This window comes from Zea mays, chromosome 8 (genome assembly GCF_902167145.1).
Source record: "Zea mays cultivar B73 chromosome 8, Zm-B73-REFERENCE-NAM-5.0, whole genome shotgun sequence".
Lineage (NCBI taxonomy): Eukaryota > Viridiplantae > Streptophyta > Magnoliopsida > Poales > Poaceae > Zea > Zea mays.
In genome coordinates this window covers 143,641,018-143,711,494 of record NC_050103.1, presented here as the reverse complement: position 1 = coordinate 143,711,494, position 70,477 = coordinate 143,641,018, and the positions used below count along the sequence as shown (strand labels likewise).

At 45.2% G+C, this 70,477-nt stretch overlaps 5 protein-coding genes and 1 long non-coding RNA gene across 8 annotated transcripts; 3 read left to right on the top strand and 3 right to left on the bottom strand.

The window, feature by feature from the left end:
- The first annotated feature begins 1,582 nt into the window (after positions 1 to 1,582).
- Positions 1,583 to 2,863, top strand: LOC103636034 (probable WRKY transcription factor 72). Its single transcript, XM_008658395.4, has 2 exons — positions 1,583 to 1,729; positions 1,805 to 2,863. Exons 1-2 carry the CDS (start codon positions 1,664 to 1,666, stop codon positions 2,633 to 2,635), a joined length of 897 nt encoding a protein of 298 aa, XP_008656617.1. The 5' UTR covers positions 1,583 to 1,663; the 3' UTR covers positions 2,636 to 2,863.
- Positions 2,864 to 14,116: 11,253 nt separating this feature from the next.
- On the top strand, positions 14,117 to 14,937 carry LOC100192792 (Histone H2B). The gene has a single exon (NM_001137985.3). It carries the CDS (start codon positions 14,230 to 14,232, stop codon positions 14,680 to 14,682), a length of 453 nt encoding a protein of 150 aa, NP_001131457.1. The 5' UTR covers positions 14,117 to 14,229; the 3' UTR covers positions 14,683 to 14,937.
- A 3,004-nt stretch (positions 14,938 to 17,941) lies between these two features.
- On the bottom strand, positions 17,942 to 18,581 carry LOC109941901 (uncharacterized). The gene is made up of 2 exons (XM_020543153.1): positions 18,415 to 18,581; positions 17,942 to 18,331 (listed from the first exon to the last, which is right to left on the bottom strand). Exons 1-2 carry the CDS (start codon positions 18,484 to 18,486, stop codon positions 17,942 to 17,944), a joined length of 462 nt encoding a protein of 153 aa, XP_020398742.1. The 5' UTR covers positions 18,487 to 18,581.
- Positions 18,582 to 18,611: 30 nt separating this feature from the next.
- Positions 18,612 to 20,509, bottom strand: LOC109941900 (uncharacterized). Its single transcript, NM_001370502.1, has 2 exons — positions 19,949 to 20,509; positions 18,612 to 19,855 (listed from the first exon to the last, which is right to left on the bottom strand). Exons 1-2 carry the CDS (start codon positions 20,499 to 20,501, stop codon positions 18,612 to 18,614), a joined length of 1,797 nt encoding a protein of 598 aa, NP_001357431.1. The 5' UTR covers positions 20,502 to 20,509.
- Positions 20,510 to 26,050: 5,541 nt separating this feature from the next.
- LOC103636035 (uncharacterized) lies at positions 26,051 to 26,686 on the top strand. Its single transcript, XR_557766.2, has 2 exons — positions 26,051 to 26,115; positions 26,289 to 26,686. It is a non-coding gene; the product is annotated as an uncharacterized lncRNA (long non-coding RNA).
- A 2,229-nt stretch (positions 26,687 to 28,915) lies between these two features.
- LOC100384768 (SIT4 phosphatase-associated family protein) lies at positions 28,916 to 46,034 on the bottom strand. 3 transcript variants are annotated; one of them, XM_035961552.1, is made up of 19 exons: positions 45,642 to 45,969; positions 43,323 to 44,241; positions 43,119 to 43,205; positions 42,969 to 43,044; positions 42,779 to 42,853; positions 39,271 to 39,324; positions 38,957 to 39,016; positions 38,757 to 38,873; positions 36,096 to 36,190; positions 35,655 to 35,857; positions 35,378 to 35,475; positions 32,449 to 32,552; positions 32,211 to 32,376; positions 32,003 to 32,125; positions 31,837 to 31,919; positions 31,610 to 31,751; positions 30,440 to 30,469; positions 30,093 to 30,163; positions 28,916 to 30,015 (listed from the first exon to the last, which is right to left on the bottom strand). In XM_035961552.1, the coding sequence occupies exons 5-19, from the start codon at positions 42,848 to 42,850 to the stop codon at positions 29,415 to 29,417; spliced, it is 2,019 nt and encodes a 672-aa protein (XP_035817445.1). In that variant the 5' UTR covers positions 42,851 to 42,853; positions 42,969 to 43,044; positions 43,119 to 43,205; positions 43,323 to 44,241; positions 45,642 to 45,969; the 3' UTR covers positions 28,916 to 29,414. The 3 variants fall into 3 exon arrangements, with proteins under 3 accessions (XP_035817445.1, XP_020397867.1, NP_001170695.2); NM_001177224.2 differs by having other exon boundaries at positions 28,926 to 30,015; positions 44,138 to 44,241; positions 45,642 to 45,812; XM_020542278.3 differs by lacking the exon at positions 43,323 to 44,241 and having other exon boundaries at positions 45,642 to 46,034.
- Between the last annotated feature and the right edge of the window lie 24,443 nt (positions 46,035 to 70,477).

The window sequence follows — 70,477 nt, the reverse complement described above, 5'->3', positions numbered from 1 at the left end:
GTCATGTATATATGCTGGTAAATGAAAAAAGAGAGACAAAATGTGTCTTCCTCAGCTGTTAAATTAGGAATTAGGTCCTATTGTTATCTTTAATTTTGAGCAATTAGAATCTAACTAATAGAGTATGCTATTTTTTTAGAATATGACATTTCACAACTTCCAAAATTTATATATAACCCTATGAATCTCAAATTCATAGGGTTAGAGATGAAAATTGATTTTATAAATTTACATACTACTTATAGTATCATCTTCTACTTGCTTCTCTATATAGCATTAGTGTAGTGTATAACTATCTCTAGTAAATGACTTAGTCTAACATACAAATATATTACATATACAAATATATTAATTTAATTAGTTTATGTCTAAATTATAATTATTAGAATGGAATTTAATTCCAACAAAATAAACGGAGCATTACAGATATTTGAAGATCCTTGGAATCGTATTCCAGACTTCAGCTCGTTTGGTAAACGCAAGCGACAGGTAAAGGTAAAAGACGCGCAAAACTATTCCTGCAAGAATACGCACTCGTAGCTAGTTCTTGGGTAGAATTTCATGCACCAATTCGTACCCTGTAATGTATGGTGGAATGGTACGGGGATCCACGGAATCTTGACGTACGGCCGGCCGGGAGCGGCAAGACAAGTCAGAACTGCTTACTACTAATTGCATTGCATGCTCCTACGTACGTCCGGTACGTTATCCTTTCCTGTTCGTCAGCGCTTACTACTTGCACATCGTACGTACCTGTGAAGAACAAAAACTTGGCGACTTTTATAGCTAGGCTGCTGATGATGATGTGACCTTTTCACGTACGTGGGGGGACAAAGTCAAATTCAGAGCTGAAAGGGCCTCGATTTTCATGTACTACGGTCAGGGTTAAAGTAGTCGTTCATCGTCACGTAGAACATTTTGTGACGTAGACGGAACTGCTATTTCATCTGTTTTCTCCTCTTAACACGGGAACATTCTTCGTACGTGCACATGTTTCTAAAACCGCAACTTCTAGTATAATTAATATCTATGCCCATGTTTCATTTATTTGAATGGCGTGCGAAGAATTTGAATTTCTTGGCAACACCTGCTGCTAGCTGCATGCGCCGGATCTGGACCGACTTGACCAAGCGTGCCGCGCGCGCGGACAGAAATTAAGGAGAGAAAGCGTCAAGGCCCCGATGACCAAAGCGGTCACGTCTCCAAAACGCCGAGATTAACGAACTAATCAAACCGTTTCTAATTATATGCCGCCGTTCGTTACCTTAATTGCCGTGTCCTTTTGCACTTAGCGGGTGTTTGGTTTCTAGGGACTAATTTTTAGTCCATACATTTTATTCCACTTTAGTTACAAAATTATCAAATATAGAAACTAAAACTCTATTTTAGTTTCTATATTTGTCAATTTATATACTAAAATAAAACAAAATGAAGGGACTAAACATTAGTCCCTAGAAACCAAACACCCTCTTACTTGTCCATCCTCCCTTTTTAACACAGCAGTTAGATTAATTAAAGTCAACTTTTGACATTTTGTTTCGGTAACATATATAAATATGGATGGATAGATGCGCCACACCCACACGGCACGGTTCATCTGTCTGTCTGTCTGTCTATAAATAGACAGGCATTAAGAGAAACTAGCTAGCTAGGATTCATATTCATGGAGCTTAAGACTACTCTTGTTTTCAAGGACGAGATGATGAGAGGCGCAGGCGCAGCTCACAAGGTACTTTTGCTTCGCTCATGTTACTTTACTGAAAGACGCATATCCTACACTTACGCATGTGTGCTGTGCGCGCAGATGAACCTGGGCGACGACGAACCTGCCGCCGGGCCAGTTCTGTCACTTAGCCTTGGACCGGCGGCGAACGCGAACCGCGCAAGTTTCCGCGCGGAAGGACGACGAGGGGAGATCAGCGCCAGTAACGACGCCGACGACGGGACCGGTCTGGCCCTCGGTTTGCGCTGCGGCGGCGGCTCTGGCGCCAAGCGGCAGAGGGTGGTAATTGTAGACAACGACGACGGAGGAAGCAGCGAGAAGGCGCTGCGGCGGCTGCCGGGGGCGCCCCCGCCGCCGCCGCAGCAGAGGCCGGACCGCGTCACCGTCAGGACGCGGTGCAGCGCGGCCACGGTCAACGACGGGTGCCAGTGGAGGAAGTACGGCCAGAAGGTGGCCAAGGGCAACCCGTGGCCGCGCGCCTACTACCGCTGCACGGCCACGCCCGACTGCCCCGTCCGGAAGAAGGTCCAGCGGTGCGCGCACGACACGGCCGTGCTGGTCACCACGTACGACGGCGTCCACAGCCACCCGCTCACGCCCTACGCTGCCGCCGCCGCCGCCGCTCGACGCGCAAGCTGCGACGGCGCGCCGCCGCGGCTGGCCTTCCCGCTCGCCGCGCTGCCGCAACGCTACTGTTCGCCCAGCGGCGCCGTGGCCATATCCGGTCTGCCGGCTGCGGCGTCGAGTCACGGTCACGGCAACGTCGTCCCGATGGCTAGCATCATGCAGAAGGCGGTCGCGGACCCCAACTTCCGTGCGGCGGTCATGGCCGCCGTCGCCAGCTACGTCAGCGAGCAGTGCGGTGGAAGAAATATCGACGACGGCGCCTTCACCTTGCCACCTCCCGGCTAACTCATATGCATGGGATCACAAATACTACTCGCTACTGCGTGAAGATGGATAGCTAGGAAAAGGAATTATGACATGTAAATTTATCGTCCCATTCGATTTCATTTGTTCTTTACTTACCAATCACCTGCTTCGGGTCGTTGTAACACCATTATTTTCATTCGCGATTCTCATGCACAAGATTCGGATTTTCTCTTGTAATTAATTAATAACAATTCTTTTCCGATGAAATTGGTTCATGTTGATATGATATGTATTGGCTGTAACATGATATATAGTACTACAATACAAGCCTTAATACCTTTTGTCGTTAATTCACACGGTACTGGTAAATTGGTCATATATATATACCTCGATGGATTCTGCTTTAGACTCATGAAATTGGTTATTTCCTTCTATTAGATCTTGTAATGTGACCTGTTGTACATAAAATCTAGCCACTTATGCAATAGAACTTTAGTTATACCTTCACGGTTGGCTGGAGAAGCTATTAAAGCTATGTTCGGTTGTAAGGGATTAATTCCTCAAGTGGATTTAATCCAGAGAGGGATTGAGTGGATCCCTTTCTTCCACGCAATCCCCTTGGAGATTTAATCCTCCTATGGTTTAATCTCTGTCTCAAAAAATTCATTCGGTTAATCCCTGACATGTGCAACTGAGCTCATATGCAACAGAAGACGACATGGAAAATCCTATACATAACAATGTCTTTTAGCAACAAGTGTTGTCTTTTCAGTACAGAACAAGGCACCAAATACGGGAACTTGTACAAATATAAGAAGCAAGTATTTGTAGGAAGGAGTACGATAGTAATGACATAAATTTGGAAAATACTTGAAGCAAGTGTAATACTAGAGTAGGGGTCAACAAAGAAATGTGCCAACGTCTTTAGCTTTGTTATTAAGTGTAGTACTGGTACTAGAGCGAGTGTAGCACGACAGAGAGTGCTAATGCTGTTTAAATAAACTAAACTAGCTCGGCTAAGGAAATGAACAAAAATATACCGCAGACAAAAAATGCAGTTGCACCTGCAACCGAAAAGTATCTACACAGTCAACACCCAAAATTCCCACACCAATAAACTTTCAAACATAATGGGATGCAAAATTCGGAGGGAGTATGTAATAGGGGCATACGCGGGAAAATTGCTATGTAATTAATCACTCTTTGTATCACAAATGGTGTCCTAAATGATCTTAATTTTGAGTATGATGGGAGTGTGTAATTAATTTTGTAATTAGACTATATTTAAAACTCATAATTGACATTGAAATATCTATTATGACACATACTAAATTTTAGTAAGGCTGGTGGCAGTGCGGGCGGCAGCGCGGGCGAGAAGAGGCCGCTGTCGCCCGCGCGCGGGCGAGAGGCCGGCGCCGGGCGATGGCGCTCGCGCCCGGCGAGAGCGGGCGGTATCGCCTCGCTCTCGCCCGCGCTGGAGCGCCCGTCCGGGCGAGAGGCGGGCGAGAGGGAGGCGAGAGGGAGGCGAGGCACTGGCGGGGCGAGAGCGCGGGCGAGAGCGACGTGGCGCGATCTGATTGGTCCACGTGTGCTAGCCGTTGCAACTAGCTGTTTTTGACCGTTTGGAGTCCAAAAAATTCGAAAAAATTGCAAAAATCACAAATTTCATCCCCAATCCCTCTATATATACCCCTACCCGGGTGGAGCTCATTCCACACACCATTCCATCTCATTTTTCTCTTCCAAACTCCCCTTCACACAATGTCGGGTTGGTCCCCAGATTTGAAAAAATATTATGTTGTGTGTTTTCTGAGCGTTGAAATAAATCCGCATGAATTACTTAATTCTGAAATAGAAAAGCTGACGTATTAGCTATAGCCTGAGGCTGCAGCCTGCTGCAGCCTATGCACTGGAGCAGCAGGGGCGAGAGTGGAGGCGAGAGCTGACGTGGCAGGGGCGAGAGGGAGGCTGTGCACTGGACTCAGCCTAAGGGAAACCAAACACTCCTTGAGTATGTAAGGAAAGCTAATGTGGCTTTCCGTTGATGGTAAAAGTTATGCACTGAGTGCTAGTTTGGGAGCCACAAAATGGGAGGGAATTGGAGGGACCAAAATCTTATCCTTATTCAATTTTGAATAAGAAGAGGATTTTAGCCCTTCAATCCTCTCCGGTATTTAGATTTCCAAACTAGCCCTAAAAAGTTAGAGTAGATAAGATTTCTTAGATTGGAATGGAGGTCGTGGAGTCAAGAGCTTATGTGGCATGGGCCAAAAGGGATGGTACATTGTAGACTGCTGTGGCGAAGCACCAAGCCTACTGAGAGCACCTAGAGGGGGGTGAATAGGTGATCCTGTAAACTTCAAAACTTAAGCCACAAAACTTAGATTAAGTGTTAGCACAGTTAATGCCAAGTGGCTAGAGGGAAGATCTTGCACAATATGATAATCACAAGGAGTTCAACACAGAGAAGACACAGTGATTTATCTCGTGGTTCGGCCAAGTACAAAACTTGTCTACTCCACGTTGTGGCGTCCCAACGGACGAGAGTTGCACTCAACTCCTCTCAAGTGATCCAATGATCGACTTGAATACCACAGTGTTATGCTTTTCTTTCAATATCCCATTTGCGAGGAATCTCCACAACTTGGAGTCTCTCGCCCTTACACTTGAGATTCACAAAGAAATACGGAGTAAGGGAGGGAAGCAACACACACAAATCCACAGCAAAACGCGCACACACACGGCCAAGAGTCGAGCTCAAAAGACTATCTCAAGGTTCTCACAAGAACGGAGCTCGAATCACTTAGAATGACAAACGGATGCGCAAAGACTGAGTGTGGATGATCAGGAATGCTCTAAGGTTGCTTGGTTATCTCCTCCATGCGCCTAGGGGTCCCTTTTATAGCCCCAAGGCAGCTAGGAGCCGTTTGAGAGCAAATCCAGAAGGCCAATCTTGCCTTCTGTCGTCGGGCGCACCGGACAGTCCGGTGCACACCGGACACTGTCCGGTGCCCGATTTATTTCCATAAACAGCTCAGCCGACCGTTGCCGACCGTTGCAGATCTGGCGCACCGGACAGTCCGGTGCACACCGGACAGTCCGGTGCCTCCTTCCGACCGTTGGCCAGACCACGTGTCGCGCGCAGATTCTGCGGCCGACCGTTGGCTCGGCCGACCGTTGACTCACCGGACAGTCCGGTGCACACCGGACAGTCCGGTGAATTTTAGCCGTACGCCGTCAGCAAATTCCCGAGAGCGGCCTCTTCGGCCGAGGCAGCCTGGCGCACCGGACACTGTCCGGTGCACCACCGGACAGTCCGGTGCCCTAGACCGAAACAGCCTCTTGGCTGTACACAGCCAACTTTCTTCTTCTCTTCTTCTTCCTGTTTCTAATACTTAGACAAGTATATTAGTACACAAAACCAATGTACTAAGACTTACAAACATACCTTTGCTCTAGATTTGCACATTGTTCATCCATGGGCATTGATTCACATTTAAGCACTTGTGTTGGCACTCAATCACCAAAATACTTAGAAATGGCCCAAGGGCACATTTCCCTTTCAATCTCCCCCTTTTTGGTGATTTATGCCAACACAACATAAAGGAACTAGAACAAGTGCAATATCACTTCAAATAAAAACTCAAATTTATTTTGATTCAATTTGGCATATATGGATCATCCTTTGCCACCACTTGGTTTGTTTTTGCAAATCAAACTCAAAATCCTATCTCTAAGTCAAATCCACTTGTAGAGATATAAAGAGAGGTTTTCCAAAGAATTTTGATTCAAGAATCCAAAAACTCCCCCTTTTTCCCATAATCAACACTTCTCCCCACAAAAAGCCAACTTTTGACAAGAGAGACAATAAAAGAGTTTTGTCAAAACAAAAAGCTCTATTCTACTATTTTCAAAATCTCTCAAGTGGCAGCTGATCCATTTATCGCTTTGGCCTTTATTTTCTCCCCCTTTGGCATCAAACACCAAAACGGGAACAATCTTGGCCCTTTTAACCCCATTGCCTTACCAAAATCTTCAAATGAGAACACAAAGGCAATAAGAGTCTAAAAATGAATTTGGAATAAGTTACCCTCTCATCGGAGTGCAGTGGAAGTCTTTCATGGTCCAAGTCCACCTTTTCCCTTTCAATCCTCCTTCGAGACTAAATCATCAAACTCAAGCACATGGTTAGTCTCAAAGGGTCAAGTTGTAACACATCTCCCCTAAACATGTGCATCACTTTGCAACGGACTTGTGAGGTCCAGGGAGTGTTTGTACAACTTGAGCACCATAATAAGCAACAAAATGCAAAAAGGAACATGATCAAAAGCATAAATACATGTATGCTACAATTCAATCCAGGTTCCGCGAATCTAAGACATTTAGCTCACTACGCAACCTGCAAAAGGTCTTCTCATCTAGAGGCTTAGTGAAGATATCGGCTAGCTGGTTCTCGGTGCTAACATGAAACACTTCGATATCTCCCTTTTGCTGGTGGTCTCTCAAAAAGTGATGCCGGATGTCTATGTGCTTTGTGCGGCTGTGCTCAACAGGATTTTCCGCCATGCGGATAGCACTCTCATTATCACATAGGAGTGGGACTTTGCTCAGATTGTAGCCAAAGTCCCGGAGGGTTTGCCTCATCCAAAGCAGTTGCGCGCAACACTGTCCTGCGGCAACGTACTCGGCCTCAGCGGTGGATAGGGCAACGGAAGTCTGTTTCTTAGAGTTCCATGACACCAGGGACCTTCCTAAGAATTGGCACGTCCCTGATGTACTCTTCCTATCGACCTTACATCCAGCATAGTCGGAGTCTGAGTATCCAACCAAGTCAAAGGTAGACCCCTTTGGATACCAGAGCCCGAAGCAAGGCGTAGCAACCAAATATCTAAGAATTCGCTTCACCGCCACTAAGTGACATTCCTTAGGATCGGATTGAAATCTAGCACACATGCATACGCTAAGCATAATATCCGGTCTACTAGCACATAAATAAAGTAAAGACCCTATCATCGACCGGTATGCTTTTTGATCAACGGACTTACCTCCTTTGTTGAGGTCGGTGTGTCCGTCAGTTCCCATCGGAGTCTTTGCGGGCTTGGAGTCCTTCATCCCAAACCGCTTTAGCAGATCTTGCATGTACTTCGTTTGGGAGATGAAGGTGCCGTCCTTGAGTTGCTTCACTTGGAACCCAAGGAAGTAGTTCAACTCGCCCATCATCGACATCTCGAACTTCTGCGTCATCACCCTGCTAAACTCTTCACAAGACTTTTGGTTAGTAGAACCAAATATTATGTCATCGACATAAATTTGGCACACAAACAAGTCACCATCACATGTCTTAGTGAACAGAGTTGGATCGGCTTTCCCAACCTTGAAAGCATTAGCAAGTAAAAAGTCTCTAAGGCATTCATACCATGCTCTTGGGGCTTGCTTAAGTCCATAGAGCGCCTTAGAGAGCTTACACACATGGTCGGGATACTGTTCATCCTCGAAGCCAGGGGGTTGCTCCACGTACACCTCCTCCTTGATTGGCCCGTTGAGGAAGGCGCTCTTCACATCCATTTGGAACAACCTGAAAGAATGGTGAGCGGCATATGCTAGCAAGATACGAATTGATTCTAGCCTAGCCACAGGAGCAAAAGTCTCCTCAAAGTCCAAACCTGCGACTTGGGCATAACCTTTTGCCACAAGTCGAGCCTTGTTCCTCGTCACCACCCTGTGCTCGTCCTGTTTGTTGCGGAACACCCACTTGGTTCCCACAACATTTTGCTTCGGACGAGGCACCAGTGTCCAAACTTCATTGCGCTTGAAGTTGTTGAGCTCCTCCTGCATGGCCAACACCCAGTCCGGATCTAGCAAGGCCTCCTCTACCCTGAAAGGCTCAATAGAAGAGACAAAGGAGTAATGCTCGCAAAAATTAACTAATCGAGATCGAGTAGTTACTCCCTTGCTAATGTCACCCAGAATTTGATCGACGGGATGATCCCTTTGAATCATCGCTCGAACTTGGGTTGGAGGTGCCGGTTGCGCATCTTCCTCCATCACATGATCATCTTGTGCTCCCCCTTGATCATCCGCCTCCTGTTGATGAACCTGTTCATCGTCTTGAGTTGGGGGTAGCACCGTAGTTGAGGAAGATGGTTGATCTCGTTCATCTTGTTCCTGTGGCCGTACTTCCCCAATCGCCATGGTTCGTATAGCTGCCGTCGGAACATCTTCTTCATCTACATCATCACAATCAACAACTTGCTCTCTTGGAGAGCCATTAGTCTCATCAAATACAACGTCGCTAGAGACTTCAACCAAACCCGATGATTTGTTGAAGACTCTATACGCCTTTGTATTTGAGTCATAACCTAACAAAAACCCTTCTACTGCTTTGGGAGCAAACTTAGAATTTCTACCCTTCTTCACTAGAATGTAGCACTTGCTCCCAAATACACGAAAGTACGATACATTGGGTTTGTTACCGGTTAGAAGTTCATACGACGTCTTCTTGAGGAGGCGGTGCAGGTAGACCCTGTTGATGGCGTGGCAAGCCGTGTTCACGGCTTTCGACCAAAAACGCTCGGGGGTCTTGAACTCTCCAAGCATAGTCCTAGCCATGTCGATTAGCGTCATGTTCTTCCTCTCTACCACACCATTTTGCTGTGGTGTGTAGGGAGCGGAGAACTCATGCTTGACCCCTTCCTCCTCAAGGAACTCCTCCACTTGAAGGTTCTTGAACTCGGACCCGTTGTCGCTCCTTATCTTCTTAACCTTGAGCTCAAACTCATTTTGAGCTCTCCTGAGGAAGCGCTTGAGGGTCCCTTGGGTTTCAGACTTATCCTGCAAAAAGAACACCCAAGTGAAGCGGGAAAAGTCATCAACAATAACTAGACCATACTTACTCCCTCCTATGCTCAGATAGGCGACGAGTCCGAAGAGGTCCATATGCAGCAGCTCCAGGGGTCTTGAAGTGGTCATCACATTCTTGCTGTGATGTGCTCCTCCCACTTGTTTACCTGCTTGACAAGCTGCACAAGGTCTATCTTTTTCGAATTGCACGTTAGTCAAACCTATCACGTGTTCTCCCTTTAGAAGCTTGTGAAGGTTCTTCATCCCCACATGTGCTAAGCGGCGATGCCACAGCCAGCCCATGCTAGTCTTAGCTATTAAGCATGCATCTAGACCGGCCTCTTCTTTTGCAAAATCAACTAAATAAAGTTTGCCGTCTAATACACCCTTAAAAGCTAGTGAACCATCACTTCTTCTAAAGACAGACACATCTACATTTGTAAATAGACAGTTATACCCCATGTTGCATAATTGACTAACAGATAGCAAATTATATCCCAAGGACTCAACTAAAAACACATTAGAAATTGAGTGCTCATTTGAGATTGCAATTTTACCTAATCCTTTTACCTTGCCTTGATTCCCATCACCGAATATAATTGAATCTTGAGAATCCTTATTCTTGACGTAGGAGGTGAACATCTTCTTCTCCCCCGTCATATGGTTTGTGCATCCGCTATCAATAATCCAGCTTGAACCCCCGGATGCATAAACCTGCAAGGCAAATTTAGGCTTGGGACTTAGGTACCCAACTCTTGTTGGGTCCTACAAGGTTAGTCACAATTTCCTTAGGGACCCAAATGCAAGTTTTGTCTCCCTTGCATTTTGCCCCTAACTTCCTAGCAACTATCTTCCTATCCTTTCTACAAATAGCAAAGGAAGCATTTAAAGCACAATAAATTGTAGAAGGTTCATTTACTACTTTCCTAGGAGCATGAATAGTATTCTTTCTAGGCACATGATGAATAACATTTCTCCTAGTCATATCTCTACCATGCATATAGGAAGAACTAGAAGCAGTCATGGCATAAGAATCATAAGCATGTGAATCAAAAGCATCATAATTTCTAAAAACATTTCTAGAATTTTTCCTATCATGATACAAAAAGGCATGGTTCTTTTTAGCACTAGTAGCCATAGGGGCCTTCCCTTTCTCCTTAACGGGAATGGGAGCCTTATGGCTTGTTAAGTTCTTGGCTTCCCTTTTGAAGCCAAGTCCATCCTTAATTGAGGGGTGTCTACCAATCGTGTAGGCATCCCTTGCAAATTTTAGCTTATCAAATTCGCTTTTGCTAGCCTTAAGTTGAGCATTAAGACTAGTCAATTCCTCAGTTAGTTTGGAAATTGAAACTAAATGATCACTACAGGCATCAACATCGAAATCTTTACACCTAGTGCAAATCTCAACATGTTCTACACAAGATGTTGTTTTGCTAGATTTTTCTAGTTTAGCATTTAAATCATCATTTTTGCTCTTTAAACTAGCAATTGAATCATGACATGTAGACAACTCACAAGAAAGTATTTCATTTCTCTTAATCTCTAATGTAAGTGATTTTTGTGCTTCTACAAATTTGTCATGTTCTTCATACAACAAATCTTCTTGCTTTTCTAAAAGCACATTCTTATCATTCAAGGCATCAATCAATTCATTTATTTTGTCTATTTTAGATCTATCTAAACCCTTGAATAAGCATGAATAGTCTATGTCATCATCATCACTAGACTCATTATCACTAGAAGAAGCATAAGTGGAGTTTCGAGTACTCACCTTCTTCTCCCTTGCCATAAGGCATGTGTGACGCTCGTTCGGGAAGAGGGATGACTTGTTGAAGGCGGTGGCGGCGAGTCCTTCATTGTCGGAGTCGGAGGAGCAATCCGAATCCCACTCCTTTCCAATGTGTGCCTCGCCCTTGGCCTTCTTGTAGTTCTTCTTCTTTTCCCTCTTGTTCCCCTGTTCCTGGTCACTATCGTTATCGGGGCAGTTAGCGATAAAATGACCAATCTTACCGCACTTGAAGCATGAGCGCTTCCCCTTTGTCTTGGTCTTGCTTGGCTGCCCCTTGTGACCTCTTAGCACCGTCTTGAAGCGTTTGATGATGAGAGCCATCTCTTCATCATTAAGTCCGGTCGCCTCAATTTGTGCCACCTTGCTAGGTAGCGCCTCCTTGCTTCTTGTTGCTTTGAGAGCAAGAGGTTGCGGCTCGTTGATTGGTCCATTCAAGGCGTCGTCCACGTACCTTGCTTCCTTAATCATCATTCGCCCGCTGACGAATTTTCCTAGGACTTCTTCGGGCGACATTTTGGTGTACCTGGGATTCTCACGAATATTATTCACCAAATGAGGATCAAGAATGGTAAAGGACCTTAGTAATAGTCGGACGACGTCATGGTCCGTCCATCGCGTGCTTCCATAACTCCTTATTTTGTTGATAAGGGTCTTGAGCCGGTTGTATGTTTGTGTTGGCTCCTCGCCCCTTATCATTGCAAACCTTCCAAGCTCGCCCTCCACCAATTCCATTTTAGTGAGCACGGTGATGTCGTTCCCCTCGTGAGAAATCTTGAGGGTGTCCCATATTTGCTTGGCATTGTCCAAGCCGCTCACCTTATTGTACTCGTCCCTGCACAAAGAGGCTAGCAACACAGTAGTAGCTTGTGCATTTTTGTGAATTTGTTCATTAATAAACATAGGGCTATCCGAGCTATCAAATTTCATTCCATTCTCTACGATCTCCCATATGCTTGGATGGAGAGAGAATAAATGACTACGCATTTTGTGACTCCAAAATCCGTAGTCCTCCCCATCAAAGTGTGGAGGTTTGCCAAGAGGAATGGAAAGAAAATGCGAATTCGAACTATGTGGAATATGAGAATAATCAAATGAAAAGTTTGAATTGACCGTCTTCCTGTAGTCGTTGTCGTCGTCCTTTTGGGAAGAAGAGGATTCGTCGCTGTCGTAGTAGACGATCTCCTTGATGCGCCTTGTCTTCTTCTTCTTCCCATCTTTGCGCTTGTGGCCCGAGCCAGAGTCGTTGGATTTGTCATCTTTTGGCTCGTTGACGAAGGACTCCTTTTCCTTGTCGTTGATCACGATTCCCTTCCCCTTAGGATCCATCTCTTCGGGCGATTAGTCCCTTTCTTGAAGAGAACGGCTCTGATACCAATTGAGAGCACCTAGAGGGGGGGGGGTGAATAGGTGATCCTGTAAACTTTAAAACTTAAGCCACAAAACTTAGATTAAGTGTTAGCACAGTTAATGCCAAGTGGCTAGAGGGAAGATCTTGCACAATATGATAATCACAAGGAGTTCAACACAGAGAAGACACAGTGATTTATCCCGTGGTTCGGCCAAGTACAAAACTTGCCTACTCCACGTTGTGGCGTCCCAACGGACGAGAGTTGCACTCAACTCCTCTCAAGTGATCCAATGATCAACTTGAATACCACAGTGTTATGCTTTTCTTTCAATATCCCGTTTGCGAGGAATCTCCATAACTTGGAGTCTCTCGCCCTTACACTTGAGATTCACAAAGAAATACGGAGTAAGGGAGGGAAGCAACACACACAAATCCACAGCAAAACGCGCACACACACGGCCAAGAGTCGAGCTCAAAAGATTATCTCAAGGTTCTCACAAGAACGGAGCTCGAATCACTTAGAATGACAAACGGATGCGCAAAGACTGAGTGTGGATGATCAGGAATGCTCTAAGGTTGTTTGGTTATCTCCTCCATGCGCCTAGGGGTCCCTTTTATAGCCCCAAGGCAGCTAGGAGCCGTTTGAGAGCAAATCCAGAAGGCCAATCTTGCCTTCTGTCGTCGGGCGCACCGGACAGTCCGGTGCACACCGGACACTGTCCGGTGCACACCGGACACTGTCCGGTGCCCGATTTATTTCCATAAACAGCTCAGCCGACCGTTGCCGACCGTTGCAGATCTGGCGCACCGGACAGTCCGGTGCACACCGGACAGTCCGGTGCCTCCTTCCGACCGTTGGCCAGACCACGTGTCGCGCGCAGATTCTGCGGCCGACCGTTGGCTCGGCCGACCGTTGACTCACCGGACAGTCTGGTGCACACCGGACAGTCCGGTGCACACCGGACAGTCCGGTGAATTTTAGCCGTACGCCGTCAGCAAATTCCCGAGAGCGGCCTCTTCGGCCGAGGCAGCCTGGCGCACCGGACACTGTCCGGTGCACCACCGGACACTGTCCGGTGCACCACCGGACAGTCCGGTGCCCTAGACCGAAACAGCCTCTTGGCTGTACACAGCCAACTTTCTTCTTCTCTTCTTTTTCCTGTTTCTAATACTTAGACAAGTATATTAGTACACAAAACCAATGTACTAAGACTTAGAAACATACCTTTGCTCTAGATTTGCACATTGTTCATCCATGGACATTGATTCACATTTAAGCACTTGTGTTGGCACTCAATCACCAAAATACTTAGAAATGGCCCAAGGGCACATTTCCCTTTCACCTACTGCCGTGCTTCTTCTCGTAGCCCAACTAGCATTCCATGTCAGCAATCTGCGTTGAAACCCATCGCAGCCGTCCATTTGAAGCGGCACCAATGGCTCCCACCTCTCCACGTCATCGATCCGGGAGTTTGCCTTTGAACCAATCAGCGCCCGTCTCTTGTGGTCTATAAACTAATCACGGCCCTCCCCTCTCCTCGCCATCACCAATCAGTCAGTCACAGCTCACAGCAAACACCGCGAAGCCGCCCCCGCTCCCAAACCCGACCGAGCAAAGCGCAAAGCCCCCCAACCGCGGATCAATCCGCAGCATCGATGGCGCCCAAGGCGGAGAAAAAGCCGGCGGCGAAGAAGCCCGCGGAGGAGGAGCCCGCGACCGAGAAGGCGGAGAAGGCTCCGGCAGGGAAGAAGCCGAAGGCGGAGAAACGCCTCCCCGCGGGCAAGTCCGGCGCCGGCGAGGGCAAGAAGGGCAAGAAGAAAGCCAAGAAGAGCGTGGAGACCTACAAGATCTACATCTTCAAGGTGCTCAAGCAGGTGCACCCCGACATCGGCATCTCGTCCAAGGCCATGTCCATCATGAATTCCTTCATCAACGACATCTTCGAGAAGCTCGCCGCGGAGGCCGCCAAGCTCGCCCGCTACAACAAGAAGCCCACCATCACCTCCCGCGAGATCCAGACCTCCGTCCGCCTCGTCCTACCCGGCGAGCTCGCCAAGCACGCCGTCTCTGAAGGCACAAAGGCGGTCACCAAGTTCACTTCGTCTTAGATTGGTTGCCTTCCCTCTCGTTTGTACTGGTGTCTGGTAGTAGATCTCATCTAGTTGGGGGTGCTGTTGCTAGTCGGTCGTGGGTCCCTTTGGTATGATTGGCCCTGTTCAATGGGTTTGCAAGTGATTAGTTTGTACATGGTTGTAGTAGATATCGTTTCAGCTGTGATTCTTTATTACTGCTATGCTATAGTTGTAGTGTTCTCGTTCCCATTTCTTGATGCAGTCCTATCAACTATATGGTTGTTTAGTTACATGTTCTTTTTTTAACCTACATCCATCACCATCAGTACGGTTCTACCATTGACACAGACTGAATTCTGAGTGCATCCGGAATGCTAATTGTCTGTTTGACACTTTTGAGCACCAAACTGTTGTATTGGAGATAATTGCCATTATAGAAGAGAGCAGCGGTTTCGACGAAATGGAGGCATTGGCGTTGGCTTCTTTGTTTTGGAGACGCAGACGACAGACTCTTCCTGATATGGACAACAGACATAGATTTAGCTCTAGTGTCCATATCTTGTTCACGCCGTCAAAAACATGGCGCCGCCGTATCTTGTTCACGCAGCCAGCATCCCCAATCCAGAAATTTCTTGCCGTCCGTACGCCGGCACCGCTCGGGCTCCGGATCCACCTTCTTGCCGAAGTAGGGCTCGTACCCAACTGCAAGGAAACCACACACGCAAGAGGAGTGAACCCTAGTGAGAGAGTCAATGGCTACGACTGGCAAGATACGTGTACGTGCGTACGAACACGTTTGGTGTCGGTGCGTATCTGGAGGGCCCGAGCGCGACGGTGTCCGCGACCGAGGAAAACCGAGCTGGGGACTGGACAGAGCGCGAACGGCGTGATTCGACGGCTGGGAGAGGGATGCGCCACCATGGGCGAGCGCAGCGGCACGCAGGCCGAGCTGGAGCATCACGGTCTGCTGCGCAGCCATGGAGACGAGCAAATGGGAGCAGGGCGCCGCAAGGTACTCGACGACGGCGCGACAGGGAAGGAGTTGGAGACTGGGCACACGGCTGACGAGCTGGAGGGATGCGAGCTAGAAGCTCTGGCCGACGAGCACGCGCAGGAAACTTCGGTTGGGCGCGAGCACAGGGAGCGAGCAGGGCCCGAGCGCGCAGAGTTCCACGGCGCGGTGGCCATGGCGAACGCCAGGGCGCTCAAGCGCGCGCAACAGGGAGAGAAACGGACTGAGGGAGGAGCGAGGAAACCGCGTGCGCGCAGCAGAGAAGCCAGGGGCCGAGCTCGGCATGGGGGCAGGCGCGCAGGGAATTTCACGGCTCGCGGTGACCATGGCCGGGCGCAGGGGACTCCAGGGAGCAGGCGCCGGCGAGCGCAGGGACTTTGCGCGCGCAGGGAGGACGCCATGGAAGGGAGCTTGGGGAAGACCACGACGCGCTGGGAAATGGGAGGAGGAAAGAGGAGCGGCCGCTGGGGCGAGCAGGACCGAGCGAGGGAGCTCAGCCGCCATGGGAGCAGGGGAGCTCTTGGCCCGCGCGAGGAGCTCGGCGCACATCCATGGCGAGCAGGGGAGGGCAGGATGGGCGAGCTACTCGGTGCGATGGAGCTTGAGGGGCGCTGGGAGCAGGAACCAGGCATATGGAAGGATGGAGCTTGAGATGTCCAGCCCCGAGAGCACTCTAATTCTGCGACGGAGGAGAAGCGACGGAGAGAAGAAGACGACGCCAGACGGCGTCTGAGCACGGCGACGGTAAACGGTGAAAGGACACTGATACCTGTTTGCGCAGCCTAAGTGAGTGTTTCGTATCCATTTTAGAGTTTGTCTGTCGCCTGCGTCTCCAAAACAGAGAAGCCAACGCCAACGCCTCCATTTCGTCGAAACCGCTTCTCTCTTCTTCCATAATGGCAATTATCTCGTTGTATTCAAGATGCAAATTGCGCCAACTACAATTTTGACGTAAGTTGAACTGTAGCTGTACATGCAGCTCTGAGCCAGGTGATGTTTGGACATCCTAGATTCCTAATAACGTGAAACTTGCATAATTTATGTCTCATCACTCTTACGCAAACAAATACACGTGAGAGTTCAAAGGCTTACCATACAGCTTATATGGCTTCAATTGTTTCAGGTTATAAGGGATACAAATGCTTAATAGTTGTTTCAATATACTGTACATCTATTGTCATGGCTGGCAAACAGGTTAGAAGAGATCAGAGGAAGTAGTGGTGAATCTGATGACTTTGTCAAGTACATATTTGATTCAATCAGCCTGACCTGTTTTTTTTTTCTTTTCTAGTTCCAAATCCCACATTTGAACGTAGAATCTGGGTTTTACTCTTTTTTTTTTAAAGAGACATGGCAAGAACGCGTTGCGTTGAAGGTAAATACCAGAACACAAAGTTCTGCCTTCAAATTTGCTCAAGATCACTGCGACATTCATTTCATACAGAGGGTACACACTCTGTATTTGCAATCAACATGTTCATATCAGTCAAGAGTGCTGCTCGAATGTGTTGCTGGCTTGCGCTTGTTCGCTTCGGATTCCGGTAGACAAACAATGTAGACGTAGTAGAAGTCGGTACAAATTAAAGTCAAGTGAACAAGCTGATGGTTTAATCGAATTGTTTGGTTGAGCTGTAGCCAGTAGACTTTTTATCTCACTCCCTATCTTACTTACTGTTTCAAACTCTACTATGTAAATAATGTAATCTATAATGAAAAATAGTACTTTACACCAAAGTTTTGCTAGGCGCTAGGCGGAATCTAAGCGATGACCCTTGGCCTAGAGACTAGTCCAGCCTAGGCTTGCCTAGGCGATGCTAGGCGTTTTGCCAACTTATATAATATATACATTTATAGATAAAAAATAGGGAAGGACCAGTAGACATATCTTTTGTCCTTGCAGATCTGCTGATCACTGAATCCTCAAGCACTGCTGCAATAGAAGTGGACAACACTTTTAGATGCAATTGGGCATCAATACAAGTGATAAAAAAAATAGGAAATAACAAGTTTGGTACTTATCTGAGGTCTGACCCTTCTCTCATCCATTAAGTACTGATCAGCAGCATAGGATAGCCTTTAGAAATCACAAACATGAAGGGATAGCAGGCAGCAACACATATAAAATGCAGCAACACGAAATAAAATAACAAGCGTGTGCACATGATTCAGTTCTCACAAGGCACAACACAAAACACAAGCGCACAACAGAAGTTCTAAGTTCACAAGTTAAAGATACATGGATGCATAATAAAAGCTAAAACATGACATGAAGCCGGCTCACACTTAGGTTTCATCCATCTCATCCTCATCTTCATCAAACTCTTCTTCTTCGGACTCAAACTCTTCTTCATTGAGCTCTCTCACCCTTGCACTTCTACGCAGCTCTAGTTGTTCTTCTGCTCCCACTGCATCTCCAAGCACAGACCAAGGTATCCCTGTACCTTCCATGACTTCTTCCTCGTCTTCGTCATCTCTAAAGGAGACTAATGCACAATCATCTTCATTCTCTTGGAGGAAACCTTGAGCTTCAGTTGTACCACTAGACAAGAGAACATCAGTAATTTTCTTGGACTTGATCTTTGCTCTCTTATTAATTAGCCTGTTGTTGAACTGAATGTAGACCAACTTGTTGAGGCGGTCTGTAGTAAGCCTATTTCTCTTCTTAGTGTGCACCTATAAATTAAAAATAAGAGCACTTTTAGTTCTGCAATTTTATTGTAATGCTGCTGTAATTTTGATAACAGATAGGTACTTACCCCATCAAACCCACTCCAATTTCTTTCACAACCAGAAGAACTTGCTGTTAAAGATAGGATCTTGGTAGCCATCTTCTGTAGAGCTGGTGTTTCAGTTCCATAAAGCCGCCACCATGATGCTGAAATAAAATACCTCTCTATTAGTTAGTAGTATAACAGATTGCTTGTTACAATACTGAAATAAAAAACCTCTCTATTTACAAACAGTTGTTACCTGGATTATAATCAAAGTTTTCAAAAGTCCTTGCAAGCTTCTTGCTAAATGGACCTTCTCTATTCTGAAACTTCTGGAGTTCGATGTTGGCTGCTTGTTCTTGCATTTCGTCGTCATGATAATAAAAAGTCTCCACACAATTGATAAAACCTTCTGTTATTTTGGGAACACCAAAGATTGATGGGTCAGCATAACTGTAGTGTGGATTCAGCAAATAAGCTGTCAAATGCAATGGAGAATCAAGTCTTCCAGCCATCTTCTTGTCAATAATAGCAACAACATCCTTGAAACGGTTCTCAACATTGCCAAGGGCCTCTTTGACATGTCTCTTTGCCTTCAATATTTCTCCATATACAAAGCCCATGGATGGCTTCACATCTCCATCAACCAAACGGAGAACTTTGAACAATGGCGCAAAAACTGCCAATGTCAATTTCACATCCTTCCAAAAGGTTGGATTCAATATAGTTGTTGTGGCATTTTTTCCCTTCTTTGATTTCACATCCTTCAGTGAGTTCCACCTACTATGAACCACCATCTTTCTTAGTTGGTCCTTCTTCTCTTGTATGTTGTCCAAAGTTAGATAGTTTGAAGCAAACCTAGTCACTCCTGGCCTTACTATCTCTTTCCCCTCAATGAAGTATCTCATGCACTCTAGTGTTCTTGTGTGCCCATAGACAAATATGGTAAATGCCTTTGCTTGGTCAATCATCTTCTTGAACCGAGGCATGTTGCCAATTCCTTGGAGCATCAAGTTAATTGTGTGAGTTGCACAAGAGGTCCAAAAGATATGTGGTCTCTTCACATGCAGTAGCTTCTTTGCTCCCATGTTGTTAGAAGCATTGTCAGTCACAACTTGCACCACATCATCTGGACCAATGTCTTCGATTGCTTTGTCCACTAGTTCAAAGATCACTTCACTTGTGTGTGACACATCTGACATCTCTTTTGAGGAAATAAAACTAGTTCCATCAGCACAATTAGTGCGCACATTCATTACGCTTCTCCTCTTCTTATCTGACCAAGCATCGGTCATAATAGAGCACCCATTCTTCATCTTCTCGGCTTCACGTTCTTGCAGCAAACTCTTGGTTCTTGCATATTCTTCTTCCAACAATCTCCCTCGCAGGTCAAACATAGTTGGAGGTTCAATTCCAGGCCCAAATTGTCCAATTGCTTCACACATTTGCTTGAACTCATCGTTGTCACATGCATTGAATGATATTGCTATCAATATTACAAAACAACAAGGAAATTAAAAAACAGCAAGGAAATCTGATGAATATGAAATCTGAAATTAAAAAATAGCAAGGAAATTACCATGGTTAAAGGCCCATCTTGCAATATATTTATGCACCTCATGTAATCTTTCTTTCCAAAGTTCCCTGTTCAGCCTCTGTTGAGTCAAAGATTCAGATTTGGTTGTTGTAGGATCAATAGCTTTTGTCCATTTGTCCATGGGGCCTAATTTGTGAGGCTCTGAACTTCCAACACAAGTCACTTCTTCTGATCCTCCAACCCTAGACACATGAACTTCCTCTCTAAGTTCTAGCTCACGAACAGTCTTCACCTCCCTTTTCCTTTTTGCTCCATCTAGTGCTTTCTTGCACTTTTCTTGAGCCTCCAACAACTTCTCTTTGGTGGTCTTCATGCCTTGGCATTTCTTCGCATTCTTTCCTTCCTGGGCGATATGTTGCTTCAACCGATAAACCCCTCCACACATTTGCTTGTCACACAGTATGCACTTTACCTTGTCCTTATTGTTTATATCAACAAGAACCCCATACTCCCATCCCACATCATCTGAATTTCTTCTAAGGACACTAACTCCCTCTGGTGCACTTGCAGTTTCTTTAGATTGACCCTCTCTCATCTGAGTTCAAGCCATCATATGTGAATAACAGATTAACAGAGGAGAGAATCAGGGGAGGAGGAACGTACAGACCTTCTCTGTCGGGGAAGAACCAGGGGAGTTCTCTGTCTCTGTCGGCGAAGAACAGGGGAGGAGAGAAGCAAGCAGCAGGGCAGAGGATGTGCAGCAGGGCAGTGTCGGCGAAGAACAGGAGAGAAGAAGCAAGCAAGCAGGGGGCTTCTCTGGCGGCAGGGGCTTCTCTGGCAAGCAAGCAAGCAAGCAGGGGAGTTCTCTAGCGGCGGGGGCTTCTCTGGTGGCGGCCGCTTCTCTGGCGTCTGGCGGAGAAGGAAGCAGGGAGGGGGTCTCCGGCGTCCGCGCACTCAGGCTATTCCCCTTTCGCGTCTGCCTTTCCCTCCCGCGCCGCTCCCTTATCCCCTCCCGCGCGTTATAGCTCGCGCGCGCGGCGCGCGCCTAGCCCCTCCTCCGCGACGACTGGGCATATGGGCGACGCGGAATCGCCGCAGAATCCACGCAAGGTGCTGCCTAGGCGCTCCGATCAACTAGGAGGTCGCCTACCCCCCTAGTCCAGGCGGAAGGCCATGGCCTAGCGCCTAGGCGCACCTAGGCGCGACGTAATCGACGATTTTCAAAACTTTGCTTTACACAACCGTTTACACGATCTGATGAAGATGTCAAACGTTGAAAGTGAGATGCGAGCAGTAAAAAAACAAACTTATTTGATCAAAACAAGTATAAAATATACATTTTATTTTTATGTATCTTAAACAACTACAAAGGAGCTCTTTATTCCATCCATTTTGAAGGCAAAACGCCAAAAAAATCTAAGTTGCTTTCAAAAATATACTATAAAAAATAACCGATTCTACAAAAGCAATCTCTATAAACAACACCATGTGATTGGGTTTTGATTTTTTGAGAAGTCAAAGCAGTTACAGTAACCCCAACCAAACATGTCTTAGAGCAACTGAGGCAGATCGGGGGCAAAATAGGCCATGACGCCCCTCAATTTTGTACACCCTTTTATGTCTAATGATTATTAGTGCTAAGTGTATAAAAAATCAAAGTTTTAGGTAGTATAAAGTCTTGTTCTAAACCTTAAAACCCAATATCTAGTGGCTACAATTAGCTCAGAGGTTTAGAATGGATCAACTAATTGTTAGTTATACCCCTCAAATAAGTATTAGTTGTTAGATGCTCCAACCAACCCAACTAAAACCAGTGAACAATTAGCTTTAGAGGTTTGGAACATTGCCTAAAACAATCCTGTCATAAGCCTTCTCGTCGAATCCTCTCGGTCCCGTCCTTGCATCTACCAGTCTGACCCTAAACTTTCCAACACCACCTAAACCAGTTTGCTTGTTATCCCGTTTCTGCCGCCGACCCATTCCCGATGCGCACTGCCAGACTCCGACCCTTCCTGGCGCCTCTGTCCCATGCCTTGTTTTCATCGTGACGCCAATCCGCCTGACAAGCTAGATCTCGCTTGTCACAACTATATGACATGTCCCCGACGGTCGTCGAACTGGCGAACCAGTAAGCAATGGCTCTCATGTGATCTTTATAGCCCCCATTAATTCTCGTCCTGCGCCCGCCGCTGGAGAAACTCCAATAGCTCCTAAAAATATAGCTTCCAAAACGTGGAGATTAGGGTATCCTTAAAAGTATTAAATCCAAAAAACGACAATACTTCAATAGCTTCTAATATTTTTCCTAAATCCATTTTGAATTGGTCATTATGGGCCATACCTTTTTATCTTCGTGCTCGTTGGAAGCATGACCAGCGCGCTTTCCATGGGCCAAAACGTGATCAACGGCCAGCACTCCAACAGGTGGCCAGCTCGACGCATGCATGGGCCTGCCCGAAGATCGAGCGTGGGACAGGAACGATGCGTAGGGCGCGAACGCGTGGGAAGGCAGCGTATTGTTGCAAAATGTTCATTTTCACTCTTAAGTTTCTTGACCTAATTTTTAAGCCTTTCATTATCTACTGCCAACTCATTGTTGAAATCATTGTTCTCAATAGCAACCTTTCCTCTAATAGTTGCATCAGTCAAGTATCTCTTCAATTTTTGGTTGTCTAAGGTCAAGACTTCAACTTTTTCGGTCAATTCATCATGTAGACTAGTTTGCTCTCCTTGACTCAAATCAGCACATGAGGTTGCTACATCAATCTTAACAACAGGGTTAATAGCCTCATGTGTATTGCAAGATAAAAGTTCATTTTCAACAAAAAGATTATCATGATCAAATTTAATCTTAGTATAGTCTTCCTTGATTTTCACTAGTCTATCTTTCAACTCCCTATTAGCTTCATTTAACTTGTCACATTTATCCTTAGCATCTTTTAGGGAGGTTGTGAGCTTATTTACAGTGGATGACATAGTTTTGTTCTCTTCATTCATTTCATCACTAGCTTTCATCACTATGTCATATTTGTCATTCAAAGATTCATTTTCATTTTTCAACTTATCACATTTAGCTTTTGACTTCCTAATGATTTGAGTGTATTCTTTAAGCAAGTCAGCTAGTTCATCATAGGAAGGTGAAGCAAATTCCTCATCACAATCACTATCACTATCATCAGTTATATCAATATCATTTTGTACCTTCCGTTCACCTCTAGCCATGAGGCATAGGTGAGAAGTCGATGATGGAGATGGTGGTGGTGAAGAGAAGTCCCCGGTGATGGCGGCAAATTTTTCATCATTCTCTTCTTCACTTGAAGAAGATCCACTTGATGACTCAATGTCAGTGAGCCAGTCACCAACAATATATGTCTTTCCATTTTTCTTTTTGTGGAACCTCTTGTGCTTCTCATCCTTCGTCTTGAAGAATCTCTTTTCCTTTTTCTCATCATCGCTGTCATCTTCTTTCTTGCCCTTGAACTTGTTCTTCTTGGGCTTGTTACATTGATGAGCAAGATGACCAAGCTCTCCACAGTTGTAGCAGTCCATCTCAGAAATGAGCTTTCTTTTACTGGAAAAGAATTTCTTCTTTCTTGAATCAAATTTGATGCCTTCTCTGTTGAGATTCTTTAACATTTTGGTGGTCTTCCTCACCATCAAGGCAATGTTAGCATCAAGGTCATCATCACTTGAGGATTCTTCCTCAATTTGTACTTTAACTTTTCCTTTTCTTTCTTGATTTGCTTTGAGAGCCAAATCCTTTCTCTTGGAAAATGAATCTTCCTTGTCATTGATGTGCATGTACATCTCATGAGCATTGATCTTTCCCAATATCTGTGTAGGTGTGGTAACTGAAAGATCCATTTGATGCAACACAGTGATAATGTGTCCATATTTGTCAATTGGGAGGACACTGAGAATCTTCCTCACAACATCTGGTTGTGAGATTTGAGTAAGCCCCAATCCGTTAACTTCCTCTACAAGAATATTGAGACGTGAGTACATAGCATTGGCATTTTCATTAGCAAGCATTTCAAAAGAATTTAACTTTCTCATAGCAATGTGATATCTCTCCTGACGCTCACTTCTAGTTCCTTCATGTAGAGCACAAATGTCCATCCACAAATCATGAGCATTTTTATGATTTCTAACTCTATTGAACACATCTTTGCAAAGGCCTCTAAAAAGGGTGTTTTTGGCCTTAGCATTCCATTTCTCATAATTAAACTCATCACCTACAAGATTTGTGCGATCTCTAGGTTTGTGGAATCCTTGTGTGGCGGCTTTGTAGACACCAATGTCTATAGCCTCTAAATATGCTTCCATACGAATTTTCCAATATAGAAAATCGTCACCATCAAAAACGGGAGGAGGTCCATCCCCACCGGACATCGTTACTCTAGCGGTTAAGCTAATCTAAGTGCAACAAGGCTCGGATACCAATTGAAAGGATCACGATGCCCAAGAGGGGGGTGAATTGGGCTTTTCTAAAAATCAACGCTAATTAAAACCTAAGCAAGAGCTAAGCAAGAGCCCAACTTCACCCCAATAACTAGCATTAAGAATATAATACTAGAAATACAACGATGCTAAGACAATACTTCAAATACTTGCTAAACAAATACACAATGTAAAATGCTTGATTAAGTGCGGAATGTAAAGCAAGGTTTAGAAGACTCCTCCAATTTTTCCCGAGGTATCGAAGAGTCGGCACTCTCCACTAGTCCTCGTTGGAGCACCCGTGCAAGGGTATCGCTCCCCCTTGGTCCTCGCAAGAACCAAGTGCTCACTACGAGATGATCCTTTGCCACCGACCGCTTACAAACTTGAGTCGGGTCACCAACAAGATCTCAACGGTGATCACCAAGCTCCCAACGCCACCAAGCCGTCTAAGTGATGCCGATCACCAAGAGTAACAAGCCGTAGACTTTCGCTTGACCAAGAGAAGCCTAATGCAAGTGGTGTGTGCTCTAGGTGGCTCTCGCTAGCGCTAATGAGGACCAAATGCGGGATTAAGATTCTCTAATCTCCTCACTAGGATTTTGGTGCTTGCAATGCTGTACCAATGTGATGGAATTAATGTGGGCAGCAAGACAATGAATATGGTGGGTGGAGGGGGTATAAATAGCCCTCACCCACCAACTAGTCGTTACCAGCATTGTTCTGCGCATGGGCGCACCGGACAGTCCGGTGCGCGACCGGTGCGCCAACGGTCGACTCCATTGGCTAGTTCTGACAGCTAGCCGTTGGGTTGATGGCACACCGGACAGTGAACAGTCACTGTCCGGTGCATACCGGACAGTCCGGTGCACTGTCCGGTGCGCCACTAAAATTCCACTCGGGAACCTGGCGCTCTCGGGTTTCTTTGTGGGGAAACTCTTCCCCTGGGCCAGCTTGGGCCCACCTGGCAGAGGGTGCACCGGACAGTCCGGTGCACACCGGACAGTCCGGTGCCCCAAGGCCAGAAACCCTATTTTCTGTTTTATGATGTTTTTCAAATCGGTTTTCGTTCTAACTTGAGTGTATGTTCTAGAGTGTCACCTATCACTATATGTGATTGTGAATGTGTACCAACACTACACTAGAACTCTCTTGGTCAAACTACTCATCGATAACCCCTATTTATAGTATGGCTAAAAGAGAATAAAAGACCTAACTAAATCACGAGTGTCCACAACTCCTTGACACTCCGACTCTGTAGTCCTTCAGTTTTTGTTTCATCGTTTTAGCCATCGCTTCGAGTTCTTATCTTCGGGATTGTTTTCACCGTTGTAGTACTTTTACCTGTAATGCGACCTAACTTACCATTTGTCTCTGCAAAACACACGTTAGTCACATATAACATTACGTTGTCATTAATCACTAAAACCAACCAGGGGCCTAGATGCTTTCACACCCTTTTCTCCAGTTATAGCGAGTGAGTTTTACTAAGGGATAAACAATAGTAGGAAGAACTCTGTTGTGTTTCAATCTCGAGTATTTGATGGATGGGGCACTGTTCTATAGATGGTGTCTACAGAAATGATCTTAACTGTCATTTTGATCAAAACCACAATAGTTCTACTTTGTTAGAAAATCAAAAGATTTAAGTGTCTTCCACGGTTTAAAGTTCATGATGAGCAAATTTGACTTATTTTTAATTGCTGTCTATTCAATAGATACCATGGGGGGAGCATTTGATCCAGCTAGCTGGCAAACAAGATTTGGTGGTAACTGTTTATGATGAAACAAATATTTCGAATCATTAATTGCTATGTTTGTGCTTGCATCCTTTGCGTTGACATGCAATTAGGATGTGACATGACATAGCCTCCCTCCAATGCAAAAATCCCAAAAGCTTCTTGCAGACGCACTTATTTGCATTCTTTGCGCTGACATGCAGTTAGGATGCGACAGGGCCTCCCTCCAATGCAAAATCACATTAACCATGTCACCGCTGTCAATTGTTTTCTTGAGTTTGTTCCCAAAACCTCTTAATTATTATTGCCCACGGATAGTCATGTTATCTACATAATCTGATTTTGCCACTCTTCAGGGTTCGGCATTGTGAATAGAGGTTCATCTTTGTGATTAGGTTGCCACCGCCGCTGCTTTCTACTCATTCGACGAATGTTTTGCAAAGAAGAAATCTGGTTTTTCTTACCCTCGATTCCTTCCTATGATACAACTAACAAAATGAAATGGTACATTCAGGTATCTTTAAAACCTTTTCACTTCCAAATTAGAATGATATCATGCTCAAGAGGTAACATTTTCTGATGTTTTTTATTTTAATAGTAATTATTGGTCGCTGACTTCTTTAAAACTATTTGTGTTGTACTTGAAGCATCTTCTACACTGCATCTAAGCTTTGAAGAGTTACAGTCTCATATAAAATAGGTAATTTTGTACTAATTATTTTCTTTATTTTCCCAAAGGTGTGGCACTTCCTTTAGTATTTTTCCAGTGCAGACGATTGAAAACTACTGTTTTACATCACCTCTCTGTCATAGGAATAGTTTACTACTCTAATGCTCATTCTATTAACACTGACAAAAAGATATATCACTTGAAAACAGGTATGTATTTCAATCTTCTAGATTTATATTTATTTCTTTATATATACAAAACAGGTAAGTTTGTACCATTTGTTTTATTTTAAAAAAAGAAAAGATATGACACTTACATTAGTATTTTTCCCACCAGAAACGATTGAAAACTATTGTTTCCCGTCACCTCTCTGTCGTAGGAAGAATTTACTGCCCTATTACTCATCTTATTAACTCTGACAAAAAAATCCCACTTTAAGATAGGTACATATTTCAATCTTAATTATAGATTTATGTTTCGTTCTGTACATAGTGGTTTCATTTTTTCTCCCCTTGCTCTAGTCATATGAATATTTTTACTCCGTTGGTTGTTCTATTTACTTTAAAAACGTGCCATAAAATATGTGGGTTTCACTATTAAAAAATTATATCCCTTCACTTATGTATTAGTGTTAGAATTACAATTATCTTTTCTTTTCCCAAAAGTTTAGAAATGTTTTAAGCAAACTATGGATCTTTATGTTTGTGATAATGTGTGCACAGCTTAGCCCCCCCAATATGAGGATTTCCAATTTTTACAATGGTGGGAGAGATCTTCAACTATTGTTTCTGGCACTTGAAAGGATGGCTTGGACTCTTATTATCCTAGGAGCCTGGACGGTTTGAAAGCATAGAAACAGAGTGGTGTTCGGTAGAGTTTCTCCCAACCTCACTCTTATTCTGGAGTCTGCTAATGAGGAAAGCGAGAAATGGCAAGCTGCAGGAGCCAAGGGTTATCTTTTCTGGATGCTCCAAGCCATATAATTTAGGGTGGTTGGATCCTTCATGGATATTTTTATGTACTCCTGTTGTTGGCCTCCGTAAGAAGTGCCTGTATCGTGGGCGTCTTTCAGCCCTTTGTATTCTTCCTCTTTTAATATAGTGGGGCGCAGTTCTCCTGCGCTTTTTGAGAAAAAAATAATATGTGCATCTATTCAAGTCTCTTACCATTAAGTGTTTATAAGATATGTTTCATTGTTCTTAGCTTGATATGTGGTAAGGTCTTCTCACCTCTTGATCATCTATGTATGCCTTAATTCATATACTCCGAAATAATCTTTACTGTTAGCTATGATTCTTTTTATCAAAACTATCTTCAAGTGCATCTAACAACAATTCATTCAAATATTTTGTTAAAGCAGGAAATGACACCTACTTTACTCTCTATGTACATCGTGCGCGGGGCGTGCGTCATATACTAGTTTGTAACAAATCTCTTGCTGCCCTTTTGAAAACAAACAAGTTTGATTTTAAAAAACGAATCAATGGTCTCTTGAGGATGAGATACTTTTGAGTAACTGATGCTACTATACATATTTTTACAGCTTAAAACATTAATATGTTCATCTCATGCATGCTTGGCCCCTTGGAGATCAGCTTTTGGTGTAGGGCACTCCAAGGGCGGTGATTTCAACGATATATGTTAAGGCTGTCCTTAATAGCTTTTCTATCCCACCTACTATCATATCTTCTATTTTAAGTTCTACTATATAAATAATGTTCATAAGCAAAAGAGGATATCGACCTATGCAAGAGGTGTTTATTGATGTGGTCTTGTGCTTTGTTGAGGTTTCTTGGCACAAACTCTCTCTCTAGGAGTGCTTTGCTGAGGTTTCTTGGCACAAACTCTCTCTCTAGGATGTCTTAGGTTGTCTGCAGTGGGCAGCGGGTAATTGTGACCGAGGAGAATTGTTGGATAGAATAGGAAATCTTGCTAATTAGGATAGAGTACTTTTAGGGTAGAGAAATGGGGTATAACGAGTGGATAGCCTTAGCTCCCTGAACACTTTTGATCCTTGCTGTTTGCAAAGTCTTTCCTTTCCTAATTGAAAGACAGAATTCGTGCCGTCTTTAAAAAAAAACTGCTAGAAGTCCGCGACTAATGACTGTAAAGTCTAGAGAGAGGGAAAAGAGGACGTGGGGTGGGGTAGACGAGGAGCCGTCGATCAAGATGTCTTCAAATCTTTATGAAAAAAATAACATGTTCAAATCGAACTGACACATGTAGAGTCCGAAAAAAAAATACAATAGCTAGACTAGAAATAAAATCACATCTCATATTACAGTTCCAAAGTTAACCTAAAGCAACAGAAGACTAAGTAGCCAAAACCAGTTGCCACCCAAAGAATGTTCTTTCAGGTATCATATACCATGCCATGAAGACTGCCACCAAAGCACATGGACTGGAGGGTGAACTTCAAAGAAAATGACCAGTTTCAGACAAGGCGACTGACGTGCGTTAGTCAGTGGTGCTCATTTGTACAGTGGCATGCCACGGTTGATGGTAGAGCAATTACTTGCTTATTGTACAGCAGTTTGCTTCAGACTATCTTGTGGCAGCTGAGCACACATGAAGCAAGATGGATGCCCAAGCTGCACTCTACAGAGTTTTCAGTTCACAAGCAATCGCTCTGATCAGCTCAGCCCAGCATGTTGCTACTTCACTCGTTTGTTTTGGCTGCATCAGTTTTCTTTGCATCATCATCCTCGGCAGGAGCTTCCTTCACTGGTTGCTGCACATCAGTGGCATGGGCTACTTGTTCAGAAGATACTTCCGAGTTGGCAGGCTCACTACCGTTAACAGGAGCTGGCAAAGCTACAGAGACAGAACTGTCCAAAGATGATTCTGCCGGTTCATCCAATTTTCTTCCCACCTCTAATGGTTCATCTACTGTTTTCTCTGCCACTATCTCAACTGATGGGGCTGAAGACTCTGCGGCAGCCTCAGCCTCGGTATCGTTATTTGAAGCATTTGGATGCCATTCCATCCCTTCTTCATTTTTCAATCGCTCTTCCTCAGTACAACAATTTGGCTGTTCAGTACATTCTGCTACATCTTTTACCTCCTCAACACTACCATTTCCAAGATACACTGTTTCCATTTCATCCTCAGTGCCAATGACTTTACCATCATCAGCTTCCTCAGTCTTTAGTGATGTCTCCTCAGAATTGGGGGATGATGAAGGAACAGAGGCAGATGATCGGTCATCAATGCCTCTCTCTCCATCAAATGTGAACCAGTTTGAATTTGTAAAGAGGGAGCTGAAATACATAGATGCATAATCTATCAGCCTACACATGAAAACTAAAGGTGACAACATTTCAAGATAGTAAATTACCCTTCCTGGTCATCTCCCAGACGCAAAGAAGATATTACCACCTCAGCTGATTCATCATCAAAATACACATCCTGAAAGAGAATGAAGAAACAGTCCACTAAGATGTGGGAAACGTTCAACCGTTTTCTATGTGCGCAAAAACAATATATTTCATATTTATTGCACTTCATTACCAAAATGACCAAATTCCCCCCAAAAGAACAGGTTAATTATGTCTCTCCTACATAAAAAGCTGATTCCATTGAAATCTTTCATATTCAGGAAACAGCAGCTATCACATTGCATGTTACAACAAACTAAAATGAACAGGACAGCAATAAACGAGACAGTTCAACCTCAAGTATTACCTCATCATCTCTTTCAAGTGATCCTTGTGCCTGCATTGACAAAACCAAAATGTGTCACTAATATGTACCATTACTCTAGAATGTCTACATTTACGAGAAAATTACAATATCAAACATGAAATAGTCAGCATCATCAGACAGCTGATTCCCCTCGCAGGAAATAGGCGCTGGGAAATAAGTGTGTCGGTAGCAACAAGCTTGTCGGGGGTGATAATTAGGAATACCCAAATTATCCCCCCGAAGAACGCACTCAGGAGAAGTAAAGGCGTAACCCCCGAAGGGAAACAGCCAAGGTACCTCTTAAACCAAGGCCTCTCCCCGAGAGTCTCCCACCTCGGGCAGAACTCCGCCTCGCCTAAGGTCGCCACCGCTCCATCCGTCCCGCTCGAGCTAATCCCAGGCAGATAAGACAAAAGCGCCCGAAAACAAAAAGGGAAACACCCGCATTTAATGCGCATACCTACCCCACGCCGCGGCGAGAGGAGCACAGTGGCTCACAAGCTAATCCCTCGGCGTTGTTACAACAACTACGGTATGGGCGACCCCTCCTCTAAGGGCTCGGGAGTACGGACATCCCTTCGTCCTCGACCTCGGCTCTCAGCAGAAAATCAGCGGACCCAAGTCAACAATACAGTGCACCGTCATGTCGTGACTTACAGGACACCAAGACCACCCCTTGGACTACGGTGGCCCCAGGCTTCACAACATGTATCTCTTACGTGTATAAATAGGGCATGAGTTCCCCCAAAAAGCAGGACACACTAACGAACACTCAGTTCTCCACCCAGTCTTTGATATTGGCACTTGTCACAATCAGTTCTAGGGACTTGGGGACTTCCCCTCTCCCGCCGTGCTTGTAATCCCTACTGCGGGCACCTCGTTGCGAGTAATATAAGCCCCATCCCCCCTCAGCTGGAAGTAGGGCTTTGCATTGCCCGAACTAGGATAAATTGTTTGTGTCAACTCGTACACCATCTAGTGTCATGTGCGGCCGCACATACGCAAGGCGCAGGAGAGCCCGCGACGTGCGACCGAGAGGGCGTTCAGGGCGCAGGAAGGGCAGGCGCAGGATTAGGAAGGAAACTCCGCTGGCCACGCGACATTATTTACTAGTTGGTTAGGACCCTTAGTCCAAACACCGACAAAGCTATTTACTCAAAAAGATATCACCTCTTCGATGTCATCGCTGCTGTATATCCCATAACGAAATGCCTGACTTAAGTTATTAGCAAGAGCTGCCACGTCGTAGTCCCTGTCCCGGAAGTCATCATCATCACTGTCCCTACCACGGTCATGTAATGACGCCGGGCGCCTGCCGCAGCAAATCAATGGTAGAAATGTTTAGACAAAGTGAAATCAATAGCAGATATAAGATACAAGAATAAAACAGAACGTACCCACAAGCCCAATGATAAACATTCTCTACTTCATTACGTTTGACCAGCACATTTGTTTGCCATTCAACCCACTCATTATTTTCCTATTAAAACCAAAGAAATAATCAAACACGATAGTCAGCAGAAAACCACAGATGACCATAAGCCAAAAGATTTCTACGTTAACCTGTAAGTGAGCCTGGATTGTGTTGTTACTGTTGCCCAACTGAATAAGCTTATTGGCTATTCTTGTCATGTGGCCAACATTTCCAACTCTTGGATGTGTTTTTCCTTCAGTGGGAACAGTAGGCTGAGCATAGAAGACACCCAAGATGAAAAAGGAATTAGATCTCTAGGATAAAGTAAAAAAAGGTTACAGTGAATTGATAGCTTACCCCATTAGACTCAGTCGACAAAGATGAAAGCCTTTCTGAAACAAGAATTTTACCAACAATATCACATTCATGAAGAACATGCTCAACAACTTCAGGTCTTTTACCCTCCAGGCAAGAAACAATTATATTCTCAACATGATGGTGCAAAAAGTTGTTATATGGATACCTGTGTTAAAAAAATATAAAAGGGGTGCTTTTGACTGGAGAAACAGAAGAGTTCAAAAAAATCCACACTTACTCAAAGAACAAATCAATCGATCGCTTTATTGCTGACTGTCTTACTAGCTCCTTTTCTGCAGTTTCACTTCCAATTGTAAGCAGCACAGAGATGAATTCAACAATCTGAAAAATATACAAAATTAAATCCAGCTTAGTGCTAAAAGGAACAAGAAAAATGGCAGGCACAATAACATTGACAAAATAAAAAACAATAAAATGTCATCAAGCAGAAGACAGACTTGCACTTGATGCCAACGGATACATTCATTATTATCGGGCGGACACAGATACAGGGATACCGTGGATACATTTTAGTATTTTTCTTAAATAAAATAAATATAAGGAATATCAGATTTCTGGAAACAATAGCAGCCAAAAGGAGCATTGTTATTGCCTGCAATATTGGTGTTTTGTTCTTTTCCAGTTTTCCAATCAGTGAAAAGAATATTAAGCATCTCCATTCACTAATTTCCCAACAAATAAAGATCATAAATCACACAAAAACATAGAAGTAAAGTAGGAGCCCTGGTGTAAATGAAGTACTAGCACAGTGGCACAACTACTACTTGAATCTGTTGACTGTGGACCTCGTCCATGCTGCGTTTGTGCGTGCTAGGCATGGAGGATCTTCATGGGTGTGGAGGTGCATTGCTTGCCAACATGGTGGAGCATGCGGCTGGCAGCCGGTGGGTGGGGGTGCTCATCTGTGCTACATAGTAGCTCGTGCGGCCAGGCAGGCAGCAGCATTGTGCGCCTGGTATCCGTTGAGCTGATGAGGGAAAGGAGAGGGGCTGGAATGTATCTGCAGTATGTCCTAAAACATATCTGCCTGCCAAATCACGATTTATTGTTATTCCGATACGTATCAAAGCTGTATCATGTGCATATCCATATTGGATATGTATCCGATACAGGATACGCTGCACACCCCACATATACATGCATCATAGATTAGATTACCAACAGAATACACACATGTCATGGATAGACCCTAACCAAAAGGAGTCCAACTAGCATGTGGAGCGCATCCAATCCAGTCCAGTTCATTACCACGTTAATCCAATCATCCAAATAATTCTCAATGACAACAGGTTTGGCCACACCAGCAGCACAGCATGGCATCAAAGAAAGGGGGCAGCTTCACCTCCACAAGGCTCCGCTACTGGGCCAGCAAGGGGCCTAGAAGCCAAAGGCGCATGCATGCATACCAGGTGTGGCAAACCCTGTCTGGCACATGCGCTTTCCGAACATCTGCCAGCACCTGCTCACCTTGGCGCCTGCAGAGTCTATCGCCAAAAGCTTGAGCTCGGGAGAGGCCACAGCTGTGCCTGCGACCACTACAGCCGCCAAAGAGGAAGGACGGAAGGTTAACTGGGCGGGAGGTACCGACACCACAGCTGCTGGCTGCTGCTTATTCTTTAGGTCGCAATAGAACTTGGAGCGACAGTCCAGAGTTGGTGCTGCCAAAGAAGCCGCAGCTGTTGGTGCACAGGTGGTGGCCCTCCTGCCACTCCGCTATTGCTCCTCCGCCATAGCCGCCAGACCAAATCAGGGGAGCGCAAGTATCAAGTATGGCTGGGTTGGGAGATTGAGAAGCAGAGGGCAGAAGGGATTAAAAAGGCACAGCGTAAAGGTGTGCTGGCCTAACTAAGTGATGAACTCATGATGTGATGGCCGCCAGAGGATGCTGTTGCCCAGGGGAGGGGGGTAGCAACAAGTGGACGCAGAGGCCACCTGATAACAAGTGGTTGCCGCTACCACCAACGAAGTCCAATGAATTTGTGGATACTTCCTTCAGGTATCCAAATGCATCGGGTTGTTTTGAGTCTCATGGCAATGAATATCCAGATCTGAACAACATCCATCCAATTAAATCCAATGTGGGTTGAGTCCATTTGGATTCTAGATGATCCAAATCCATTATCAGGTCTAGCCATGGATAGGTTCTGTTCGGCCTTTTCATCAATGTCCAGGGACCCATATACATGGTCAGGACTCCATACACTGATGAGATGCGCTGGAGTATGTCTGCTTAGCAATCTAGACAAACAAATGTTAATAAAGCCTCAATCTTCCGAGAAGCATCATTAGGCTGAGCCAAGTGGCCAAAATATAGCACCTGAACCAGATGACAGCACCATCATCAGTGGTACCTAAATGATCTTAGTTGCCACATTAATATGTTGTCCATCACCTCAGTCTGCAGTGCCGTAAAATCAAGGGTCCTGAGCTGCTACGTGAAGCCACACCAGAAATGGTTTCCATCATACAATGACATGCGTCACGCAGAGCCTTCTTAGCCTCCACGAAGGTGCTTAATGGACCATTCTTGATATATAAAGCTGTGTTCCTTGCTTGATGCTTTTCTAGTTTTTAGAGATTCAAGGATCTTTTTCGTTTTTTTAGTGTTGAACCGCTCAAAGCTTAGGAAAGAAGCATACATAGAGAGGATAAGGGAGGTGGATCAGATAGGAGTGAATTACTGTAATTTCAATTGAATGTTTGTAGTACTGATTTTTCTGAAGGAACACTCAATACTCCAATCACTTCTACTGATCTTTCTTTAGTTCAAAGGTACAAAAAACATTAATAAAAAGGATAGTTATATTTAAGCATTCTTGGGGACATGGCAACAGCTAAACAAGGTGATATCAGGCATGCATAGTCAGCTTTCTCACTTACAAATCATTAAATCCCCAATGGCACACGAGCTCTTTTTTTCGTACCAAAGCTACTAAAAAACATAACCAATCCAACATCTCACCCACAACAATGTCCAGAAAAAGTACAAAATTATAGAAACACTATGGTGAGCATAGATAAGTTAAAAATAGTAAAATACAACTGAACACGTAAATCAGTTCATATGAAAAACGAAGAATGTATGCAATAAGATTAGGTCATTGAAGTCCCTGGTTAATTGTAAAAGACAGAGCATTATATTGTACCTTCAGACGATGTTTTCCAAGAGGTGGGCGCAAACATCCATAAGTTGTTGGCAACACACTTTCAGCAGCCGATGTGTCCAATAAATTCAGCAAGTTGCCTGAAAACTTATGTCAGTCAAACCAATAAATCAACGAATATAGAATTTGAAACATTGTCTAGCATACATTTCTAAGGCCCAGTTATGAAACAAGATAACATATGATTTCCTAAGTCTTACAAATTATGAAGCAAGATGTCGCAAATGAAATAAATATGCATGAAATATCTAACACTCACCTAGACTCTCAAGCATACCATCAACTGTCTCTGGACTGGCCATGACCAATGCCCCATGACTTAAGTTGCTTTTGAATGCTTGATACGAAGCTGATGCTAGTCTTTTTGGATCCAGCAAAGATATGCACACTGACAGTGAATGAAGCAGAACAGATTTGGGTCTTGATTCTTCAAGAGCGTGATGGAACAACCTCCGAACAAAACTGCAATTTTCATAGAACATAACAAGAAAAAAGATTTGAGGAAGGAATTAAACAATGAAATTCCCACTTGTATGGGGTGAGGCCTCTGCAAAAATATAGTTACTGCATTTTAGACCTCTTTATAACTCATGTAGCATACTTTTCAGTACAATACAGAAGATATGAACATTGTTTCTTGGCAAAAAAAATACCAAATGAGTAACTTGTAACAGTAGAATGAAGTTAGAAGTTAGAATACCTTGGACTGCATATCTTTGCAGCAAGAGATGGAGGCGCACACCGAGTAACTGCACATAGAATTTCCGCAGCATTGGCATGCACTTCAGGAGAATCCTGTTTGGCAATAATATACATGAACTTTCCCAGTAGGAAACATTTCTACCACGACCACGACCGTTCTTACAACAAATAGAATATGCTTGAGAAGTGTTAACACTACAATATTTATGGGAGGGGAGTATGTATAACCCTGTCAAATGACGTACAAATCTAAATTTCATCCTCAACTATCAAAGATGGTATTTAATAATCTCCAAAAGTATGTATTCCAGAATAAGAAAAATCTCCCAGACATAAATTTCCAGTACATACCCCCTAATACTAACACTTCGTTTTGCTGCTAATGTACCATCCTTTTTTTTTCTTGAACACACATTAAAATTGCACATCATTATATTAAGCAGAAAAAGAGAGGCCTGAAGTAGATCAATATACAAGCTGCCATAAGAGGCAGTCAAAAAAAGAGAGGAAGATAAGGCTATCTCCAGCAGCTCCCCTATCCTTTCTTCTACCTCATCCCCTATTTCAAATTTCACTCTGTAAGCAATGCTATCTACAGTGCAAAACTGTGTTTTGCGCGGCCATATACACAATCTGCTGGGCACAGCCTAAGGGGGAGGGGGACAACAACACCCTGTACTAAGACCAGTCTTCTAAGGGCTTTTGCTCCTGCCATTCCCCATAGCTTAGCGTCTTCTTGGATATCTTGTAAGATTTTGTTGATGTTCGGGGAAGGCCCCATCAAAGACACATGCATTCCTGTGTTTCCATAACCACCATGCTACAAGAATCGACATGGAGTTATATCCTTTCCTCTATGGTTTTGGCACTTTAAGCTCTGCTTGCCTCCACCATTCCTGTATTGTAACATCAGTCATACCTGGGGTAGGATGCAACCCCACCTTGCTCAGGACCCAGGACAAGGTTTCTCTAGCAAAAACACACGACAAGAGGATGTGTTGGGCTGTTTCTTCCTGCTGGTCACATAGGAGACATTTCTCCGGATGATCCAGTCCCCAATGGGCTAATCTATCTGCCATCCAACACTTATTAAGGGAAGCTAACCAGATAAAAGATTTGCATCTCGGAGGTGCCCAAGTCTTCCAAATCCTCTCACTTGGCTCAAAATTTATTAATCCAGCGAGGAAGCGATCATAAGCCGACTTTGCTGAATATTACCCTGTAGCTGGTGGCAACCAGTGGTGCGCATCCAAGACCCCCGGCTGAAGCTGAACTTCTTGAGGTAAATCCCAGACCAGGAAAAAATTCAGGAGGACTTCAGCAGGCAGGCTGCCAGATAGATCAATCACCCACCTATTATTCAGCAGTGCTTCCTGAACTGTTCTGATTGGCTCACATGCTTACTAAGGCATTTCAAATTCATTATAGCTGGGAGAATCAAACACATTGGCCAACATGGCTGGCCGCTGCCCACCACTAACCTTCAGATCTATACAAACAACTTCTCTCATCCACACACCTCAGCTCCTCTGAACCAGCATCAGCAACTGATCAGGTTGCATTGGATGAAACAGCAGGAAAGAATGGTCAAGCAGAAAGGGTCCATCCAGATTCAACAATGTGTCGCTATACATGCTTCAAGGTTCACCTATGCCAATTGGTTGCAGCAGTAACTGAATCAAGCTATCAGCAAGGTGATTAAGAACATCTGAATATGTGTGAGATTTGATGGGGAGAGTCAAATGGACATGGCGACTATCAATTTGAGAAGGAATGACAATGGTTTATGGCTTAGCTGCAAGGTGCATTAGGGAATTAGGGAAATGTAGCAAGTATAGTAACAGAGGATACTAGGAAGAAATGAATGTTCATGAAATGGGCTTTCAATACTCCCTCCGTCCCAAAACGATAAGCCTACTTTGATCAGGGAAAAGTAATGCAAATAAATTTTGACCCTTAATTTCTCCTATAATATATTGTCATGTGAGCAAAAATCAATATCACCTCAGAGGCAATTTGAATACGAATCTATTGATGCAGGTTCTGTCCTAAAGTTGTACATAATTTGAATAATTATTGGTCAAGGTTTCCAAAATTTGACTTTTCCCTACACAAAATATGCTTATCATTCTGGGAGGGAATATTTATTTTAATTGGGTGACCAAGTCAACGCATAGTGTATTCCTACATGGAAAAGCAACCAACAAAAACTGTTACAACTTAAAGAAAATCAGTCACCCAAGCACCCCCTGCCACCTAGTACCGGATAAGAGCCTAGCCTACCAATCTACGATTAAGTACTAAACCATATAGTGCATAGCCCTTGAGCTGTCTGTAAAACTAGATTAGAAATGAAGGTTTTATAACTTTTAGAAGTTTGGAGGGTTAAAGAAATCTAATTCCCAGTTTTCAATACGTTTAGTGTTATGCGGGTGGTTTCCCTGTCACTTTTGTTGCGTAATTGAGATGGTCACTGTTATCCATGTCACAGAGGTAAGAACATTTCAAATACATGCTCAATTTCTGTTTTTTGAGAAGTTCAGTAAATCAAATATATAACTAAAATAGGAACTTATGCTTGCAATTTCCTGAGAAACAATGTCACCACCACTTATGCCCTAAATATATTCCTGCACATTAGGGTTTTTTTTGTACTTACCGACGAGTTAAACTTATCTGCAATCATTTCAAGTACATTTGTATTTTCTAACCACTGCAACGTATCACCATAGTTTGAATATATGGTCTCATCAGCACCAATCAGTCGTATCAGCACCTAAAGAATCCAGGGACAGCATCAACCAAATGCACCCAATAATTCATTAATTAAAAATAACCGATGAATCGTGATAAACTTACCTCCATTATCGATGTGATGCCAATCAGGTCAACAAGCTGGACAACTATCTCTGGATGCCCCTATAAAAAGCAATAATAAAGGTAGTTACAGAAACTATTAGCTTGTAGACACAGTGAAAGGGTACCACAATTTTGCTTAAGCAGATTTCATATAGATAAGAGTATAGATGAAAACTAAACCGAGTGTTAAAAGGATAGCAATTAAACAAACTATGTGAACACAAAAACATGAGAGAAGTAGAAGTGTGATGCAAGACTTTGCATTTAAATACATAAAACAAAGTATCCTTTTCACAAAAGGATATGGGGAATACCTGAACATAACTCATAAGTGGAGCAGTCTTCCGCAGCACCAAACATATTACCACCTACAATTCATAATTATATAACTTAACTGAATTCAGGCTCAGCATAAAAACTACATATTGAAGTCTAGCCCCAAAATGACAAACTTCTCCATAAAAACACTGTCCGATGATTCAGATAAACCAGGTTCTCTTTCATAATGAGTGTGGCATGTGGTGTCTATCTGGTGCTTCTTGTGAGTGAAGTAGAATGAAGGAATTGTGTGTATTGATAGAGTAGAGTGCTGTTACATATATAGGGGAAGAGCCAGAGGCAAAGGAAACCTCCTAAACAAGGAAACAGCAGGACCCTAATTGATCCTTACCATCCTGGACTCATCCCCAAATCTCTCTCTATCCTAACTTGCTATACAAGGCTGGCCGGCTGCTTATGGAAGCCAGGCAACACGCCTATATACAAGGCAATGAATATTTGTTGTCTAACATCCCCCCGCAGTCGATACGTTCCATTGAGCGAACGTTGAGGCTGGACCGAAAATCAGTGAACATCGAAGATGGCAGACCTTTGGTGAATACGTCAGCATACCGTGAAGTCGTCGGTACATGTAGGACACGAACATTGCCAAGAGCACCATGTCCCCGAACGAAATGAATGTCGATCTCCACATGTTTGGTGCGCTGGTGCTGAACGGGGTTGGAGGACATGTAGACAGAACTGATGTTGTCACAGTATACCAAGGTCGTCTTCGACAGAGGAGCATGCAATTCAGTCAAGAGTTGTCGAAGCCAAGTTGCCTAAGCAACAGCATTAGTAACATCACGGTATTTGGCTTCAGCACTGGAGCGAGAAACCGTATTCTGGCGCTTGGAAGACCAGGAGACCAGGTTGTCGCCGAAGAAGACACCATAGCCAGAGGTGGACCTGCGGGTGCCTGGACAGCCCGCCCAATCGGCATCAGAGTAAACGACCAACTCAGTTTGAGAAGTTGGTCGAAGAAACAGCCCCAGATGCAAAGTGCCTCTGATGTATCGTAGGGATGTGTTTGAGGGCAGCCAAGTGTGGTTCCCGTGGATTCCATGAGGAGACAAACCTGCTGAACAGCATAAGCAATGTCTGGACGGGTGAATGTAAGGTACTGAAGAGCTCCTGCAAGACTGCGGTAATCAGTGGGATCCGAAACTGGAGTGCCATCAGAGGGGACAGTTGTAGTAGCTCCTGGTGCATCAGGGGGCGCCGGGGCTGATGGCCCAGCAGCATCAGACGCCTGGGCTGCTGGTGAAGGAGACGTTGTGACAGGAAGACGACGGCGATAATACACCTGTCCACAGAAACGGTCGACGGTGATCGCCCTGGGGGCAACCAAGGTAGCTGCTGGTGGAGCCGACTGCACGACGCGAGTCCCTGGAGCATCAGGGAGCGCCAGGGCTGCTGGTCCAGCAGCATGAGGCGCCGGAGCTGCTAGTCCAGCAGCAGGAGACGTCAGGGCTGTTGGTGAAGGTGAGGAAGCCTGCTGAAGCTCACGCGGCTGTCCAAGGAACTGTGGTGAGTAGTCCAGGGCAGCCACAGGTGGTTCGCCAGGTGAACGATCCTTTGTTGCAGCAGAGCCAGAGGAAACGAGGGCGCGCCTTGTGGCGGGCGAGGCGAGGTAGGCGGTCGCTGACCCGGCCACATGTAGATAGCCCCTGACCAAGGGTTGTAGTAGCTGTAGTGGGACCCCTAGCCAGCGGATGATCCAGCGTCGGAGCGGCTGGTGGTGGAGTGCCTACCACTGCTGCGTTTTCCCCTCTTGTCGCGCTGGTTGGAGCTGTAGCGGACGCCGGAGCCTCCCCCAAAGGGCTGCGAGGGGGCCGACAACTGTGTGGCCGACTGCTGGGAATGACGAGGAGCGCCGGTGGAGGGCGCAGAAGGAGTAGTGCTGCTCATGTTGCCAGACGCAGTGAGCGCAGCAAGGGCAGCAGCAGGTGGAGCCTTCGCCATGGTGAGCTCCTCAAGAGCAAGGTCGTCGCGGACCTGCAGAAAACTGGGCAGGGGGTATGTGCGACGAAGATGCAGACCCAGCGTAAGGAAGCGCTCGTTAAGACCTCGGATGATGTTGAGGACAAGAGTTCTGTCGGAGACGGGCTCGCCAAGGTCGCGAAGTTCCTCGGCAAGCTTTTTGTAGCGACGGCAGTATTCGGCAACGGGAAGGTCGCCCTAGGAGAAGAGCGTAACTCTTGGTCGGCGTAGAGAGCACGGGTGGTGCAGTTCCCTAGTAACTGTGACTCAATGGAGAGCCACAAGACGCGAGTTGTGACGCCACGCTAGGAAACAGTGTCGGCGAGGTCGTCAGAGATGGTGTTGAGGATCCAAGTACGGACGACGGCGTCCATGCAAACCCAATCGGGCGAGGCATATGCAGTGATATTGGAGAGAGCATGACCTTCCAGAGAGAACTTGGTTAGGGTGAGGAGGAAGGTATCGCACCATCGGGCGTAGAATGTGGAGTTGACGTCGAGGAGGAGCGAGATGAGGGTGTGAATGTTCTGCACTGCCACTGTCTGGGCGTGTAGGTTCAGCAGCGTTGCAGCCTCATGGTGTAGGAGCGTTGCGTCCAAAGGGGAGACACCGCCGTCTTGGATGTCACCGTCGGGATCTCTGTGGGAGGAAGCGTCGTCACTGGGTGGAGGCGTCGTAGCAGCCGCGCGTTCACGAGCAGCACGTTCCAGGGCCGCACGCACGCGAGCATCCGCCGCATCGCGTTCCTGTTGGGCGACGACGGCCTCCCACTCGGTGTCGGCGGCGCGGGCCAGAGCGGCGGTGCGAGCAGCCTGGGCTTGGCTCTCGCGTTCCTGGACAGCATCATCCTCTTGTGGGACAACAAGGGGATCAGACTCGATGCCTGAGATGGCAGCGGCCATGGAGCAGCGTTGAGAAAAAAAAGGCGCGTTGGAGCAGCGCCGAAGAACAGCGCGCTGGAAGCGGAAGCGGCAGGGAAAAAAGGCCTAGACTCGTGATACCATGTGAGTGAAGTAGAATGCAGGAATTATGTATGTATTGATAGAGTAGAGTGTTGTTACATATATAGGGGAAGAGCCAGAGGCAAAAGGAAACCTCATAAACAAGGAAATAGCAGGACCCTAATTGATCCTTACCATCCTGGACTCATCCCCAAATCTCTCTCTATCCTAACCTACTATACAAAGTTGGCCGGCTGCTTATGGAAGCCAGGCATCACGCCTATATACAAAGCAATGAATATTTGCTGTCTAACACTTCTGTACTCCAGGTGCTCTTCATGAGGTCACTCACCCCTGACCTTTAATGGTCTAGTGGGTTGAGAGGGTTGTCTCAAGTGTTTTTTTCTGGGACTTGTTTTTTGTATACCCGTGGAGTACGGTGTGTGGTGCAGGGTGGGGCATAACATCTCTCCTGTTCTGTGTACACTTGGTACAGTTTGTTTCATCTATCTTAACATAATGTCACACAGTTTTCCTTCGTTGTTTGAGAGAAAATATTGATTCAGATTGACTAAGTTACCTTACTGAAGTAACCAGACAATAATGTACTATGCGGATGATCAGGTTTCACAAATGAGAAAAGCAAATCCATTAGCTGCAACACAGACAAGGAGAAAAGGGAAATAAAGTAAGCTATAATATAATAATCTACAGCTAGAAATTTTCCAAGGAAAAACTTCAAAGGGCAAATATATGACAAGAATGCCAACCTCTTCATCCTCTACTAGGGTCCTCAAAATGACATCGATTTCGCAAGTAAATATTTCAGAAGCAATAAATGGGAACCTACAAGAAGTTTGAATGGATGGGAACTTCAGAGTTTTACATAAAATAACAACACTAGTGATCAATGGTCATACTTGAAAGATCGCTTCCTTTCAGCATCATCTGGAACTTCTTCCACAACATAACGAAGCAACTGTTCCACCTGAGCCTTGTCACGTAAGCTACACAAAACAATTCAAGTTACATACAGAGAAATCAGTACTATTGGGTAAACTAAACATCATCGTGTTGAAAGACTCAATAAAGGAAATCCGGATAAGGTATATAATAATTCATACAGCAATATCCTCCAACAAGAAAATGTGCTGTGGTCTACTAGGTTTAGTAATAATTAACTACTCCCACCAGTGTGCACATAACTTTTCAGACAGAATTATTGAACTGCATGGAGTATTCTGTATGCTTTTGTTGTCTGAAATGTCATGTAAATGTAAGTAGAGATAGTAACACATTTTGGCCCAAAGACAAAAGCATACTTCTTTGCAGATAATACAAACTATATATAGAATAGTACCAATAATCAATATATATAGTTAAATGAAATACAATTTCACGTGCATATGAGGACTGTTAGCACTAGCCAGTTCAACCCAAAAGCTTAAGCCGTTAGGAGAAGGTAGTTAATCCACTTATACATTTCAACACCCTCACTCACGTGCAACTAGAGAGAAAGGTGCAAACGTGGAAATAAAGGAGCAGAGGCACAAATAAAGCCTCTGGCAGGATTCGAACTCAAGACATCTGGCTTTACTACCATGTTAGAGTGCACGCACTAGCTAGTTCAATCCAAAAGATTAAGTCGTTAATAGAAGGTAGTGACTAGTGAATCCACTTATACACTTCAACAAGTACCTTTGCAGGAACAATAAGTGCAGAAATAAGACAAGTATATCATATAAACATGCTTATTGATTACTTATTGTTATTACTACTCTAATAGGCATTTCATTTGCCACAGCAACCTCCACTCTATGTCTCACAATTTACAAGTGAAATTATATTAATACAGCTCACACAAAAAATAAATACTAAGGTAAGTTGCATCAGTAGATTGATCATGCTGCTCATATCACAGAAATCAATAAGAAATTACAAGTTTATGAGTCGTGAGTTAAGTGCTTTGCACTCCTGAATAATTTCATCCTCGTCAAGAAGTTCTTCCAATGTAAAATTTTCTTTGTCAAGAATTGTATCCACCTGGAAAAAATAAAGCACTAAGTTAACAGAATTAAGACAGGGCCGTACCTGTGGGGGGTCGAGCCGAGTGGCCGCCCAGGGCCCCGAAAATATTGCCCCCCTCAAGTATATACTTAAGTATAGTACTTAATTATTTAATTTGTCCAAACAGTGTTTGTTTGGTTGACTCAACCATCCTATGCTAAGCGGGCAATCCAGCCTTTGTTATCTTGCTCACTAACATAAGCCAGAAGCAGCTGTTGGCCTGCTCAAGTAAGCCAGTTTTCAAGTCAGTACTCAGAACAGAATACATCTAGAAAACATAATTCCCGTCGTGTTGCCGCCACCACGTCTCCAAAGGACTGGAGAGTCCAGACAGAACTACAAAAACGCCAGGACACGCCATCGACAATCGACCTTCGCATGTACACATATACCATAGGCAATAGCTAACTCATTGTGTTTTGTCGTTCGGTCTATCAAAATGTGTTTTTATATATGGTTCTGCCCAGAGCCCCTAAAGTCTCAGACACGGCCCTGAATTAATAACTCTCTTTAATAGTAAATGAGTAAAAAACACAAGGCCTCCATGGATCAAGCTATTTGCAGTGACTAAACTGACCATCGAAAGAATAAGAATGGTTTACAATGAAAGTGATCAAGTTCAAGAATCACTTCAAAAACAAAATCGGATATATATTAAGTTGCAAGCTTGTACATAAAATTACAGGTGTCACATCATTTTTATTCCATTGTATATATTATGTGACTATGCAGTGAACAAAACAGAATTTAATCCCAGTAAATCCAACGAGGGCATTTCCATGAGCATAACTAAAAAGAAATATATTGGCAAGGGCATATTGCAATGGTACACTATTCCAGCGTGAAATGCAAATACTTTCTGCAGCAGCAGCAGTGCCCTATGCATAACAAACAATTGTCTATCACAAAAGTTCATGAAACAGAATGCCACAAGATAATAGGTTCAGCATAACAAAACAAACAAAGCCTCCTCTTTGCCATAAAATGAATCTCCTGTCACACACAAATGATTCAGTCCTCCCCGAAACCTAAGCCCAATCAGAACCAAGGCGTATCATTCCTTTCAGCAGCACAAGCTCTGACCCCACTGGCACCCTCAAATCCACGGGAACAGCATACACGTACATCGATGCAAAATCACACATCTCGCAGCCACAGCGCACTCGTACACTAATTCCAGCACGAAGCTCCAAGGGAAATATTCAAAATAAGCGAGCATTGCAGCCCAACAGCCGAATCCAAAATCCAATCCACCGACCCAATCCGAAACAAGCAAACAAACCACACCAGCAGCTCTCAGCAACAGCGCCGCGCGCCCACGCTCCCAACCTGAGAAGCAACAGTGTGTAATGAGGAGCAAAGGAGGGGGAACTCACGGGCGAGGCCGCGGAGAGGCCGGTCATGCGCCAGAACATGGCGGCGGCGGTGGGAAGAACAGCAGCGGATCTAGGGTTTGGGGCGCCGGGGAGCGAGAATGGATGACGGGTCCACGCGAATTCGAGTAGCGGCGGCGAATCGCCCGGCCGGGGAGGGCAGGTCTGATGGGGAGAGCTGGCGAGCGGATCGAATTGGGATCGCGAGATGGTAAGGGAGGCGCACGCTCGCGCACCACGCACGAAGGATGAAAAAAGAGCACGCTTTTCTTTTCGGCTTCCGTTTCTTTCCTCCGTTTGGGGAAATTTGATTTGGGTTGGATTTGGGGTAAATGTTCTGCCACCGGGCGCTGTTACTTTCACCGGGGCAGCTGGCCGCTGGCCGCTGGCAGACACGTGAACGGATTGCAGAGTTTTTGCCTGATTTCTCTTCGACCCTGTTTGGCACATCTTATTTTCAGCTTTTTCACAAATTTAACTAGAAGTTATGCCAAACAACTAGCTTCTGCAGCAGCTTATCAGTTCAGCTGCTTCTCAGAATACACTAAAAGCAGCCAACAAGCAGAAACTGCTTTTCACCAGCTTATCAAATAAGCCGCTTTTTCAACAAGCGGCAGCTGTGCCAAACAGGGCCTTCTTGTCGTTTGAGACTTGTACGGGGAAATTTGTTTCGAAGAACTACCCAATATTTTTTATTAATTTGCTTTCATGTATATATACTTAATTAAATAAAATTGTGTCATACTTCTTTCATTTTAAATTATTGTAAACCCTAATATAAGAGTCTCAAGACTTGAATCATTCAATAATAATAATAATAATAGAGATTACTTTGATTCTGTGTTTTATGATGGGGGCATATTTCTCTTTAAAAGTAAATAGGGTTAATCATTTCCTATAATTAATCTTGGTGATTGATGACCAACGTAAACACGTGGACTAACTATTTTGTCTAGAATTCATGTATTACAGGTGCATAAGGTTCAACATAAACCAAGAAAGGAATCAAGTTAAAGACACAATTTAATTGGAGCAAAAGAAACTTGAGTGTGCTGAAAAATGACGCATCGGACTGTCCGGTGCACCAATGTCGTACAACTCAAAACCAGCCCTCTCGAGAATTTGAAGACGTGCTCCGCTATAATTCACCGGACCGTCCGGTGAGCCAGCGGAGCAACGGCTCTCTGCGCCAACGGTCGACTTTGCAAAAGCAAGATTGTCGCAACAGAGTCAGAAGCACAGAAATCAGAGGGCACCCGACTGTCCGGTGTGGCACCAGACTGTCCGGTGTGGCACCGGACTGTCCGGCGCAGCTAGAAGACAAACGTCTCCAACGGCCAACTGCTCAGAAACCTAACGGTTGCGCTGACGTGGCGCGCACCGGACAGTGCATAGTGGTTGTCCAGCGCGCCCATCGCCAGCAGAATTCAGCCAACGACTAGAAGTGGTTGGGAGGCTATAAATACCCCCAACCACCTCATTCACTTCCATCCAAGCATTCTGAATTCTTCATTCATTGCAAGAGCAAAAGCCCAACACTCCAAGACACAATCAAAGCAATCAATCCACTCAAAGCCCCAAAATCAACTCTAGTGCATTAGGGCTTATGAGAGGATCACTTGTGTTCTTTTGTTGCTCTTGTCGCTTGGTTTGACTTTTTCTTTTTTTTCCTTCTTATTCTCAAGAGACTTGTAATCGAAGCAAGAGACACCTAAGTGTGTGGTGGTCCTTGCGGGGTCTAAGTGACCTGTGAGATTAAAGAAAAGGCTCACTCGGTCTAAGTGACCGTTTGAGAGAGGAAAATGGTTGAAATAGACCCGATCTTTGTGACCTCCTCAACGGGGACTAGGTTCTTTGGAACCGAACCTCGGTAAAATAAATCATCGTGTTCACTCGCTTTGATTCTCGTTTGATTTGTTTTCCCTCTCTAACGTTTCCTTGCTAGTATTGATTTGAGTTGGCTCCCATAAGTCATCCGCATTCCTTGAGCAACTCTTAGCAAGAGAAACATTCTTTTGACTTGAATTTAATTCTAACGCTAACCCCGGCCTTAGTGTGTGTTTAAAGTTGATAAATTTTAGGTTTCGCTTATTCACTCCCCCTCTAGGCGGCTTTCAATTGGTATCAAAATCAGTGCTTCATTAAGAGTCTAACCAACTCGAAGTGGTGTCTGGAGATCACGCCAAGAGGGAGATCGTGACCAGCGAAAAGCCCACAGGCTCGGGGAGGACTCTCTCAAGGGAGTCTGGCAACAAGTATAAGGAGGAATCCTCTTCCTCCATCAAGTCACATCGGAGAGGTGACAAGAAGAAGAAGATGAAGAAAGTGGTCTACTACGAGACCGGCTCTCCATCACCCTCCACGTTCGGCACCGAGTCGTCGACTACTTCTAAGCGCCATGAGCGCAAGAAGTATAGTAAGATGTCCCTACGCTATCCCCGTATTTCAAAGCGCGCTCCATTACTTTCCATACCCCTAGGCAAACCACCATGTTTTGATGGTGAAGATTATCGTATGTGGAGTGATAAAATGAGGCACCATCTAACCTCACTCCACGAAAGTATATGGGACATTGTTGAGTTTGTAGCGCAGGCACCAAAGGTGGGGGACGAGGACTATGACTCGGACGAGACCGCCCAAATACGGCACTTTAACCCCTAAGCAACTTCTATACTCCTCGCCTCTTTATGTCGAGAGGAGTATAATAAGGTGCAAGGGTTAAAGAGCGCCAAAGAAATTTGGGACGTCCTCAAAACCGCGCACGAAAGGGACGAGGTGACCAAGATCACCAAGCGCGAGACGATTGAGTGAGAATTCGGTCGATTCGTGATCAACAAAGGGGAAGAGCCGCAAGCCATGTACAACCGGCTCAAGACCATGGTGAACCAGTGCGCAACCTCGGGAGCACCAAATGGGATGAACATGAAATGGTCAAGGTTATTCTTAGATCCCTCGTATTTCGTAATCCTACTAAGTACAATTAATATGTGGGGATCCTAGATACAAGCTAATGTCTCCCGAGGAAGTTATTGACAAGTTTGTGAGCTTTGAACTTATGATCAAAGACTACAAACACATTGTCAACTTGGAGCAAGGTGCCACCTCTACACCCGAGGTGCAACCCGTCGCATTCAAAGCGACGAAAGAAAAGAAGGAGGAGTCTACACCAAGTAGGCTTCCAATCAACGCCTCCAAGCTCGACAATGAGGAGATGGCGCTCTTCATCAAGAGCTTTCGCCAAATCCTCAAGCAAAGGAGGGGGAGGATTACAAGCCCCGCACCAAGAGGGTGTGCTACTGGTGTGGTAAGTCCGGTCATTTCATAGCTAAATGCACAATTTCTAGTGAAAGTGGCAGGGACGAAGACAAGAAGGGGAAGAAGAAGGAGAAGAAGAGATACTACAAGAAGAAGGGAGGTGATGCACACATGTGTCGGGAATGGGACTCCAACGAGAGTTCCACCGACTCCTCCTCCGACGAGGACTGATAGTCGCCTAGAGGGGGGGGTGAATAGGGCGAAACTGAAATTTACAAATATAAACACAACTACAAGCCGGGTTAGCGTTAGTAATAAAGAAACGAGTCCGCGAGAGAGGGCGCAAAACAAATCCCAAGCGAATAAGCAAGTGAGACACAGAGATTTGTTTTACCGAGGTTCGGTTCTTGCAAACCTACTCCCCGTTGAGGAGGCCACAAAGGCCGGGTCTCTTTCAACCCTTCCCTCTCTCAAACGATCCCACGGACCGAGTGAGCTTTCTCTTCTCAATCACTTGGAACACAAAGTTCCCACAAGGACCACCACAAGTTTGGTGTCTCTTGTCTCAATTACAAGTGAGTTTGATCGCTATGAAAGAATCAAGAACGGAGAAAGCAATCCAAGCGCAAGAGCTCGAAAGAACACAAGCAAATTACTCTCTCTAGTCACTATTGTGTTGTGTGGAATTTGGAGAGGATTTGATCTCTTTGGTGTGTCTAGAATTGAATGCTAGAGCTCTTGTAGTAGTTGGGAAGTGGAAAACTTGGATATATGAATGGTGGGGTGGTTGGGGTATTTATAGCCCCAACCACCAAAAGTGGTCGTTGGGAGGCTGTCTGCTTGATGGCGCACCGGACAGTCCGGTGCACACCGGACAGTCCGGTGCCCCCGCCACGTCATCACTACCGTTGGATTCTGACCGTTGGAGCTTCTGACTTGTGGGCCCGCCTGGGTGTCCGGTGCACACCGGACAGGTACTGTTTGCTGTCCGGTGTGCCAGTATGGGCGCGCCTGACTTCTGCGCGCGCTGCGCGCGCATTTAATGCGCCGCAGGTAGCCGTTGGCGCCGACTAGCCGTTGCTCTGGAGTCGCACCGGACAGTCCGGTGCACACCGGACAGTCCGGTGAATTATAGCGGACTAGCCGTTGGAGTTTCCCGAAGCTGGCGAGTTCCTGAGGCCGCTCCTCCTTGGCGCACCGGACACTGTCCGGTGTACACCGGACAGTCCGGTGAATTATAGCGCGAGTGCCTCTGGAAATTCCCGAAGGTGGCGAGTTTGAGCTGGAGTCCTCTGGTGCACCGGACACTGTCCGGTGGTGCACCGGACACTGTCCGGTGTACACCGGACAGTCCGGTGCTCCCAGACCAGAGAGCCTTCGGTTGCCACTTTGCTCCTTTGTTGAATCCAAAACTTGGTCTTTTTATTGGCTGAGTGTGAACCTTTTACACCTGTATAATCTATACACTTGGGCAAACTAGTTAGTCCAATTGTTTGTGTTGGGCAATTCAACCACCAAAATTAATTAGGGACTAGGTGTAAGCCTAATTCCCTTTCAATCTCCCCCTTTTTGGTGATTGATGCCAACACAAACCAAAGCAAATATGGAAGTGCATAATTGAACTAGTTTGCATAATGTAAGTGTAAAGGTTGCTTAGAATTTGAGCCAATATGAATACTTACAAGATATGCATGGATTGTTTCTTTCTTATATAACATTTTGGACCACGTTTGCACCACATGTTTTGTTTTTGCAAACTCTTTTGTAAATCATTTTCAAAGTTCTTTTGCAAATAGTCAAAGGTAAATGAATAAGATTTTTGCAAAACATTTTCAAGATTTGAAATTTTCTCCCCCTGTTTCAAATGCTTTTCCTTTGACTAAACAAAAACTCCCCCTAAATGAGATCCTCCTCTTAGTGTTCAAGAGGGTTTTGATATATCATTTTGAAATACTACTTTATCCCCCTTTTTAACATAATAGGATACCAATTGAAAATATTCAACACTTAAGTTTTTGAAATTGGTGGTGGTGCAAATTGGTGGTGGTGCGGTCCTTTTGCTTTGGGCTCTTACGTTCTCCCCCTTTGGCATGAATCGCCAAAAACGGAATCATTAGAGCCCTCTAAGTGCTATCTTCCCCTTTGGTCATAAATAAATGAGTTAAGATTATACCAAAGACGAAGTCCCTTTGCTTGGTGCTCATGTTTGCTTCCCCTAGAACGGAGAGTAGCTTGGAGCGACGGCGATGGATGAGTTACGGAGTGGAAGCCTTTTTGTCTTCGCCGAAGACTCCAATTTCCTTTCAATACACCTATGACTTGGTTTGAAATAGACTTGAAAACACATTAGTCATAGCATATGAAAGAGATATGATCAAAGGTATATAAATGAGCTATGTGTGCAATCTAGCAAAAGAAGTTTCTAGAGTCAAGAATATTTAGCTCATGCCTAAGTTTGTTAAAAGATTGTTCATCAAGCGGCTTGGTAAAGATATCGGCTAATTGATCTTTAGTGTTAATGTATGAAATTTCGATATCTCCCTTTTGTTGGTGATCCCTAAGAAAATGATACCGAATGGCTATGTGCTTAGTGCGGCTATGCTCGACGGGATTGTCGGCCATTTTGATTGCACTCTCATTATCACATAGCAAGGGGACTTTGGTCAATTTGTAACCGTAGTCCCGCAGGGTTTGCCTCATCCAAAGCAATTGCGCGCAACAATGGCCTGCGGCAATATACTCGGCTTCGGCGGTGGAAAGAGCGACCGAATTTTGCTTCTTTGAAGCCCAAGACACCAAGGATCTTCCCAAGAACTGGCAAGTCCCCGATGTGCTCTTTCTATTGATTTTGCACCCCGCCCAATCGACATCGGAATAACCAATTAAATCAAATGTGGATCCCTTAGGATACCAAAGCCCAAACTTAGGAGTATAAGCCAAATATCTCAAGATTCGTTTTACGGCCGTAAGGTGAGCTTCCTTAGGGTCGGCTTGGAATCTTGCACACATGCATACGGAAAGCATAATATCCGGTCGAGATGCACATAAGTAGAGTAAAGAACCTATCATCGACCGGTATACCTTTTGATCCACGGACTTACCTCCTGTGTCGAGGTCGAGATGCCCATTTGTTCCCATGGGTGTCTTGATGGGCTTGGCATCCTTCATTCCAAACTTGGTTAAGATGTCTTGAGTGTATTTCGTTTGGCTAATGAAGGTGCCCTCTTGGAGTTGCTTCACTTGGAATCCTAAGAAATACTTCAACTCCCCCATCATAGACATCTCGAATTTCTGTGTCATGATCCTACTAAACTATTCACATGTAGACTCGTTAGTGGACCCAAATATAATATCATCAACATAAATTTGGCATACAAACAAGTCATTTTCAAGAGTTTTAGTAAAGAGTGTAGGATCGGCCTTTCCGACTTTGAATCCATTTGCAATAAGAAAATCTCTAAGGCATTCATACCATGCTCTTGGGGCTTGCTTGAGCCCATAAAGCGCCTTAGAGAGCTTATAGACATGGTTAGGATACTCACTGTCTTCAAAGCCGGGAGGTTGCTCAACATAGACCTCTTCCTTGATTGGTCCATTGAGAAAGGCACTTTTCACGTCCATTTGATAAAGCTTAAAGCCATGGTAAGTAGCATAGGCCAATAATATGCGAATTGACTCAAGCCTAGCTACGGGTGCATAGGTTTCACCAAAATCCAAACCTTCGACTTGGGAGTATCCCTTGGCCACAAGTCGAGCTTTGTTCCTTGTCACCACACCATGCTCGTCTTGCTTGTTGCGGAAGACCCATTTGGTTCCTACAACATTTTGGTTAGGGCGTGGAACTAAATGCCATACCTCATTTCTCGTGAAGTTGTTGAGCTCCTCTTGCATTGCCACCACCCAATCCGAATCTTGAAGTGCTTCCTCTACCCTGTGTGGCTCAATAGAGGAAACAAACGAGTAATGTTCACAAAAATGTGCAACTCGAGATCGAGTAGTTACCCCCTTATGAATGTCGCCGAGGATGGTGTCGACGGGGTGATCTCGTTGGATTGCTTGGTGAACTCTTGGGTGTGGCGGCCTTTGTTCCTCATCCACCTTGTCTTCCTCATTTGCATCTCCCCCTTGATCAATGCCATCATCTTGAGGTGGCTCATTGTCTTGATCTTCTCCTTCATCAACTTGAGCTTCATCCTCATTTTGAGTCGGTGGAGATGCTTGCATGGAGGAGGATGGTTGATCTTGTACATTTGAAGGCTCTTCGGATTCCTTAGGACACACCTCCCCAATGGACATGTTCCTTAGCGCGATGCATGGAGCCTCTTCTTCACCTATCTCATCAAGATCAACTTGCTCTACTTGAGAGCCATTAGTCTCATCAAACACAACGTCACATGAGACTTCAACTAGCCCAGTGGACTTGTTAAAGACCCTATATGCCCTTGTGTTTGAGTCATAACCAAGTAAAAAACCTTCTACAGTCTTAGGAGCAAATTTAGATTTTCTACCTCTCTTAACAAGAATAAAGCATTTGCTACCAAAGACTCTAAAATATGAAATGTTGGGCTTTTTACCGGTTAGGAGTTCATATGATGTCTTCTTGAGGATTCGGTGAAGATATAACCGGTTGATGGCGTAGCAAGCGGTGTTGACTGCCTCCGCCCAAAACCGATCCGAAGTCTTGTATTCATCAAGCATGGTTCTCGCCATGTCTAAAAGAGTTCTATTCTTCCTCTCCACAACACCATTTTGTTGAGGTGTGTAGGGAGAAGAGAACTCATGCTTGATGCCCTCCTCCTCAAGAAAGCCTTCAATTTGAGAGTTCTTGAACTCCGTCCTGTTGTCGCTTCTTATTTTCTTGATCCTTAAGCCGAACTCATTTTGAGCCCGTCTCAAGAATCCCTTTAAGGTCTCTTGGGTTTGAGATTTTTCCTGTAAAAAGAATACCCAAGTGAAGCGAGAATAATCATCCACAATAACAAGACAGTACTTACTCCCGCCGATGCTTATGTAAGCGATCGGGCCGAATAGATCCATGTGCAGGAGCTCTAGTGGCCTGTCGGTCGTCATTATATTCTTATGCGGATGATGAGAGCCAACTTGCTTCCCTGCTTGGCATGCACTACAAATCCTGTCTTTCTCAAAATGAACATTTGTTAATCCTAAAATGTGCTCTCCCTTTAGAAGCTTATGAAGATTCTTCATTCCAACATGGGCTAGTCGGCGGTGCCAGAGCCAACCCATGTTAGTCTTAGCAATTAAGCAAGTGTCGAGTTCAGCTCTATCAAAATCTACCAAGTATAGCTGACCCTCTAGCACTCCCTTAAATGCTATTGAATCATCACTTCTTCTAAAGACAGTGACACTTATATCAGTGAATAGACAGTTGTAGCCCATTTGACATAATTGCGAGACAGAAAGCAAGCTGTAATCTAAAGAATCAACAAGAAAAACATTGGAAATGGAATGGTCAGGAGATATAGCAATTTTACCCAAACCTTTGACCAAACCTTGATTTCCATCCCCGAATGTGATCGCTCTTTGGGGATCTTGGTTTTTCTCATATGAGGAGAACATCTTTTTCTCCCCAGTCATGTGGTTTGTGCACCCGCTGTCGAGTATCCAACTTGAGCCCCCGGATGCATAAACCTACAAAACAAGTTTAGTTCTTGACTTTAGGTACCCAAATGGTTTTGGGTCCTTTGGCATTAGACACAAGAACTTTGGGTACCCAAACACAAGTCTTGGTGCCCTTGTGCTTGCCCCCAACATATTTGGCAACTACCTTGCCGGATTTGTTAGTCAAAACATAAGATGCATCAAAAGTTTTAAATGAAATATTATGATCATTTGATGCACTAGGAGTTTTCTTTCTAGGCAACTTAGCATGGGTTGGTTGCCTAGAGCTAGATGTCTCACCCTTATACATGAAAGCATGATTAGGGTCAGAGTGAGACTTCCTAGAATGAATTCTCCTAATTTTGCTCTCGGGATAACCGGCAGGGTATAAAATGTAACCCTCGTTATCCTGAGGCATGGGAGCCTTGCCCTTAACAAAGTTGGACAATCTCTTAGGAGGGGCACTAATTTTGACATTGTCTCCCCTTTGGAAGCCAATGCCATCCTTAATGCCCGGGCGTCTCCCATTATAAAGCATGCTACGAGCAAATTTAAATTTTTCATTTTCCAAGTTGTGCTCGGCAATTTTAGCATCTAGTTTTGCTATATGATCATTTTGTTGTTTAATTAAAGCCATATGATCATGAATAGCATTAACATCAATATCTCTACATCTAGTACAAATAGATACATGCTCAACAATAGATGTAGAGGGTTTGCAGGAATTAAGTTCAACAATCTTAGCATGAAGAATATCATTTTTATCTCTAAGATTGGAAATGGTAGCATTGCAAACATCTAGTTCTTTAGCCTTAGCAATTAAATTTTCATTTTCTACTCTAAGGCTAGCAAGAGAAATGTTTAATTCTTCAATCCTAGCAAGCAGATTATCATTATTATCTTTAGGATTGAGAATTGAAACATTACAAATATGTGAATCAACCTTAGCATTTAAACTAGCATTTTCATTCCTAAGGTTGTCAATCATCTCACGGCAAGTGCTTAGCTCACTAGATAATTTTTCACATTTCTCAATTTCTAGAGCATAAGCATTTTTAACCTTAACATGTTTCTTATTTTCTTTAATTAGACAATCCTCTTGGGAATCCAAAAGGTCATCCTTTTCATGAATAGCACTAATTAATTCATTTAATTTTTCTTTTTGTTCCATGTTAAGGTTGGCAAAAAGGATACGCAAATTATCTTCCTCATCACTACATTATCATCACTAGAGGTTTCATATTTAGTGGAGGATTTTGATTTTACCTTCTTTTTGCCGTCCTTTGCCATGAGGCACTTGTGGCCGACGTTGGGGAAGAGGAGTCCCTTGGTGACGGCGATGTTGGCGGCGTCCTCGTCGGAGGAGGAGTCGCTTGAACTTTCGTCGGAATCCCATTCCCGACAAACATGTGCATCGCCGCCCTTCTTTTTGTAGTACCTCTTCTTTTCTCTCCTCTTGCCCTTCTTGTCGTTATCCCTGTCACTGTCACTTGATAATGGACATTTAGCAATAAAGTGACCGGGCTTACCACACTTGTAGCAAACTTTCTTGGAGCGGGACTTGTAGTCTTTCCCTCTCCTTTGCTTGAGGATCTGGCGGAAGCTCTTGATGACGAGCGCCATTTCCTCATTGTCAAGCTTGGAGGCGTCTATTGGTTGTCGACTTGGGGTAGACTCCTCCTTCTTTTCTTCCGTCGCCTTGAATGCGACGGGTTGAGCCTCGGATGTAGATGGATCATCAAGCTCGTTGATCTTCCTCGAGCCTTCGATCATGCACTCAAAACTTACAAAATGCCCGATTACTTCCTCGGGGGTCATTTTAGTATATCTAGGATTACCACGAATTAATTGAACTTGAGTGGGGTTAAGGAAAATGAGAGATCTTAGAATAACCTTAACCATTTCGTGGTCGTCCCATTTTATGCTCCCGAGGTTGCGCACTTGATTCACCAAGGTCTTGAGCCGGTTGTACATGTGTTGTGGCTCCTCCCCTTTGCGAAGCCGGAACCGACCGAGCTCCCCCTCGATCGTTTCCCGCTTGGTGATCTTGGTGAGCTCGTCTCCCTCGTGCGCGGTTTTGAGCACATCCCAAACCTCCTTGGCACTCTTCAACCCTTGTACTTTGTTATACTCCTCTCTACTCAGTGAGGCGAGGAGTATTGTTGTCGCTTGAGAGTTGAAGTGCTCGATTTGGGCCACCTCATCCTCATCATAGTCTTCATCCCCTACGGATGGTACCTGTGCACCAAACTCAACAACATCCCATATGCTTTTGTGGAGCGAGGTTAGATGAAATCGCATTAAATTGCTCCACCTAGCGTAATCTTCACCATCAAAAGTTGGTGGTTTGCCTAATGGGACGGTAAGTAAAGGTGTATGTTTGGAAATGCGAGGGTAGCGTAGGGGGATCTTACTATACTTCTTGCGCTCTTGGCGCTTAGAAGTGACGGATGGCGCATCGGAGTCGGAGGTCGATGTTGATGAAGTGTCAGTCTCGTAGTAGACCACCTTCCTCATCCTCTTGTGCTTGTCACCTTTCCGATGCGACTTGTGGGAAGGAGATTTTTCCTTCTTCTTTTTGTGATGAGAAGAAGATTTCTTCTCCTTCCCTTTGTTGGAGGAGATCTTCTTCTTCTCCTTCCTTTTGGTGCGGGACTCTTCCGATGAAGTGCTCCCGTGGCTTGTAGTGGGCTTTTCGCCGGTCTCCATCTCCTTCTTGGCGTGATCTCCCGACATCACTTCGAGCGGTTAGGCTCTAATGAAGCACCAGGCTCTGATACCAATTGATAGTCGCCTAGAGGGGGGGGGGGGGGGTGAATAGGGCGAAACTGAAATTTACAAATATAAACACAACTACAAGCCGGGTTAGCGTTAGTAATAAAGAAACGAGTCCGCGAGAGAGGGCGCAAAACAAATCCCAAGCGAATAAGCAAGTGAGACACGGAGATTTGTTTTACCGAGGTTCAGTTCTTGCAAACCTACTCCCCGTTGAGGAGGCCACAAAGGCCGGGTCTCTTTCAACCCTTCCCTCTCTCAAATGATCCCACGGACCGAGTGAGCTTTCTCTTCTCAATCACTTGGAACACAAAGTTCCCACAAGGACCACCACAAGTTTGGTGTCTCTTGTCTCAATTACAAGTGAGTTTGATCGCTATGAAAGAATCAAGAACGGAGAAAGCAATCCAAGCGCAAGAGCTCGAAAGAACACAAGCAAATTACTCTCTCTAGTCACTATTGTGTTGTGTGGAATTTGGATAGGATTTGATCTCTTTGGTGTGTCTAGAATTGAATGCTAGAGCTCTTGTAGTAGTTGGGAAGTGGAAAACTTGGATACATGAATGGTGGGGTGGTTGGGGTATTTATAGCCCCAACCACCAAAAGTGGCCGTTGGGAGGCTGTCTGCTTGATGGTGCACCGGACAGTCCGGTGCACACCGGACAGTCCGGTGCCCCCGCCACGTCATCACTACCGTTGGATTCTGACCGTTGGAGCTTCTGACTTGTGGGCCCGCCTGGGTGTCCGGTGCACACCGGACAGGTACTGTTTGCTGTCCGGTGTGCCAGTATGGGCGCGCCTGACTTCTGCGCGCGCTGCGCGCGCATTTAATGCGTCGCAGGTAGCCGTTGGCGCCGACTAGCCGTTGCTCTGGAGTCGCACCGGACAGTCCGGTGCACACCGGACAGTCCGGTGAATTATAGCGGACTAGCCGTTGGAGTTTCCCGAAGCTGGCGAGTTCCTGAGGCCGCTCCTCCTTGGCGCACCGGACACTGTCCGGTGTACACCGGACAGTCCGGTGAATTATAGCGCGAGTGCCTCTGGAAATTCCCGAAGGTGGCGAGTTTGAGCTGGAGTCCTCTGGTGCACCGGACACTGTCCGGTGGTGCACCGGACACTGTCCGGTGTACACCGGACAGTCCGGTGCTCCCAGACCAGAGAGCCTTCGGTTGCCACTTTGCTCCTTTGTTGAATCCAAAACTTGGTCTTTTTATTGGCTGAGTGTGAACCTTTTACACCTGTATAATCTATACACTTGGGCAAACTAGTTAGTCCAATTGTTTGTGTTGGGCAATTCAACCACCAAAATTAATTAGGGACTAGGTGTAAGCCTAATTCCCTTTCAAGGACGCCGCCAACATCGCCGTCAACAAAGGCCTCCTGTTCCCCAACATCGGCCACAAGTATCTCATGGCTAAGGACGGCAAGAAGAAGAAGGTACACTCTAGAGCCAACCCCAAGTATACTACATCTAGTGATGAGGGTAGCTCTAGCGATAATGAGGATGATTTACTTTCTCTTTTTGCCAACCTTAGCATGGAACAAAAGAAAAAAATTGAATGAATTAATTGAGACCATTAACGAGAAGGATGATCCCTCGGAATGCCAAGATGACTTGCTCGTTAAAGAAAATAAAAAATTTGTTAAGTTGAAAAATGCTTATGCTCAGGAAGTAGAAAAATGTGAAAACTTATCTAAGGAACTTAACATTTGTCATGATTCAATTTCAAGTCTTAGAACTGAGAATGCTAGTTTGATTTCTAAGATGGAAAAGTTGAATGTTTGCAATGAGTCAATTTCTAGTCTTAAATTTGAGAATGATAATTTAAATGCTAATATTGAGAAATTGAGTATTTGCAAAGCACCTACATCTACTGTTGAAAATGTAACAATTTGTACTAGTAACATTGAAGCTATGGATGATCACCTTGCCATGATTAAATAACAAAATGATCACATAGCTAAATTAAATGCTAAAATTGTCAAGTATGAACTAGAAAATGAAAATTTTAAATCTGCTCGTAGCATGCTTTATAATGGAAGACGCCCTGACATTAAGGATGGATTAGATTCCAACAAGGGAACCAATCCAATGTCAAGCTTAATGCCCTAAGAAATTATCTAATTTTGTTAAGGGTAAGGCTCCCATGGTTCAGGATAGTGAGGGTTACATTTTATATCCTACAAACTATCCCGAACACAAAATTAGGAAGATCCATGCTAGGAAACCTTACAATGTTTCTCATCATGCATTCATGTATAAAAATGAGGCTTCTAGCTCTAGGCATACCACTCATATTAAAATGCCTAAAAAGATAATTCCTAATGCATCAAATGAGCATAATGTTTTATTTAAGACGTTTGATGCTTCCTATGTTTTAGCTAACAAAGCAGGCAAAGTAGTTGCCAAATATGTTGGGGGCAAACACAAGAGTCTAAAGACTTGTGTTTGGGTACCCAAGGTGCTTGTTTCTAATATGAAATGACCCAAGACCGTTTGAGTACCTAAGAACAAGGCCTAAATTTATTTTGTAGGTTTATGCATCCGGTGGTTCAAGTTGGATAATCGATAGCGGGTGCACAAACCACATGACAGGGGAGAAAAGGATGTTCTCCTCATATGAGAAAAATGAAGATCCCCAAAGAGCTATTACATTCGGGGATGGAAATTAAGGTTTGGTCAAAGGTTTGGGTAGAATAGCTATATCCCCTGACCATTCTATTTCCAATGTTTTTCTCGTAGATTCTTTAGATTACAATTTGCTTTCTGTTTCTCAATTATGTAAAATGGGCTACAACTGTCTATTTACTGACGTAGGTGTTACTGTCTTTAGAAGATGTGATGATTCAATAGCATTTAAGGGAGTGCTAGATGGTCAGCTATACCTAGTTGATTTTAATGATAACCAAGCTAAACTAGACACTTGCTTAATTGCTAAGACTAACATGGGTTGGCTCTGGTATCGCCGACTTGCCAATGTTGGAATGAAGAATCTTCATAAACTTCTAAAGGAGAGCACATTTTAGGACTAACAAATGTTCATTTTGAGAAAGACAGGATTTGTAGCGCATGTCAAGCAGGGAAGAAAGTTGGAGTCCATCATCCACACAAAAGCATCATGACAACGGACATGCCACTTGAACTACTCCACATGGACCTATTCGGCCAGATCGCTTATATAAGCATCGGCGGGAGTAAGTACTGTCTAGTTATTGTGGATGATTATTCTCGCTTCATTTGGGTATTATTTTTGCAGGAAAAATCTCAAACCCAAGAGACTTTAAAGGGATTCTTAAGACGAGCTCAAAATGAGTTCGGATTGAGGATCAAAAAAATAAGAAGCGATAATGGGACAGAGTTCAAGAACTCTCAAATTGAAGGATTTCTTGAGGAGGAGGGCATCAAGCATGAGTTCTCTTCTACCTACACACCTCAACAAAATGGTGTAGTGGAGAGGAAAAATAGAATTCTACTGGACATGGCAAGAACCATGCTTGATGAGTACAAGACACCGAATCGGTTTTGGGCTGAGGCGATTAACATCGCCCGCTACTCCATCAACCGGTTATATCTTCATTGAATCCTCAAGAAGACATCATATGAACTCCTCACTGGTAAAAAGCCCAATGTTTCATATTTTAGAGTCTTTGGGAGTAAATGCTTTATTCTTATTAAAAGAGGTAGAAGTTCTAAATTTGCTCCTAAGGTTGTAGAAGGCTTTTTACTAGGGTATGACTCAAACATAAGGGCATATTGAGTCTTCAACAAATCCATCGGATTAGTTGAGGTTTCTTGTGACATTGTGTTTGATGAGACTAATGGCTTCCAAGTGGAGCAAGTTGATCTTTATGAATTAGATGATGAAGAGGCTCCATGCGTCGCATAAAGGAACATGTCTATTGGGGATGTGTGTCCTAAGGAATCCGAAGAGCCCACACAAGCACAAGATCAACCGTCATCTTCCATGCAAGCATATCCACCAACTCAAGACAAGGATCAGGCTCAAGATGATGAAGATGAAGATCAAGAGGATGAGCCACCTCAAGAGGAGGACATGGATCAAGGGGGAGATGAAGATGGTCAAGACAAGGAAGATTATCAAGAAATAAGGGATCAAAGACCGCCACACCCAAGAGTCCACCAAGCAATTCAAAGAGATCACTCTGTCAACTCTATTATTGGTGACACTCATAAGGGGGTAACCACTAGGTCTCGAGTTGCTCATTTCTTTGAACATTACTCTTTTGTTTCCTCTATTGAGCCATACATGATAGAGGATGCACTAAGAGATCCGGACTGGTTGGTGGCAATGCAAGAGGAGCTCAACAACTTCACGAGAAATGAGGTATGGCATTTAGTTCCACGTCCTAATCAAAATGTTGTAGGTACCAAGTGGGTATTCCGCAACAAGAAGGATGAGCATGGTGTGGTGACAAGGAACAAAGCGCGACTTGTGGCAAAGGGATATTCACAAGTCAAAGGTTTGGATTTCGATGAAACTTATGCACTCATAGCTAGGCTTGAGTCAATTCGTATATTACTTGGCTATGCTACTTACCATGGCTTTAAGCTTTATAAAATGGACTTGAAAAGTACCTTCCTCAATGGACCTATCAAGGAAGAGGTATATGTTGAGCAACCTCGCGACTTTGAAGATAGTGAGTACCCTAACCATGTGTATAAGCTCTCAAAGGCGCTTTATGGGCTCAAGCAAGCCCCGAGAGCATGATATGAATGTCTGCGAGTTTTCCTTATCACTAATGGCTTCAAAGTCGGTAAAGTCGATCCTACTCTCTTCACTAAAACTATTGCAAAAGACTTGTTTATATGCCAAATCTATGTTGATGATATTATATTTGGGTCTACTAACAAGTCATCTTGTGAAGAGTTTAGTAGGATTATGATACAAGAATTCGAGATGTCTATGATGGGGGACTTGAGGTATTTTCTTGGATTCTAAATCAAGCAACTCCAAGAGGGCACCTTCATCAGCCAAACCAAGTACATTCAAGATATACTTAAAAAGTTTGGAATGAAGAATGGCAAACCCATCAAGACACCCATGGGAACCAATGGGCATCTTGACCTCGACAAGGGAGGTAAGTCCGTCGATCAAAAGGTATACCAGTCGATGATATGATCTTTACTTTACTTATGTGCATCTCGACCGGATATTATGCTTTCTGTATGCATGTGTGCAAGGTTCAAGTCAAATCCTAAGGAAGTTCACCTTAGGGTTGTAAAGAGAATCATGCGATATTTAGTTTACACTCCTAAGTTTGGGCTTTGGTACCCCAAGGGATCTACCTTTGATCTAATTGGGTATTCTGATGCCGATTATGCCGGATGTAAAATAGATAAAAAGAGCACATGAGGGACTTGTCAGTTTCTGGGAAGATCCCTGGTGTCATGGGCTTCAAAGAAATAAAACTCCGTAGCTCTTTCCACCGCCGAAGCCGAGTACATTGCCACAGGCCATTGTTGTGCGCAATTACTTTGGATGAGGCAAACCCTTAGAGACTATGGCTACAAATTGAGAAAAGTCTCTCTCCTATGTGATAATGAGAGTGCAATCCAAATGGTGGATAATTGTCACACCTGGTTTTGGAAGGCAAATCAAATGTGAACCATGTACGTGTCAGGATCAGAAAGTCACATACACGGCGATTACATAATTGGACATCATCACACAATGCTCGAAATAAATAGCGGAAAGGTACTTTAATTACATCAAGATGTCCAAGACATCCATAGAGTCTAATACATAACCATTGTCTTTAACATAAATATCAAAGTGCGGAGAAATGAAACATAGATGATAAGCTTACACAGACAGCTGACTGGGGGTTTGCCACTAAGATAAACTAGAACTCGTCGTAGTCCTAGAACTCCTCAAAGTCATCCATGTTGCCAGCATCACCTCCTGAGCACTGAGTACAATGGGGACAACCTGGGGTGGGGGTGGTTTGTAAAGCAAGGGTGAGTACACATCAACGTACTCAGCAAATGTCCTGTTTGGCTAAAGTGGACTGGCTGTATGTGGGTTGAGATTAAGCAGTTGCTTTTAGTTAGTCAAACATTTATTACTATTAGTAGAGCTAGTTTTAGTAATAAACCCAGTTATTACCCAAAGTACTCCCTCCAAGAGGAAATATCAAAGATCAGAATTATAACCAACATTATTAACCATCATCATAAAAAGTAACCAAAGTTCTTCTAATCAAAGAGGATCCCAAGGCTGCTCTTAACCATGAGCTCGACCGATATACCAGTTTCTAACACTCTGCAGAGGTTGCACACTTTACCCATAAGTCGTGATCCCTTTATGCCTCGGGTCGATTAAACCCTCAAACACTTCCAAGGTGAGTCGGCAAGGTTTCACTACGTAGCCTTTACAAAGACTCCTCTGGTGTATAGCTGCTTGTTAGGTTTTGCCAGTCATACAAACGTAGTACACCTCCCCAAGGTGGGTGACTAACAAAAACCAAATCGAATAAACCTCTGCACCCCCCTTGGCAGAGTGAGCACTACGCCCCGACCCCCATTAACGGCCCTCAGGCAAAGCCAACTACACTCCAGGTTCATCTAATTAATCAGCTAAGGGCATCCCATTCCACCCTCATGGTTGCACTGTTATCCCGGGTGGTCACTCCACGAATAGGTCCTTACGGAGAGGTACTCAGGAAAAAGGCTGAAAGTCACCTAGAGGGGGGGTTGGATAGGCGGAAACTGAAATTTACAAACTTTAAGCACACTTCAAGCCGGGGTTAGCGTTAGAATAAAATCTAAGTCCGAGAGAGAGAGGGGAAAACAAATCAACCAAGAGAATAAAGCGGATGACACAGTGATTTGTTTTACCGAGGTTCGGTTCCAAAGAACCTAGTCCCCGTTGAGGTGGTCACAAAGACCGGGTCTCTTTCAACCCTTTCCCTCTCTCAAACGGTCACATAGACCGAGGCTTCTCCTTAATCAAACGAGTCACTTAAACCCCACAAGGACCACCACACACCTGGTGTCTCTTGCTTTGATTACAAGTCACTTAGAGAACAAGAATGAGGGAGAAGAAAGCCAACCAAGCAAACAAGAGCACAAGAAAACACAAATGATCCTCTCACAAGTCTAAATGCGTTAGAGTTGATTTTGAGACATGAGCGGATCGATCTCTTGAGTTGTGTCTTTGGAGTGGTGTCTATTGCTCTTGCATTGAATGAGAAGTAGTAAATGCTTGGATGGTTGGAGTGGAGGTGGTAGTGGGGGATTTATAGCCCCCAATCACCAATTCAACCGTTGGGGCAGGCTGCTGTCGATGGGCGCATCGGACAGTCCGGTGCACCACCGGACAGTGTCCGGTGTGCCAGCCACGTCACCCAACCATTAGGGTTCTGGCGGTTTCGACCATTGGAGCTTTATCTTCTTGTGGCACCGAACAGTCCGGTGCCGCACTGGACAGGTACTGTGCACTGTTCGGTGCGTCTCTGGCGACTGCTCTGACTTCTGCACGCACTGTTCTTCACAGTCGATCGTTGTAGTCGACCATTGCGCTGGCTAGCCGTTGCTCCGCTGGTGCACCGGACAGTCCGGTGGCACACCGGACAGTCCGGTGAATTATAGCGGAGCGGCGCTTCTAAAACCCAAAGGTGGCAAGTTTGAAGTCGATCGACCCTGGTGCACCGGACACTGTCCGGTGGCACACCGGACAGTCCGGTGCGCCAGACCAGGGTTCTCTTCGATTTCTTTTGCTCCTTTCTTTTTGAACCATAACTTGATCTTTTTATTTGTTTGTGTTGAATCTTTAGCACATGTAGAATATATAATCTAGAGCAAACTAGTTAGTTCAATTATTTTTGTTGGGCATTCAACCACCAAAATTATTTATAGGAAAAGGTTAAACCCTATTTCCCTTTCAATCTCCCCCTTTTTGGTGATTGATGCCAACACAAACCAAAGCAAATATATAAGTGCAGAATTGAACTAGTTTGCATAAGGTAAGTGTAAAAGTTGCTTGGAGTTAAACCAATTTATACTTCTATTAGATATGCATGGTTGGTTTTCTTTATTTAACATTTTAGACCACGCTTGCACCACTTGTTTTGTTTTTGCAAATTCTTTTCAAAGTCTTTTTGCAAATAGTCAAAGGTATATGAATAAGATTTCGAGAAGCATTTTCAAGATTTGAAATTTTCCCCCCCTGTTTCAAATGCTTTTCCTTTGACTAAACAAAACTCCCCCTGAATAAAATTCTCCTCTTAGCTTTCAAGAGGGTTTTAATAATTTTTGTAAATACCAATTGAAGAAAGATCAAATACATTTAGATACCAATTTGAAAAATTCTTGAAAATTTTGACATTGGTGGTGGTGCGGTCCTTTTGCTTTGGGCTTAACATTTCTCCCCCTTTGGCATAAATCGCCAAAAATAGAGTCTTTTGAGAGCCCTTGTAAACTTTCTCGTCCATTGGTAAATAAAATATGATTGAAGATTATACCAATCAAAGGGTAGTGTGGAGTGATGGGGAAGGGTAAATGATACCGATTAGAGTGGAGTGGAAGCCTTGTCTTCGTCGGAGACTCCATTTCCCTTTCAATCTATGACTTAGCATAGGAATACACTTGAAAATACATTAGTCATAGACACAAAAGAGATATGATCAAAGGTATATAAATGAGCTATGTGTGCAATGTTTCAATCAAAATTCCGAGAATCAAGTATATTTACCTCATTCCTAAGTTTGGTAAAGGTTTTCTCATCTAATGGTTTGGTAAAGATATCAGCTAGTTGTTCTTTGGTGCTAATATAAGCAATCTCGATATCCCCCTTTGTTGGTGATCCCTCAAAAAGTGATACCGAATGTCTATGTGCTTAGTGCGGCTGTGTTCGACGGGATTATCCGCCATGCATATTGCACTCTCATTATTACATAGAAGAGGGACTTTGCTCAATTTGTAGCCATAATCCCTGAGGGTTTGCCTCATCCAAAGTAATTGCGCACAGCAATGGCCTACGACAATGTACTCGGCTTCGGCGGTGGAAAGAGCTACTGAGTTTTATTTCTTTGAAGCCCAAGACACCAGGGATCTCCCCAAAAACTGACAAGTCCCTGATGTGCTCTTCTTATCAATTTTACACCCTACCCAATCGGCATCTGAATATCCTATTAAATCAAAAGTGGATCCCTTGGGGTACCAAAGTCCAAACTTAGGAGTGTAAACTAGATATCTCATGATTCTTTTCATAGCCCTAAGGTGAACTTCCTTAGGATCGGCTTGGAACCTTGCACACATGCATACGGAAAGCATAATTGTTGGGGCGAAGGCGAAGACGCTACCCTTCGCTCGATGCCTTCGCCAATCTCGCTGCACCAACGGAGGCAAAACGACTGGCGGTCTCCACCCTTCGTCCAACACACTGCAGGATGAAGGCCTACGACGAGGTCGCACCATCCCGCGCCCTCGTCCAACGCGAAGGCCCATGTGGAATTCGGCCCATTGTAACAGGCCCCGCGTGGCTGCTGCGGGTTACGGGCCGAAGTTGTAAAGGCTTCTCTGTAATTACAGTCTGTAACCCTGCTTTGTAAGAATATTCCGGGGATAACCTGGGCGCTTGAGGGCACATGTGTCCTTAATCCAAGACGCTGGGCACTCAGGCACCTATAAATACCCCCGCGCAGTGCCCTTGAGAGGCTAGATTAACAGAGCAATTGCCTTCCTGAGCTAAAACCGTGTTTGCATCATTGTCATTCCCCCGTTGGATCATCCTGCTCGGGAGAGCAAGTTCCAACATTTGGCGCCCACCGTTCGTGCTACGAGAAAACCACCCGCGATGGCACCCAAGAGAGCTAGCTCGAAGGCAGCCCCATCCGTTGACGAAGCAGCGAAGGCAGCGCTGTTGGCTGAGAAAAAGGGCAAGGCCCTTGTCGACACCACCCACCAAGAAGCCTGCGAAGACGACGCACTCAGCAAGAGGCAGCGCAATGAACAACCCACAACCGAAGGCAGTCTTCGCACCTGCAGCTCCGAAGGACAACCGCAACTTCCCCCAGGCTTCGCTCCACCAAAGGGCGTGGACGCCACTGAGGACGGTGAAGTCATCGGCGTCTCAGCAGAAGAACAGCTACAGCTGCGGGCCTTGCGCATCAAGAACCACAACCTCCAAAAGCAGAAGGAGATCCTATAGGCCAAGCGCCAACGTGTCTCCGCGCAGGCCAAGGTGCGCCAGATGATACGTGACGAGGAGCAGATGGCTCAGGAGCTTGAGCAAGAGATTGCGCTCATGCAGAGCGAAGGCCAACTTGGTCTGCAACAAGGCCCACCCCTCCAGCAGCGCGCGCCATTCGAAGACCTGTTCATTCCTCAGCGCGGACCTGTCATCCCGCATGCCACAGCATTCCAAGGTGTCAACTACCTTGACGAGCGAAGTCCCCTGGCGCCGCACCTGCAAGTGCCACCATGGCCCGCCAACTTCAGGGCAGGAACCTACCCCAAGTACAACGGCAGCACTGACCCAACACAGTATATCATGAGTTACCAAGTCACCGTTGCATCATCCGGAGGGGACGACGCCACGATGGCCAAATCATTTATCATCGCCCTCGAAGGCCCGACTCTCACTTGGTACACCAGGTTGCCCTCGTTGTCCATCGATTCCTGGAGAAGTCTGCGGGACAAATTTTTGCTCAACTTCCAAGGGTACCGCCCAGACACTGATGCCTTGGCTGAACTGTCACTCTGCAAGCAGCTAGAAAGAGAGACTCTGCGGGAGTACTACCGCAAGTTTCTAACTCTCAAGTCGCAACTGCCTTCGGTTGATGACCAAATAGCCATTCACTACGCCATCAGTGGCCTTCGGGCTGGCGTTCTTTACAGGCACTACATCAGAGATCCACCCAAAAACCTCCAGGAGCTGTATCAACTGTTCGAAAAATATGCCAGATCCGAAGAGCTCCACCAGCGCAAGGTCGAGTCCCAGAGGAAACCCAAAGACCCTCCACAGTCCAGCCGAACGTGGACAAGACCCTCGCCGTCAGACTCCGGTTGGGACGACCGCAATCAGCAGCAGGTACACAACATCGCCAACCAGCACCCTACTGGTGAGGCCCCTCGCCGCCAAGAGTATCCCCCCAGGGCCGCGACAACGGAACTTGTGGTCGGGGCCGGGGACGGGCGCAGCAGTCGCGCAGATTTTACTGCTTGTTCCACGGCGAAGACTGCGTGCACCCAACAAGAGACTACCCAGAAACAAAGGCCACCAGAGACAGGATGTCTCGGGCGCAACCAGCCGACAACCCAAGAGTTGTCGCGCACACATATCAACAACCCCCTCAGCCATACAACCACGGCCCCGCTCCGCATCCACCTCACCACGCATACCAACACCACCAGGAGATACAAATCGTACCTCCCCCACTCCCACCTCCACACCCGCAACAGCAAAACATCCACCACCCCAACCACCCCCAAGCCCCAAAGCAAGAAGACTTCGCCGATCAGCCGTATCGCGGAGTCATTCACATGATCACTGGGGGGGGTCCAGCGTCGACTTCGACACAAAGCGACAGAAGAGGGACCACTACCGCAGCATCAACCACGTCGCCGTCACCGGTCCAGTCGTGCAGACAAAGTGGTCCCATGTGCCATTGACCTTCGACGCCCGAGACGTCGACCTGCGCAGCGCAGCCCACATCGACGCCATGGTTATCAACTGCAGCGTGGCAGGCTGGGACCTGCACAAAGTCTTAGTCGACAATGGCAAGCAGGCGGATATCATTTTCCTCCATGCCTTCGACCGCATGGGCATCAGCCACAGCTTGCTTAAGCCTTCGGACAACCCACTGTATGGCTTCGGCGGCAAGGGCACCTTTCCTGTTGGCAAAATAGAGCTACCCCTCTCCTTCGGTATAGCACCCAATGCACGAAGTGAGCAAGTCACGTTCGACATCGTCGACATGGTGTACCCGTACAACGCCATAATGGGTCGGGGCTCCATCAACAAGTTTGAGGCAGCCATTCACGGACTTTACCTATGCATGAAGATCCCAGGTCCGCAAGGCGCGATCACAGTCTACGGCAACCAGCAGGCCGCGCGCAACATAGAAAGAGACTTCGTTCCTGGGCAAAGGAACGTACACTGCCTCACGGCCCAGCGTGAGGTCCCCGAGTCTGCCAGCCCAACCGCCAAAGAACATGACAAGGCACAGCTGCAGAGCAACGATGGGACCAAGACTGTTCCCCTCGACCAGGCAACGCCCAAGCAAACGGTCACCATCAGCGAAGACCTCACTTCGCATGACGAGGAGAGACTCCTCTGCTGTCTGTCCAAAAATAAAGACGTCTTCACCTGGTCCGCCCTTGACCTGGTCGGAGTCAGTTGCTCCATCATCGAGCATAGCTTGGGAATCGACCCTTCGGTGAGGCCGAAGAAACAGCGGTTGCGCAAGATGTCTGATGAGAAGACAGAAGCCGCCAAGGCCAAGGTACATTGCCTGCTTGAGGCCAAATTTATCGAGCCAGTCGCCTACCCTACATGGCTCGCCAACGTAGTGATGGTGCAGAAGAAGAGCGGCAAATGGCGGATGTGCATTGATTTCACTAGTCTCAACAAGGCCTGCCCCAAAGACAACTTCCCGATGCCTTGGATCGACAAGATCGTCGATAGTGCGGCCGGGTGCAAGGTCATGTCACTCCTTGATTGCTTCTCCGGCTACCATCAAATATATATGAAGGAGGAAGACAAGGCAAGCACCAGTTTTATAACACCCTTCGGCACGTATTGCTTCATCAGAATGCCGGAGGGACTTAAGAACGCTGGGTCCACATTCTCTCGGCTCACCAAAACGGTGCTCGAGAGCCAAGTCGACAGAAACATATTTACGTATGTGGACGACATCGTCGTCACCAGCAGAAGTAAGGAAGACCATCTGGCTGACCTCGCAGAAACGTTTGCGAACATGCAGGACGCACGACTTCGCCTAAACCCCGAAAAGTGCGTCTTCGGCGTTCGCCAGGGGAAAATACTGGGCTACCTGGTGTCGCACTGAGGGATCGAAGCCAATCCGACCAAAATCCAGGCCATCATCAACATGACGCCCCCGCAGTCAGCCAGAGACATCCAACGACTGATAGACAGATTGGCCGCCCTCAACAGATTCATCTCCAAATCCGTAGAGCGAAGCCTCCCTTTCCTCAAAACACTCCG

What these genes read in the sequence shown, in the direction of transcription:
- LOC103636034 (XM_008658395.4), top strand. Translation starts at nt 1,664, where the DNA reads ATGGAGCTTAAGACTACTCTTGTTTTCAAGGACGAGATGATGAGAGGC. An exon ending in GCGCAGGCGCAGCTCACAAG is followed by an intron (nt 1,730 to 1,804) that starts GTACTTTTGCTT and finishes CTGTGCGCGCAG; the next exon opens with ATGAACCTGGGCGACGACGA.
- LOC100192792 (NM_001137985.3), top strand. Translation starts at nt 14,230, where the DNA reads ATGGCGCCCAAGGCGGAGAAAAAGCCGGCGGCGAAGAAGCCCGCGGAG.
- LOC109941901 (XM_020543153.1), bottom strand. Translation starts at nt 18,486, where the DNA reads ATGGCTACCAAGATCCTATCTTTAACAGCAAGTTCTTCTGGTTGTGAA. An exon ending in ATTGGAGTGGGTTTGATGGG is followed by an intron (nt 18,332 to 18,414) that starts GTAAGTACCTAT and finishes TTTAATTTATAG; the next exon opens with GTGCACACTAAGAAGAGAAA.
- LOC109941900 (NM_001370502.1), bottom strand. Translation starts at nt 20,501, where the DNA reads ATGAGAGAGGGTCAATCTAAAGAAACTGCAAGTGCACCAGAGGGAGTT. An exon ending in AAGATGGGCCTTTAACCATG is followed by an intron (nt 19,856 to 19,948) that starts GTAATTTCCTTG and finishes TAATATTGATAG; the next exon opens with CAATATCATTCAATGCATGT.
- LOC100384768 (NM_001177224.2), bottom strand. Translation starts at nt 45,680, where the DNA reads ATGTTCTGGCGCATGACCGGCCTCTCCGCGGCCTCGCCC. An exon ending in CAATCCAGGCTCACTTACAG is followed by an intron (nt 31,920 to 32,002) that starts GTTAACGTAGAA and finishes TGGTTTTAATAG; the next exon opens with GAAAATAATGAGTGGGTTGA. An exon ending in CTGGGAGATGACCAGGAAGG is followed by an intron (nt 30,016 to 30,092) that starts GTAATTTACTAT and finishes TATGTATTTCAG; the next exon opens with CTCCCTCTTTACAAATTCAA.